This window comes from Callospermophilus lateralis, chromosome 6, assembly GCF_048772815.1.
Source record: "Callospermophilus lateralis isolate mCalLat2 chromosome 6, mCalLat2.hap1, whole genome shotgun sequence".
NCBI classification, from domain to species: domain Eukaryota; kingdom Metazoa; phylum Chordata; class Mammalia; order Rodentia; family Sciuridae; genus Callospermophilus; species Callospermophilus lateralis.
The window spans coordinates 64,105,400-64,177,488 of record NC_135310.1 but is presented as its reverse complement, the minus strand read 5'-3'; the positions used below and the strand labels follow the sequence as shown (position 1 = coordinate 64,177,488).

The 72,089-nt window shown below is 36.9% G+C and overlaps 1 protein-coding gene across 1 annotated transcript; it reads right to left on the bottom strand.

Annotated features, from left to right (window-relative positions):
* Positions 1-15,045: 15,045 nt before the first annotated feature.
* On the bottom strand, positions 15,046-32,695 carry Mchr2 (melanin concentrating hormone receptor 2). The gene is made up of 5 exons (XM_076859899.1): positions 32,514-32,695; positions 27,127-27,336; positions 22,002-22,196; positions 19,252-19,371; positions 15,046-15,337 (listed from the first exon to the last, which is right to left on the bottom strand). Exons 1-5 carry the CDS (start codon positions 32,693-32,695, stop codon positions 15,046-15,048), a joined length of 999 nt encoding a protein of 332 aa, XP_076716014.1.
* Between the last annotated feature and the right edge of the window lie 39,394 nt (positions 32,696-72,089).

Below are 72,089 nucleotides of genomic sequence, written 5' to 3'. Positions count from 1 at the left end.
AGATTGCAGTCAGTATCTGCCTTATAAGGATCAGTTAGGAGCTTGTGATTGGCTGAAGCGCAACTGCTGTTGGCTGAGACTCAGTTGTTTGGTTATAAGGGTGTACTGTGATGTTGGGTTATAATTTCTTTACAAGTCAGTTTGTTTGCTATGAACAAAGATCACTTTGGGCCAGACCGGGTGAAGTATGGAGCCTATTTTAGGCCAAATTATATTTTGTTCAACACTCAAAAAGTATTTTTTATTGTAACCGGTGAATTATTAAAAACAGATTTACAGAAAATTGCTTTGTATGATGAATAACCACCAAAACTTATTGTTTTTCTAGAGAGGACATAGGAATTGGCTTGAAATTCAAGGGATGGGCACCACATTTTCTTTATACCCTTTGCCTCTCATCATCTTTTTGAAATCCAACCCTATCTTTTCCCCATATTTAGTCCACCATAATGTCATGTCTTCCTCCAACTTTTACCTGGCTCCAAAGTTCTGTTAGTGATGCAGTGTTGCAGTGTCTGTCTGTGAATAACTAGATCTGTTCTCTATCACTTTAGTGGTGGAGGAATAGGACTTTGGGTCTACTATTACAGAAAATAGGACACATCACATTCTAATGACTGAATTAAGAGGTTCTTTTTATTTCTTTCCTTTTTTTTTTCTGGTGCAGTTGTGGAGTTTGTTGTAGACTTGAGGGTCTATTGTAATTGAGGGATTCATAGAAAAAAGCTGGGTAAGTTTCATTCTGTTTTTTTGGGGTATACCGCCATATAGTCGAATGATCACAGCACTTTTTTACCTTCCAAAGTCTCTTAAGAATTGTCAGTGTCTACATGATCTGATGGAAAATTCCAACTGTATTTTGACCAAGACACAAGATGGAGTTTATTATATTTGAAGATATATTCATAGTCATTCCCATGGTGATAGGGAAAGTTTGCATGTACATGTCCTAGCTTTATCTGTGTGAGTTTTATGTAATGTAAATAATTCACAGTGCATAAAGTTTATTTCTTTTTCATATTTCTATTATTAGTGCATTGTAATTATATATAATAGTGAGGTTCAGTGAGACATTCATACATGCACATAACATAATTTGCTCCATTTCATTCTTTAATACCCCCTTCCTCTCCCCGCTTCCCTGCCTTTGATCCTCTTCCTCTACTAGTTTCCCAATTATTTATTAATTTAAATTAGTGCTTCAAAATTAGATATATAGTGGGATACATTGTGATATATTAATACATATACATAGCATAATTAAATTGACATGAAGTTCACTTCTAAGTAACTGAGACTTGGATGTAGAAAAAAGAAAGTTTAAAAGGTATGCTACATATAAGGTATTTCATGCATTCTGCCTCTGGGCTTTGACCAGGTTTAAGTTGTTTTCATCAGAAATAAATCACCACTGATATTTCATTTTTAGTCACAACCTTGAAATCTTATTCAATGTTCTTGAAAAAATCTATGCTTTGGCAAATAAAAATTGGCAGCTACTTTGTAGAAATCCATTCCCTTGAGGTAAAGTTGACAGCATCATTTAATGTAAGTCCAATTTTCCCACAAAGGAGGGTTGTGAAGATTAATGAAGTTGTTTAAAAAATTCTTTGGTAACTTATTGTAGAAAAGATTTTTAAGAAAAATATTATCATGTCTGGTTTTGGTGACAGGGACATAATCTTTTTTCAAATAAATTAGAATCTATATAATCATTCAATCTATCTAGCTATCTATTCATCCATCCATCCATTTATCTATTCTCTCCCACTAGAATAATCTTTTAAATGTATTTGACTTTGACCTAGACTAAGAAACATATTTTTATCACCCACTAGTGTGTGCCTGTTTACATACCACACACACACACACACAAATGTATATGCATAAATTGTACTATGTACAATTAATAAAAGGGGAAAAAAGGCAAAAGAGTTGATTGAGAGCCACTGAATTGGTATCATGATTTTCTAGATGTGCCTTGTAGTTCAAGAAACACTATTATTACAAAACCTATGTAAACAGATAAGCATTTAAAAGAATCTCTGTGCCAAAATCCTACACAAAAATTATTTATAATAGCACATTAGAACAAACACAAAACACAGAAAAGTGTTTAGCTAGAATTCTTTTCTTCAGGGAACTGCTGATAGTAAAAGGCTGTGTCAAGCTGACTGTGAGTTCAACCTACTGGAGCACTGCCACCACCATGGGGTTTCTGATTGAACTTTCCTCTCTTTATTGCTGCTGGTAATATGAAAATTAATAGGCTTATTCTTATACCTAGTCTATATGCTGTTTTTTTGAAAAATAATAAGGACATTATTATTTAAATGAGTATTTAAAGAGATTGAGTTATTTCATATGAGCTTTTGCATTTATATATATGTGTATATATATATATATATATTTATTTATTTATTTAATTTTTTTTTTTGAGAGAAGATAACTACTCTAGTTCTAGTTCTCTACCACTGTTGTATAGGAATCTAGATGAATCTGTTTTGTCAGTCACCATCTGGCATTGGGAAACCCCAGAGAGCTTTCAGACATTTTCCTTTGTTGGGACATTTCTTCAAGTCAAAATAGGGAATATCTCTGCCCAGTTGCTCAGCTTTGTCAAAATGACTGGATGATTCTGTGGAAATAGTTTGACCTTATATATTAATGATCACCTACATGGAAATTAACTACTGTCCCTGTTTCTTCAAGTTAGGAGGTCTGAAAATCAGTATAGCTTATACTTTGCTGCATGATTTTTGTAACTTAAATTCTGCTTTCAGTTTTAAAGGGTACTCTGTATTCAAAATCTCACACTGTTTCAGAAACCTTTCAGCATGGATCAGTATGGAGCTCTGACATGCTGTTTTGATTACATCTCAGCTCATCCATTTAAGAAGCCTGAAAAGTTGTTTCAGCAGATTTCCTGCAGGTGTGTCTGATTACCTGGGCTCCCTTGTTTCACTAAGATAAATGGAAAACTTAGATCTTCATGAAATAAGGACTGGAGGGAGAAATTCTGCAGTGAATTGCCTTAAGAAGAGCAGAGTTCCCCACCCCTAGAAATGTTTAATCATAGGCTTGGTGACTGCTTGTTGGAAACACTGTGGAGAGGAGAGTAATGCAAGATTAGAAAGCTGTAAGGTTTCATCCAAATGGGAAATTTTTTGAGTCTAGATTATGTGAAAAGACTGACATATTTGGCTTTAGAGTTGTTGAATTTTCAACAACTTGCACATGGGCTGGCACCTATGCAAACTGGCACCCGATGTTGTAAGTTGTCACTTGTTGAAGTCTGAGTTCAGCATGGGAGACATTTCAGAAACGCTTGTGTTGAATTTGTGCTTTAGCTTAAATACTTCAGTCACTATTCTTTAGACTTCTTCTTTTTCTCAGGGTGTCACACTCTGTATTTGCAGAAAAGTTGTTCAAGTTTCAAGACTGGGGAATACTGATAGCATCAGACATGGAAGTTCTTTGAAGAATCTCTAAGGATCACTAGTCGTTTTGGATTTAGAAATCCTTTGAAACTCTATCCAGAAAAGTGCACATGGAATTTTATAGACATGAAGGATTCACCCCAGATGAAGAATCCCTGAAAGAAAAATAAACCCTTTCCTGTATTTCACGTTCTCACTTCCTAGAGACCGCCAGAACACACTGGTTGTTACCCTGAAAAACAGTAAGTGAATTTTGTTTCCATTAAAAAATCATCTCAGAATGGGAAGGGAGTCCATGAAGTATAAAAGCATAAGAAGAAAAAAAAGACATAGAAAAAAGCCAATGGATCTTGCTTCATGAAACAAAAGACTGTTTGTCAAAGAACATCATAACCAAGATTGAGAAGAAAACAAGGAATTTTGGGGAAATGATTATAGCATTAATATAAACATGAATTTTTTTAAATCAATGAGAAAAAAAGTAAAAACAATGTGAAAAATGGTCAAAAATAAATGAAAATACCATCTTTTTCTTACAGCAATTATGGAGTAATTGCTATGTGTCATAAACAGAAGATTTTTGGGACAAACTTCAAGAACTTAATTAACAGTAAATGAAACATAAATAACCAATTAACAAATGAAAAATGCCTAGTTTCTCTATCAAAGAAATGCACAAAACCAAAATAGTTAAAACATTTTGAAAGATCATTAACAGAGATAAAAATGCTGAATATTATTGAGGAGATGAACATTTGCTTTTATCTACTTCAGGCAGATGTTTCTATGTAGAAAGTTTTTCTGGAATTATATAGGCAACATGTATTAAGAACTTTAAAAAGTGGATGCTTGCTAAGGTTTGGATATGAGGTGGCCCCCAGAAGCTGTTCATGCAGAAAATGATTAGATTGTGAAAGTGTTACCTGATCAGTCCTTCCTAGTTTGAATGGACTGAATGGGTAGTAACTCCAGGCAGGTGGGGTGAACCTGGAGGAGGTGGGTTAATGTGGATGAGCCCTGGAAACATGCATCTTCCCTGCTCTCCCTCCCCCCTTTCTCCTCTTCCTGATTCTGTCATGAGCTGAGTAGCTTTTCCTCTTTGGGGCCCCTACCCTATAATGTGCTGCTCACCTTGGACCCAGAACAATGGAGTTGGCCATTTATGGACGAAGACCTCTGAACCTGTGAGCTGCAAATAAGCTTTCCCTCCTCTAAGTTGTTCTTGTCATGTATTTTTGTCACAGAGATGCAAAAGCTTACGAAAATGATACTCCTTGAATTATTTATTCCTCTTCTATGATCTCTTTTAAAAATGCAATTAAAAATTCAAATACTTCCATAAAAATCTCTATCTCAAAATTAATTATAACCTCAAAAACTAGAAGTAATCTAAATTTTATTTAAAAATATGTATCATTGTCTGAATTGTGTTAAAATAATATATGTAAGGATAAAAAACACTATAAAAGACATTGTGATTTATTTTCACTTTATTTTTGCGTTTGTATTTTTAAAGTTTTTAAATTAGTTTTGTAATAAGATATTATAATAAAACATTAGCAAGGATTATTTGGAATTGCAGAATTAGGAATGATTTTTAAAATTTTCTTCCAAAGAATATTACTTATTCATTTTCCAAATTTGTCATAGTGAACATTTTTATACCTTTTTATATTCAGAAACAAACAAACAAACCCCACTTAATTTAGAAAACACATCTTGGCTACAGGAATTTATTTAATTGTTTTAAAATAGCCATCAAATGATAATAATTCCATGGAAGCAAGAGAGAACTTATTCATATAGAGAAGACATTGGCTAGAACTGGCTGTCTTTAGAACCTGTGTTATTTAACTTGGTAACATTTATTGAATTTTGATTTGTTGAAAATAAGACAGACCTGAGTATTTTGCACTTGATACTTAATCTAATTATATAATTTTGAAAAGGTTATTCTTTGAACTTTCAAATGTTCTTAAAATGTACTAGGCATTTTTAAAAGTTTAGAAATGGATTTATGAAAATGAAGCCTTTAGGTTAACCACTTGTATCATTTATTAAATATTTTCATAGATTAACAGGAAGGCATTTGAAATCACACCAATTTTAAAAATCTTAATTATTACTGTATTCAGAATAAAGAAATGAAAAGAAGAGGGGAAAATATTTTAAAAGTGCCTGTTTGAGAACAGTCTTTACTTGCTTTATATGAGAAATCTCTTTAACATCTAGATGCATATCTTCCCACACCTACATATTATTATGAATATGGATATAAATACTAATACAAAAAGAAGTATATACATGACACCTACAAGTGCGTGCGCGCGCACGCGCACACACACACACACACACACACACACACACACACACTGAGATGCCCTGGTGCCCTTTGGAATTTGTCTCTCTTCTTTTCATTCATTCATTTAATCACTTACATATTTTCTGAAAACCTATTATGTGATAGATATTTAGGCACTATAGACAACAAAATGAATCATATACATTCTGGAGTTTATACATCCTTTAAGGAACAGTGTAGTAGGTAAGACAAGTGCACTGATTACTGGTTATGTTATAATAGAGGAAGCCATAAAGTATTTTCTAAATACTAACAAGGGATGATTAACTTGTCTTGTTTGGGGGTGAGACAGGAAGGAAATAATAATTAGATTGCTCTAATAGCATAAATTTGTTAGGTGAGTCAAAGGGCATTCTAAGTAGCAGGAATACGCATAAGAAAATGGATTTGTGACTGTATACTCCATGGGTAGGATTCGCCAAATTGTAGGGTGAATAACCTAGAATGGTCACTGTGATTCAGGTATGGAAGGCTTTGTATACCAAGCTGTATTTAAATCTCAATCCCAGTAGCCTGGGACATGCCCCAAATCTCCATGGCCTGGGACAAGCTTGAAGCCCTGTCATCAAGCCCCAAATTGTCCTTTATCTGATGGCCAAGGGCCATCTTACTATTATCGGACCTAATTCTCCCAGAATGCTCTGTGTGAATTTGCAAACTAGGTCACTCTGTGCAGAAGGCAGAACTCCATTCCTGCTGAAGAAGTGCTTTGCCAAAGCCTACTTGAATCTTCAGGTGTACCCATTTCAGAATCAAATAGTAAACATGCCCAGAGTGCTTTCACAAGACCTCTCATTTGCAGTGACCTGGAAAACCCAAACTCTGTTAATAAGCAGTAAACACCTACTCAAGGCTGGCAACTATGTCAAAATGTTAATTACTCTCCAATAGTCACATTTTTTTTCTCTCTCTTCATTTACTCTTTCACCTCTTCAGAGACTTTAATCGAGTTTGAATTTTCCTTACTGCTGAGATGACTGTGGTGTTAAAAATAAGTTAGCCCTTTGCCTGTCTCTTGGGCACCTATGATCTCAGGCGTCATTTGCTTCTCTCCATGTCCAAGTTAATTATATTCAGTGTGAGCTTGAATTTTTAAATCCATCTGTTTTCCCCATCTCTGTAGGCAGTTTATTTATATCTACTTCTTTTTAAATGGGAAAAAGCTAGAAAAACAGTTTCCTCATACTTTAAACATGTTGTGTTTGATATGATATCTTCTTTTAGAATAAAATCATTGGGAGACAATTTATTTCACAGCTGTTCTATGTCTAAACACTGACAAAAGACTACTCAATATAGCTAAGGTTCATCTGTGTTATCCTTTCCCATAGGCCACCACAATCAATAATAATGGGTTTATTCATGTGTTAGTATTTTAAATCAGCATTTAAACTCTGTAAGGGCAAGAAAATGTTGTTTTCCAGTCTACATCTGAAAGTTACTGATATTCTATGCTCATTCTACAAATATTCTGCTAACAAATAAATAACATTCTATAAATACTTAGAGAAGTATTATAAATACTTATAATTACATTCTATAAATACTTAACAAATATTTATAGAGTGAATGGAGGAATGAGTTAAAGTTCAAAGTAAGAATAATAACAAAAGACTCACAATTTTTTTCTCATTGTCAAAGATTATCTTACTAATTTTTTTATATATGCTATTTCAGTTATCTATTGATATGGAAAAGTTACCCCAGAGTTTACAGCTTAAAAATGGCTTATTATTTTTCACAATTGTGTGGATTTTTTGGGATGGTTCTTCTGTTGGTTACCCCTGTGTCACCCATGTGACTATGAATGCTGGACAGATAGCTTGACCCTAATGTCCAGATGGTTTCACTCACATGTCTCACAGTTGGTGTTGGCCACCATCTTGAATGCCTCATCCATGTGACCTCTCAACCTCCTGTAGGCTAGATGGGCTTTCTTACATGGTGCCTCATGCAGGGATCTAAGGGGTAAAAGAAACTGCAAAACTTCTTTGCAATTATATGCCATGTCACTTCTGCCACAATCTATTATTCAAAGGAAGTTACAAGGAGGCATAGATTTAAGATGTGGAAATATCCTCTACTTAATGGGAATTGCAATATACCATGGCTATGCTTTTCAATCAAATATTTTGAAGTGATGATGACAACAGTGAATATAAGGAGGAACAGGAGAAAGAGGAGGAGGAAGATACTAAAGTACCGAGTATTTGTATTATCTATCTAGAGTTCCAGGTGGTTTACGTGTTCATGTCTCACAATAATATTTTGAAGTGGGTGATATTATGATCCTTAATTTATAGGTGGGAAACTTAGGGTTAGAGCCGCTGAAGAACTTGCTCAATATCCTAAAAGCAGCAAGTAGCAATCTAGGGATGAAGACACAGATTGGCTGACTTTTTGCCTGTGGTTCCCTCCCCTTTCCTATCCCAATTTCTGCATACTCTATGTGCAACAATTAATTCCTGGAATCTATATTATGCTTTTATATCTCAACATCAATCCTAATTTTAAATAATGACACAAAACCATAAAGGGTTGATAATTTATAAAACAAGAAAATTATTACTGAGACTTTTTTTGATAATAAACAACAGAGTTGAATAAGTAAATAGACATCTACACTGTTAACTTATATTTATTTGATAATTGCCAAAAGTAATTCAGCTCTTTTTTGTTTTTAAGATTGATTTAGGATTAGACTGAAAGAAACTCTAATGAATACGGATTGTAGCCAGGTGCAGTGGTGCATGCCTGGAATCCCAGAAACTCAAGACGCTGAGATAGGAGGATCAGAAGTTTGAGGCCAGCCTCAATAATTTAGTGAGACCCTGCCTCAAAATAAAAAGCAAAAAAGGGCTGGGTTTTTATCTCAGTGGTAAAATCCTCTTGGTTTCAATACCCAGTACAATAGCAATAACAACAACAAAACAAAGCTAGATTGCAGTTGTTGTTTTTTTTTTGGAGGGGGTTCCTATATCAATAAAGAGCCTCCCCATTGACTCAGAATCATTTCCTCTTCTCTGCTCTTCCTCATTCTGCATAACCAAATTTATTTATTTTGGAAGATATTGCCTATCCCTTTCCTTTTTTTTTTTTTTTTTTTTTGTGGTGCTGGGGATTAAACCCAGGGCCTTGTGGATGCAAGGAAAGCACTCTACCAACTGAGCTATATCCCCAGTACCTTCTTCCTTCATTTCTATTGTACAGAGCTTTTTGATGCTTACATGTGGTCTGTGTACCAAAACATCAGCATTACCTAATGCAGATGTTCAGGAAAAGCAGAGGTTCAGTTGTATCATAGACCTATTAAATCAGAATCTGCATTTGAATAATATCCCCAAGTGATGTGCATGCATTGCAAAGTTTAAGAAGCACTGGCATAGTGACCAAAAGCATCACATTGTGTGTGTGTGTGTGTGTGTGTGTGTGTGTGTGGTGCTGGCAATTGAATCCAGGGCCTCACATATGCTAAGCAAGTGCTTACTACTAAGCTACACCCCCAGACCCATCAGGCTGAGTTTGAATCTTGAGTCTGTGCCTTACTAGTTTTGTAAACTTAAGCAGGTTCCTTACCCTTTCCAAGCCCTGGATTCCTCATGTATAAAATGAGGATGACAATAGTAGGTAATTCTGGTGGTTGATGTCAGGATTATATGTGATTATGCACAATTCCTGGTACATTGTATGCACTCAAGAAACAGGATCTAAATATATACAACTGTGTTATTGTCCTAGTCAGAAACATCATTTCCTTCTATCTGGACCATTGTGATAACTTTCTATCTGCCTTTTCAGCTCTTCCCATTCTTTTTTTTTCTTTTTTTTTTTATTCTAATTTGCTATAAATGACAGCAGAATGCATTACAATTTATATTACAACTTTTCATGTCTCTGGTTGTATACAAAGTATATTCACACCATTCATGTCTTCGTACATGTACTTAGGGTAACGATGTCCATTCTTCATCATACACTCTAGTTCCAGTAACAGATCTGATAGTGCTACTGCCCTCTGTAGAAAGCTTCAGTGAAGCACCAAAAGAACACAACACACACAAACACACAAAGATTTAGCACATCTTGCTGTGTTTATAGCCAAACTTCATGGCATGTAATTCATAGTTTCTTGCTCTATTTCTTTGAGAAAGAGACAGACATGGAAACTGGTAAGAATTAACAGTAAGGAGCCTCAAGCCTCAAGCCTTGTTTTGACAATAAAAGGCTGTGTGACATTAGATTATCACTTTACATGGTGTGGGCTCCAGTTTTCTAATCATAAGGTTAAGTAGTTGTTTGGGTAATGTTTTTATCAAGATCTGACATCTAGTTATTGACCAGGCTAAACTTCTGACACACCAACAACCCAGACCTTTCCATACAACACTGACAATTGAGAATCTTATTTCTGATTTCTTATTACTGGAAATAACTTTGTTAATTGTTGGGAAACAGATCTACATGAGATAGTTTTGATGGTTATTATTTAAAAGTGTTTATAATTGCTTAGATCTATTAGTAATTAGTAATCTGAAAGACAGATATTTGTCTTCCATATTTTCCCCATCGGATTGTTCTGTGGTTACACGCATGTGGGTAGAGTTGACAAAGTTTTTGGGAAACCACTGCTTTGGACAAGCCTCCTGCTCTAGGTTCCATCAGTCCAGACAGAACACAATGCAGTCACTTGTTCTAAGTGTCTTGTAATGAAACTAAACTTCAGAATGGGACAGTTTTCCTAAAGACCAATATAACAAGGATGCTTCCTCTGTTTCAACCTTATAGGGAAGGTAGCCTTGAAAGAACCAATCTACTTTTTGTTTTCTCTTTCTGCTTTTTTTTTCTGCCCTTTTCTATGTTTTCTTTTTTAATTTATTGGTTCTTTTTAGTTATACATGACAGCAGAATCCATTCTGATGTAATTATACAAGCATGGAATATATCTTATCCTAGTTATAGTTCCATTTCTATGGATGTACATCATGATGTGATTCACAATAGCAAAGCTAAGGAACCAATCTAGCTGCCATTCAACAGATAAATGGAAAAAGAAAATGCGGTATGTGTGTGTGTGTGTGTGTATCTATCTATCTATCTATCTATCTATCTATCTATCTATCTATGTATATATATATATTCCATGGAGTATTAGCCATAAAAAATAGTGACTTTATGTTTTGTTTCTTTTCTCTTTTTGGTGGTGCTGGGGATCCAACCCAGAGCCTCTTGTGCATGCTAGGCAACTGCTCTGCCGCTGAGCTAAATCCTCAAGTCCTATCTTTTCTGTCTATAAAATCAAGCCCCTCTGTTAAACTCATCAGAACACTGAGGTAGTATGAGGTGTCGCTCAAGTCTAGTATCACAAATAAAAGCCTATTAGAGCCAGGCATGCCTGTAACCCCATTGTCTTGGGAGGTTGAAGCAAGAAGACTGCAAGTTTGAGGCCAGCCTCAGTAACTCAGCAAGACCCTGTTTCAAAATAAAAAATAAAAAGGGGCTGGGGATGAATCTCAGTGGTAGATGCCCCTGGGCTCATTTCCAAGTATCAGAGAAAATAATATTTAAAATAATTTAAAGAGCTAATTATTTTTATAAAATAAACTCGCAGTTTTGTCTTTTAACGTAGATAATGTTTTAGGTAACATTTTTGTTGTTGTTGTTGTTAAATTTTCAATGGAGCCCAGCACAGTGACTTGGAAGTAGAGTGTTCTGTAAGAGTATATTAATGATGAATCTACAAACACTAGAAATCAAGATAACAATTAAGCCTAGGGTTTTGAATGGACTATAGCTGTCTCTGAGGTAACTATGGCAATTTCATACTCTGCCTATAGGGTGAAATCATAAAGGAGTCACAGCTGCAATGCTTTCCTAACCTTAGTGAGATAGGAGATCTAGTGGAATGAACTAAATTCTTTTTTTTTAAATATTTTTTTAGTTGTCAATGGACTTCATTTTATTTATTTATATGCTTTGCTGAGAATCGAACCCAGTGCCTCACACATACTAGGCAAGCACTCCACCACTGAGCCGCAACCCCAGCCCATGAACTAAATTCTTGATGTATGAAACTGTGAACAAAAAATTGGAGAAATAAGAGAAAATATTGTTAAATTCTGTATTTTGCTTTGAGTTGATTTTGTAGAACTCTTCGTAGTGAGTGTAAAATTAATGTTACGCCATACTGACAAGAAATAGAAGTAAATACAAAGATGCAGTTATTCTAATTCTATAACTTGTAAAACATAAAAACAATCTTGATTTTCTTTCTAAATGAAGACTTTATTATGGACATTAAGTTTAATTGTAATTATCTTAGTATTATTATAATTGTTTTGCAGGGTCCCACAATGGAGGGACTGGGGTGTGGTTTGTTGGGCTGTAGCTGCCCATTAGTCATTAGATCTGGATACAAGCTGGCCAGTGTTGGAAGTAATTTTACCTATCTGGGATACATTTTCCTCATTTGATAATCTTAAGTATTTTTCAGATGCAAAGTTTTGTGACCTTGTGATATTATTACCCATGAAAAATATTAATTCCTTAGATTTCAAAAATAATACAAGGACTTACATTTCTAGGAATATGGTAGGATGAGTGTCTTCAAACTATTGGCCATATATAGACACATTTTACTAAATATGAAATCTTTGGTATTGTTCAAGAGAAACTATATTTAAAAACATGAAATCCTCTATATAAGAAAATATTAAAAGTAGATGCTATAAGCCATAAATTAATATGCAAGCAATTTTTACTCATCAATTTATTTTAATTATTGAACAAAGTTCAAATGAGGCACCTAAAATTGAATAAACAGAAAGGAGGTATACAATTATGATTTTACTATAGATAAATGCTTCAGTATTAATTATATGTATAGAACTGATCATTGCTAATTTTACTTGAAAGTAAACAATGTACACACATAATGCACAAAAATAAAAGGTACATATGGAATCTGTCAAACCACCTCTGTAACTCTGCATAGAAATTTGCTTATGCATAGAAAAACTAATATAAAGGCACAAAAATGAATTTAATAGCCATCCATTTTATTTTCTATTTTGATTAAGTGTTAGTTTTTTTGTTGTTTTTTTATTAATTTTTATTGTAGGTTGTTCAAAACATTACATAGTTCTTGATATATCATATTTCACACTTTGATTCAAGTGGGATATGAACTCCCATTTTTACCCCGTATACAGATTGCAGAATCACATCAGTTGCACATCCATTGATTTACATATTGCCATACTAGTGTCTGTTGTATTCTGCTGCCTTTCCTATCCTCTACTATCCCCCCTCCAAGTGTTAGTTTTTTTACAACTTTTAATGGATATAAATTAATATAATTCACTGGCCCATTTATATTTCAGAATTATTTGAGTACTGTTGGAAATACTATTAGAAAAATGTCTGTTGGTTTAAAATCATTTAAATCTTTAAATTTATAATATTTTCTGTACTAAAAAGGCAATGAAAAGAAACAATGATAACATCTGATTCTGACCCACATTTTTGGGTAGGCATATGTCAGGTTTATTCACTGAATCCAGACTATTGCACCTTATAAAAGTGAAAATTAAGACCCCTGAAATCGAAGTCATGACACAGCTTTTGATTGAAATCATAAAGGAGCAACCAACCTCTGTGTGCAGCTCCCTTTACCCCCACTGCAGAACTCAAATGTCTCAGATCTGACCTATTTGTAAGTTGCACATGGCTATTGATACAGGTGTGCATTCAACTATTACATTATTCTAAAATAGTGCCCAAAAGATCTTTAGTCAAAGATTTGACCATTAAGTTAACACTGGGTTAAAATTCATGTGTTTCAAATACAACTGAGAGATTAAAAATGGAGATAAGTTCATTTAAAAGCTGGTTCCTGTGACACCTTTTCTAAAATGGGCTGATTAAAAATCAGATGTCCACAGAGGGAACAATTTTATGACTCTAGACAAAGGAGGCAAGTTACAGATTTTATCCACAAACAAAATCACATTTGCCTTTGTTGAAAAGACAGGCTTTAAAAGCATTCTTTCCTTCCTAATTTTATCAAAAGGCAAGTTTTATACACACTGAAAGAGGAAAAGATAGCTATAATGAATATTATGAGTTTGAGGGCTAATTCTTTTTGTACCTTAAATAAACACATAGTTAAGCCTAATGGGAACACTTCCTAATGATATTTAATGGCTTGAAGCGAAGGACTCTTATTAAAATGCTGGTTTTTACAATTAGCAGCTATGAGAACAAAGCTAAATTCAAAATAATATACTTAAACTATAATTCACTACTTTCAGACTTGACTTCTTGTGGGTCTGTTGCAGAAAGCAAAAGAAACTCCAGGTTACTGGCTCTCTCCACCGTAAGTACTGTCTGTCAAGATGCTGCGCAGAAAACTCAAACAAGAGACCTGGATTCAATTCAGTTCTTAGGTAGCTGTTCAGCACTAGGTTTATCACAACCTTCCCCAAGTAATGGTACCTCATAGTTTTGTTAAATAAAATATTGAACATTGCATGTATGCTATAGATGATAAAGGTAGAGCCTAGTTATTGAAGGTATTGGATTGGCCCATATGAAGCTGACATTTCTAGAGATATTACCAAATGACCAGATTTCAGACCTCACTGTAAGATGGTCCCCTCCTAGGGATTGCAGGGACTCTAATAAATATCTGCCTGAGGGAAAAGGAGAAAAACCTTCTTTACTAATCTGCTGATACTCCCTTTTCCAGGAAATAAAGCTTAATTTCCAAATTTCCCACTACTCCTTTGAGGTTGGGTTATGCTTAGGGACTCACTTCCTATGAACAGAATAGAGAAAAGCATAGATAGTAATTTCACAGTGTAGAATCCCACTTATAGTGTGAATGGTAAGGCCAGGTCCTTGGTGAGGTTGGAGCTGATGGTCATGGATGGCCATTTTTATCAGTGACTGGTTTATGACATGTGAAATAACGTACATAACCACAGAGCTTGGGTATTAATATATCCCACTCCCTAAGCTCCCAAACAAATCAACACTTATATCTTGCTAAACTGAGCATATTAAACTCATTGCATCAAATTGCTATACTGCCGTTCCATGAGGCTAAGCATCACAAGTACACAAAAAGAAGGCGGGTACCAGCACCCCAGTTTGCCTGTACTTTTAAATATCAATATCATAGACAAACCTATTTAGGCTCTTGATGATCCAAGTATGCCCCTAAAAGCTTGATTTCAGTATAGTTTAAATATTGTTGATTTCCCTTTGAGTCACCCTCCTTGGAACTTGAGGCAGACGTTTCCGGAAATTTCCACTCAACATTATGTAGAGAAAAGGGTTAATGCTGCTGCCAGCATAGCTGAGGCAGATGGAGAGGTAGTAGACTACGTAGAAGGCCGTGGTGGGCTGCTCTATCTGTAAGTTCACCAGCTGTATCACGTGGTAGGGGGCAGCACTTAGGATGAAGACTGCCACCAGTACCAGCACCATCTTTGTCAGCTTCATTGCTCTCTGCTTTGGGACACTGGGATTGTAACTGCCAAAGAGACATTCAGTTAGAACATGAACAGTCAGAGGAATTAAGGGATAACAATTCTCTAGAACTTTCTGGACAGTTCATAATGTCTTTGTAGTGAAATATGAAGCTCATTTTTATATTCCTACTTCAGAGTATTGTGCAAAGATATATATATATATTTTTCATTACTGTTAAAAACTTACCAAAGTTTCTAAAGTTGGACCATTTTGAGAAAAAAATAAATAAATAGCACTGAATGATACAACTCAATGTTTGAAATGAGCATACCTGAGTCCATAGTGATAGAAACATATGCTTAAATAAAATGAGAGGAGAAGAGACAAATCTTCTTTACATATCTTTGATAATCCCCTTTCCAGGAGATTGAGCTTAATTCCTAATTTCCCCCTACTCAATTCAATTTGGGCTATGCTTGGGGACTCATTTCTCATGAATAGAGCAGAGAAAGGGGTAAGTAGTAATTTTACAATGGAGAACATTGGCAAACCTACCTCTGTGACTTCTGATATATTGGGATGATTTTCCCCCCAAGTTCATAATTATAGTCTAATCATGATAACAGTATCAGAAAAAACCCCAGAATATGAAACATTCTACAGGATATCTGGCCAGTACTTCTTAAGATTGTCAAAGTCTTGAAAAACAAGGAAAGTATGAGAAAATCCCACAGACCAGAGATCCTGGAAAGATATGACAACTAAATGCAATTGTTAGTCTGGATTGAATCTTGGAAAGAGGACTTTAATGGAAAAACAGGTGAAGTCCCATAAGCATAGGGTTTGGTTGATAATAACATACTATTGCCATTTTTTTTTGTTTTGACAAATATATCATTTAATGTAAGATGTCAACAGAGGGAAAACTGAGTGAGAGGCATACAGGAACTCTTTTACTACCTTTGCTTCTTTTATGTAATTTAAAAAATCATTCTAACAAACAAATATTTTAAATTTCCAAAATTTTATCATGTTTTGTCACATTTAAACATTTAATAATTAATTTCTCTGGGACATGATCAAAGCAGATGAATAAAACTTGGGAACAATATGAAAAAGAGCCAGGAAGCTTAAGATCATTTTAAGATGATGACTCCTCTGCATTTGATCAGAACAGGCACCAAAACTCTTATAATTTCTTACATTTTGAGGCATAAATGGACAGTCTGATCTTTGTTTGATAAGATATTCTTAGCATTTCTGAGGAAAATGTTAAGAGCAACCTAATCTGATTTGGAAAACTCTTCTATAAGAACTCAAACATCCCCTCCAGTAGTCCAGATCTTGACCTTCCACATGATTCCATTGCGACATTCTTATCAACACAATTCCCAGTGACACATTTAGAAACTAATTGTTTTTCTGTATCTGTGGTTGTTTTCCTTTTCTGTTATAACAGACTAGCTTTTAAAATTGTAAGATTCCAAAGAATTTCAAGAAGTTAAGCTAAAATGCTGTGATCCAAGAAGACTTAAACCAAGGGTTGGTCACAAATTTTGATTGATGGGTTAAATTACTTACATATACTTTTCAAAAAAATCTTCTCATTGTTAGATGAAAAGACCTCCCATGTTCTTGGATAGGAAGGATTAACATTGTCAAAATGGCCATACTACCAAAAGTCTTATACAGATTTAATGAGATTCCAATTAAAATCCCAACAACATTCCTCATGGAAATAGAAAAAGCAATCATGAAATTCATTTGAAAAAATAAGAGACTCAGAATAGTCAAAGCAATTCTAAGCAAGAAGAGTGAAGCAGGAGGCATCACAATACCAGACATTATACTATAGAATGCCATGATATTGGCACCAAAACAGACATATAGATCAATGGTATAGAATAGAAGACACACAGACTAACCCACATAAATGCAGTTATCTCATACTAGAAAAAGGCACTGAAAACATACATTTGAGAAAAGAGAGCATATTCAACAAATGACACTGGGTAAACTGGAAGTCCATATGCATCAAAATGAAATTAAATCACTATCCTCATCATGCACAAAACTAAACTCAAAGCAGATCAAGGACCTAGGAATTAGACCAGAGACCTTGCACCAATAGAAGAAAAAGTAGGTCCAAATCTTCATCTTGTCAGAGTAGGTCCTGACTTCCTTAACCAGACTCCTAAAGCACAAGAAATAAATTCAAGAATCAATAAATGGAATAGATTCAAACTAAAAGGCCTCTTCTCAGCAAAGGAAACAATAACGCAAAGAGAGACCTACAGAGTGGGAGAACATCTTTATTACACGCATATCACATAGAACACTAATTTACAGGATATATAAAGAACTCAAAAAGCTAAACACCAAAAAATCAAATAATCCAATCAATAAATGGACTAAGTAATTGAACAGACACTTCTCAGAAGAAGAGATAAAATCAATCAACAAATATATGAAAAAATGTTCAACATTTCTAGCAATTAGAGAAATGCAAATAAAAACTAAGATTTCATCTCACTCCAGTCAGAATGGCAGTTATCAAGAAAGTAAACAAGTGTTGGCAAAGATGTGGGGGAAAATGTACAGACATACATTGCTGGTGGCACTGCAATTGATGCAACCACTCTGGAAAGCAGTATGGAGATTCCTTAGACAACTTGGAATGGAACCACCATTTGACCCAGCTACACACTTCTTGGTCTATACCCAAAAGTCTTAAAATCAGCATACTACAGTGACATAGCCATTTATAGCAGCTCAATTCACAATATCTAAACTGTGGAACCAACCAAATGCCTTTCAATAGACGAATGGATAAAGAAAATGTGGTATATATACACAATAAAATATTACTCAGCATTAAAAGAGAATAAAATTATGGCATTTGCAGGTAAATGGATGGAGTTGGAGAATATCATGCTAAGCAAAGTAAGCCAGGCCCCAAAAACCACGGGCCAAATGTTCTCTCTGATAAGTAGATGCTGATCCATAGGGGAGGGGGGCATGGGAAGAATGGAGGAACTTTGGGTTGGACAAAGGGGAGGATGGTAGAAGAGGGGGTAGGAAAGATGGTGGAATAAGGACATCATTACCCTAGGTACATGTATGATGGCACAAATGGCGCTACTTTAGATTGTGTATAACCAGAGAAATGAAAAGTTGTGCTCCATTTGTGTACAATGAAATGAAATGCATTCTGGTGTCATATATGACTAATTAGAAATTTAAAAAAATGTTAAAAATGTCTTTCCATTATTAACATTTGGTGTGCAGGGAAACCCAGCAATCTTGCCTTTCCAAAAAACAAAAAACAAACAAACAAAACAAAACAACAACAACAAAACCCCAAGCAACAACAAACAAACACCAAAATCTTCACAAAAGATGAAGTTTAATTTTTTTACCCAACATGCTGCATAATCACTGACATTCATTTGAACGGGTCAGTATAAATAATTTCAAATTGAATATAATGAAGAGTCTCATGAGTTTATTGTCATTAGGTAAGTCTTTGGTTTTATTTATTTATAATTAATCTCCCTCTAATCTTAGTGACACTCTTCTCTTCTAATTCAAGTATTAATGAAATCCTTTTCTAGTTAAAAAGGTGCACATAGCATCTTAGATATTTACAAATGTATAAAACTGTAAAATATGCAACTAAACCAATTAAATAATGTTGATGACAACTATAAAATTATTCTTTAGAATCTTGAGTTCTAATCACATTTTTATAAGTTACATCAATGATTTTAACATTTATCACGGAAAGATACTCAAACAGCTGTTTTAGAACATGTCTTATTTTCAGAACATGCCTTTAAAACCTATATTAATAATACGTGTATGTCTAAATGTGGTGTATTTCAAGTAATTGTTGCTTAAGGTCCTGTTGACGATATCTTAGCATATCTGAATTGTTCTTTTAACAATTAAAGTGAAAATAAGGCAAATACTTACCATCTAGAATCCTTATTTTGTTGATACATCTCCCAAGTATAGCATAAAATTAAAATATAGCACATTAGAATCAAGGGTAAAGGAAAAAAGAACGTGGTTATTGTCAAATAAAGTGTATACCTGTAAAAGAGAGAGAGAAAACTATTACTGTTATATTCACTGTAATAGGCATTGACTTTTGTAGTTTATGAGGTACAAATCTCTGATTTTTCAGGGTACAGGATAAAAGTCCCTGGGGAGGAGGTAAGAATCTTTGGGTACATTCTCAAAGAGAAGTCCTGCTGTTGATTGTTCACTGACAAGATTCTCTAACCAAGCCCAGGCTCAACTGTACTGAGAGCAGAACAGAGGCTATTCATTATTATTATCTTTACTATTAACATGATCAGGTAACAGCAGATAGCATTATACGGTAGGTAGGCACTGGTCTAAATTCTTTGAATATTTTAACACACTGAATCTGTGCAACACCCTAAGTATCATGCCTTTAGTATCCTCATGTGACAAGAAAAAACACTGAGGCACAGAAGGGATAAGGGACTTGTCCAAGGTTACCCAGCTCATAAGTGGCTGAGATGGCATTTGAACCTAGGCAAGCTGTTGGACTCCAGAGTCTTTGCTAATAACCTTCTCCCCATGGGGAGAAGACCCTGTTGTAAAAATCAGGCAGTCTTTCCTCTCTGGTCTTCCAGGGAGAATTCTCAGGTATGCCAGCTCCATTCTTGTACAGATCCAAGTGTCCTCTTTCCTGGCAGGACTCTGCCTTGGTGAAAGGAGCAGGCCCAGATTGGTGGAAAGGTGTCAGAGAATACAACCATCACAGGGACCCTGAATATAGCACAGGAGGTTTAGTCTTAGTGCACCTTAAGGACTTGATTCTGGGGGAACGACAGAGGCTACACCCCTGTGATAACCACTGACAAATAGCAGAAGCAGAAACAGCTGTTGGTGAAAATAAGCTAACCTTTTTTTTTTTTTTTTTTTTCTATTTCTTTGACACAGACCAAAATCAAAGGTGAGTTATAGGGCTGGGATTGTGGCTCAGTGGTAGAGTGCTCGCTTAGCACGTACTAAGGCCCTGGGTTCGATCCTCAGCACCACATAAAAATAAATAAAGATATTGTATCCAACTGCAACTAAAAAAATAAATATTAAAAAAAAAAGGTGAGCATAGCCTGAGGCTCACTATGTGAATGTGCTCTCCTTCTAAGGAGACAGGACTGTGTTACTCTCAGTCCTAGTGATTAAAATATCATTTCACCTTTCATTTGGTTGATGTTTTATGTCTGTGAGGGCAATAAATGCTGGTGGGAGAAATAACAAATAATCAATGGTACATATTACATTGTTATAGACTGAATATTATGTTCCCTCCAAATTTGTATGTTGAAAGCCTAACCCTCAATGTGATAGGAGGGGTGTTAGAAGCGGGGTCTTTGGTAGGTAATAAGTGTAATCAGTGCCCTTTTAAGGAGAGACCCTTGAGGAATAAGGAGAGGTTAGAAGGAGAGGTTGACATGTGAGGATAGAAGGAGAGATTGACAATTGCAACCCAGAAGAGAGCCCTCACCAGAACCTAGCAACTGACCATGATAGCACCTTGATCTTGGACTTCCAGCTTCCAGAACAGTGAGAGATAAATTTCTTTTGTTTACAAACTATGTAGTCTATGATAATTTATTATAGCATTTATTATAGTTACATACAGTTTTTTTTTAAAAGGCATTTGTGGCTTCTAATTCTCTCAGGCTACGTCTACATAATGCAGAAATGATTTATCCACTTGAGAGCTGATGGAGTGGGAAAAGGAATCAGCCAGAGTGACTTGAGAGAATGCATATAAGATACCTACTCAGGATGTGCTCAAAAAATTCAGTTGTAGACTCTAGTGTTATGTTCCAAGTTTTAAGTAGAAAATTTTTGACTTAATTTTTTTCTTTTCAAATTAAGACATAAAAATGGCTGATTAGTTGTTATATTACTTTCCCAGGGATTCTGTAACAAATTACCACAATCCGGGTGTCTTAAAATAATAGACATTCGTTCACAGTTCTGGAATCCAAACGTCTGAAATGAAGTTGTTGGTATGACTGGGTCTTTTTGGAGAAGCTGAAGGAGAATTTGCTCCATGCCTTTTTTCCCTCGATTCTGGTGATTCCTATTAATCCTCGGTGTTCCTTGGCTCAAAAACATTTAATTGCAAATTCTGCCTCTGCCTCTTCAAATTTCCCCCTCCTCAGCCATTGGATTTAAGAATCACCCTAATCCAGTATAGTCTCAGACTAACTTGATTACATCTGCAAGGACTCTGTTTCCAAATAAGGTTACACTCACAGGAACAGTGGGTTAGAACTTGAATAAATCTTTATGGGTGTCACAATTCAAGCAAACTACATTGCACATTGGTGGGGTTTAAGTCTGGGTACCTCTTAGAGCCTTTTGGAAATTCATCTTCTCCCTTGATTGCTAAATTCCTGCTATGTTTGCTCCCATGGATTTTTAAATACATATTTAAATATATTTGTGTCTACTGAGGTTACATGATTAAATTCAAAATCTTTTTCTAAAGGTTATCCTCTCTTTCAAATCAAACTATCACCTGGATTGTGTAAAGGAGAAAACTAAGCAGAGAGACTGGTGAGAAGAGGGTCCCTGAGGACACTCTTTAAGCCTGCTCATGTGTTGACAAGGAGGATGGAGTACTTCACAACTTAATTCAACTCTATTTTTCTTATGTTTTAACAACTTACCAGAGTACATCGTCAGGGGATGTTAAATCAAAAGCACAACTCTCAACACCATCTTTAAATTTGATGACCTTCGAGTAGACCCAGACAGGCAACGCCAGAATAAAGGAAGCTGCCCAAAGGCCCAAATTGATGTGGATGGTCTTGTACCTTGTTCTCCAACTCGTTAGTCGAAATGGTTGGACAAGGGCCAAGTACCTGCAAAGCCAGTTAAGAAGGGTTTGGGAACAATCAATAAAAACACTGAGCTCCAAGGATGAATGGTTCATGACAAGAGTAAATTATTAGTATTATTATCCTCCCTGAAGCACACCTCTATCATGGCAAAAAGAAAGTTATATTTTTTAAGAGCTTGCTGATACCTGTAGAGAAAACAACTCTTGACCCTGCAAGTCTGAATAAACCACTCACTGAAATAGCTGTCACTTCCACGAATACACTGATAATGGTAAAATTCCTCAGTGCAAAATTTTTCTTTGCAAAGGTGCTTTCCTTGTAAAAGGAGGCTCTGGAAAACAGTGTCTTGGAATAAGGATTTCCTTCAGGAGGAAATGATCCTCTTCCCAGTAGGACTGATTGACATGAGGGCAGGAAGGAGGAAAGCGTGGGGGCTGATGGGAGAATTCCCCAGCAGGATGGCTTTACAGTAGGTCCCCCAGCTCTTGGAGATTTGCTTCACAGAAATCACAGTGAGGATGAACAAACCCGACTAGTGTAGGCAATGCAGATTCCTCCAGGAATTTAGGCTAGAGGCCAGAGGGAGGAAATGGATCAATTTCACGGGGAAGGGTTTTCTTTTTCTTTCATTTTAGATCAAGGGGGTAAAAAAAAGAATGATCGTTAATCAAACTTGAAATCCTGACATATCAAATACATTTGGTCCTCCAGAAAATCCAAGAATTTTTCAGAGCTAAGTGAAAGCTAAAGGGATAAAAAAGAGCTGCAATTCAGAAGGAAGGCCATTTGAAAAAGCAGTTTGCTGGGGCTGGGAGAGTAGTTGAAGGTAGTACTAGCAGAAATTAAACAAATGTAAAAAATATTTTTGTTGGTCATCCTTCAATGGCTTTGTTGCCTTCAGATAAAATTCAGAATCCTTACTATGACCCACAAGCTCTTTCTCCACCTAGCCTGCCTGCCACCTGGGCTGCTTACTTATGCCAGGGTCTCTCTTGTCTTTGGTCTGAGATTTCTGTTACTATAACAAATACCTATGATAGTCAACTTATAAAGATAAAAAGTTTATTTGGGTTCATGGCTTCAGGGGTTCTAATATGTGGGTGGTTGACTCAATTGCTTTGGGCCTGTTGCAAGGCAGCACATCATGGTATAAAGCACCTAGTATATTGAGATTGCTCACTTCATGGCCCAGAGGAGAAAGAAAAAGGAAGAGACCAGAGTTCCACAACCCTTTTTGAGGACATATCACCAATAACTTAAGACCTCCTAGTAGGTACCATATCTTAAAGATTAGACCATCTTCCACTAGAACCAATCTAGGGACCAATCCTTTAACACAAGGAACTTTGGGGGACATTCCAGATCCAAATTAGAGCAATTTCATTCAAGTTGTTCTCCCTTTCAGGGCCCAGCATACACTATTCTACCTGCCTGGTGGGCTCTGCATTTACTTCCTCCTACTCTCTTTGAGTGCTTTTCTCTCAAAGAAGACTTTCTGACTACTCACTTTATACAAGAGCCTATGAGTATCATTGCACATCACCGGAGAACTCTACTTTTCCTTCCTAGGATGTATCATTGTGTGGAAACAAACATTCACCCAAGTGATTCTACACTTAATGCCTGTCTCACTGCTGGAACATAAGTCCTATGAGGGCAGGAATCTTGATTACTAGTTTAAGTCCACAGTATACCCTGTATCTGGAATACTTATCAGAAATTTTTGTTGAATGAATAAGGGATTGTAGCTCCTACTCACTATCTTTAGATGTTCTAAAGAATTTACTTACAAAAGTAGTAACTAATGAAAGTCTAGGTAGCTTTTATCTGGAGGCAAATATTTTTTTAAAATTTTTTTTATTAGTGAATTATACATAACAGTGGGGTTCCTTTTTATATAATAATACATGCATGGAATATAATTTGCTCCATTTCAGGCTCTAGTGCTTCCTCTTTACTTTCTCCCTCCCCCTATCCCTTTCCCCTACTCTACTGATCTTCTTTTTATTTATCTATTTATCTATTTATTTATTTATTTATTTGTTGCTTTCTAGATATACGTTAAGGTGGAATTCACTGTGGTATATTTATGTATGTACATATCATAATTTTGTCAATTTCATTCTGAATTTTCTCCCTTTTCCTGCCCCTCTTCTCGCCCCTTCAATTCTCTTTCTCTACTCCACTGATCTTCCCTCTATTTTTGTGGGATATGCCCTTTTCTTTTCCCCAATTACTTTGTTATAGCTTCTGCATGAAAAAAAAATTTGACCCTTGACTTTCTGAGTCTTCCACATAACATGATGTTCCCAGAGCTATCCACTTACCAACAAATGCCATAATTTCATTTTTCTTCATGTCTGAGTAAAATTCCATTGTGAATATATACCACATTTGCTTTATCCATTCACTTGTGGATGGGAACCTGGGCTGGTTCCATATTTTGCCTATGGTTAGTTGCACTGTTATAAATAGATGTGCCTGTATCTCTAGAGTATGCTGATTTTAGTTCTTTGGAATAAATACTGAGGAGTGGGATAGTTGGGTTATATATATGGTATTCTATTCCTAGTCTTTTGAGACATCTCTGTACTGCTTTCCAGAGTGGATGTACTAATCTGAAGTCCCACCAATATGTATGAGTGTACCTTTCCCCACCACATCCTTGCCAACATGTATTATTATTTGTATTCTTGATGATTGGAGGAGACATAAAATATCTTTATTATTTTGAATGTTTGTATTTTTGTATGTATGGAGGTAGGAGCCCACTATTAAATATTCTATAAACTTAGAGTTATTACTAATCAGAGAAATGGAAATAAAGTTATTGGAAATACTTGAAATATATGATATATTAAAGTGACAGTTAAAATGACTTAAATATACAAACAATAAAGGATATTGATGGCAACAACATTTGATTATGGCCTTACAAAGAAAAACCCCATCACTCTTTTACAAAATTGTAGATATGATTGAATTTTTATAAATTTAGTAGGGTTGGAACTATAAGAAATGCCAGGAAACATTTGTTTCTTGCCACTTGATCAGCAGAAAGAAAAATTGGAATGACTTAACTATGAAGTAAAATTTTAGCATCCTGATTAAAAAAAAAAACAGAAAGAAAATGGTATATTCAATTGTACAAAACAAATGCATGTGCACACATACTTCCCCCCTCCCCCCACTCCCAGGCTCACACATCTGTAAACATTAGAAACAGAAAATTACAGGACGAACTTCCTCTTAAAAAAAAAAAAAAGCCAGTTTCTTTTGCATCCAGGATGTGGATGTGAAGAGGCTTTTATTGTTATCCAAGAATGGGATTATCATTGGTAAATCCTATGCATCAGGTTGCTTTTCTACAGTGGGTTTGGCCTGTTCAGGGAATTCTCTCTGGTGTTGTGACACTGTCAAGCTATGGGCTTTTCTCAAGTCATAGTCAGTATTGGTTGCATTTGCTGAATAACAAGATCTACACAGTACAATATTTTTAAAATGTGGTGTTAATTATAAATTGAAAGGCACGCTCTGTGTTTTGAGAACTCTTTTTACTGAAAAGTGGCAGGACACAAAAATGCATAAAATGTTACCGTCATTACTCATTTTGTCAGAGCAAATGATTTATGTGAACCTTACCATTCTGTTGTTTAATCCATTTGAAGAACTTTCTATCACTTCTCTATCCCAAAAGGTCCACTTGGAAGGGTGAAAGAGGCAGAGCTCAAGAAGAAGTCCTGGATGGACTCAAGGAAATTAACACACTCTTCAGGACTGACATTCATTCATTCATTCATCAATATTTTTTGAGCATCTCTATGCCACGGACATTTGGGATTTTTAGTGGACAAAGACTCTGCCTTTGTGGAATCTACAGTGGAGGGGCAAGAGAGGCTAGACAATAAACAGCACACACATATGTAAATGCACAAATTATGTGAGATATTTGAAGCAAGGGAAAAAGAAAAGGTAGATCAGAGCAAGGAGGATCAAGTGTGCTCAGTTGGGGTGGGAAGAAAAAGACAGATGCAAATGTTGAGTGTGTTGTTTTGTAGACAGCACACTGCTGCTGTGCGTATTATTGCTGTCTTTATGTCTCCATATGGAGAGAGCTGCTTGGATGTCGTGCAGGATCATGGTATCTGGATGATGCAGGACAATTTTAGCGTGCGTGCTTTTTAGAGAGGACAGTAGTGAGATAATTACAAATGACTTGCTATTTCTAAAGTCAGATGGTCTGGGCCTGAACTGGACTCCACTATTCATTGATTCCACAAGTACTCACCATCACCATTATCTTCTCAAATGAGATTAGCTTATGTGGTTGGTGAAAAGGTATGTGGTACCATAGCAGGGCACAGGGGAATACATTTCTTTTTTGTGATGTAAAATGGCAGCATTTGCATTAACCAAACATAAGTGTTGTGTAAAAGATGGTTTGCCTGCTGCTAGGTGGTAAGATGCATGTGAGACAGTGAACATACCAGAAATAGCCCTGGACAGCAATTGAGGAAACCTACTTAAATGCTCAGTTCTGCCACTAACTCTCTATGTGCCCCCAGCATATCCCCTAATCACTCTGGGCCTCAGTTCAGAAAAATCTGATTTATTGCAAAAAAGTTGGTTAGCGGAGGAGAGTTCATTTTGGTTTCTAATATTTCATGATTTTTTGGATCTTTTTTCTTGCAGTGAATTGCAAATAAAACTGAGATCAAAAAGAAAGATTAGAAAAACAGAGATTTTAGTGTTTTACATTTTTCCATTAAAAAAGACTTCCGTTAAAGTTGAAAAAAATATTCCTAAGTCAGCAGTCTTACAATGAAGCAAACAAAGGAAGAGGAACTTTGGTGTTATAAATGAACATTGATGTTGCTTAAATTGGAATGACCTTGGGGAAGCATAGGTGTCCCTGAATTGTACTGATGTATTTCAGAGTCTCTTCACTTACCTGTCCACACTCATTACAGTCATGATGGCACTGCAGGCAAACTGGTTGCAGGTGTCCAGGGCCGTGATGGTAGTACAGAGAGGCCCCCCGAACACCCACTCTCCTCCTTGGGCCCACTGGTGAATAAGAAAAGGCATTCCAATAATGTGAACTAAATCAGCCACAGCCAGGTTGCAAATATAAATGTCAGGGATTGTTTTTTTCCTTGACCTGAAAAAATAAAAAATGGAAGGAGATTTAGGATGAACATTGAAAGTGTATAACTTCTTCAACCTATGCCACTTTTCACAAAATTTTGATTGCCCTAATGAATTTTAAAAGTTAAAGGAAAATGGACACAAATGCACAAGGAATGCCTATAGTCTTATGTATACTTAAACATTTTGAACTATTTATCTGATTACTAACTGTAATGTTTTACAAGTACATCCACAAATTCTTTGATATTCCTTCTAATTAGGTGGAGTCTAATTCCCTCTTTTTGAGTGTTGAACTTAATAAATTGCTTCTGTCAATTAGAATATGGTAGAAGAGATGCTGTGTGACATTTGAACTCAGGACACAAAGCACAATGAGGCTTTGTCTTTGCTCTCTCGAATCATTGTCTCTTGAGGGAAGACAGCTGCCAGACGGCTGCCACATTGTAAGGATACTCAGCAACACTGTGGAGAGGTACACATGGGGAGGAACTGAAACCTCCAACAACCAGCTAGCACCAGCTTACCAGCTATGTGAGTGAATTAGATTGTCTAGCCCCAGACAAGCCTTTGATGATTGTGTTCCTGGGGGAGTACTTGACTGCAGCTTAATGAGAGACCCTGGGTTAGAGCAACCAGATAAGTTTCTCTTGGATTCCTGACCCTTGGAAACTATGTGAGATAATAAATATTTATTGATTTGAGCCACTAATTTGGCAACAAATTATACTAACTTTAAGCAAACTCTAAGCAAAACTCAAGCAAAAAGCTTAGTTTTTACTTGTTTCTAGCACCTAAAACAGTGAACAGGAAAAATAAATGGTTTCTATTGTGCAATACATTCTCCTCACCAGAGCTGAGATCACTCTTAGTATTTGAACCATTACTTAGAAATATTCCAGGAGAAATGAATCCAATAGCAAAGACTATGAATGAAGAACCTGAAATACAGACAGCAGAGAGGAATCTGAAATGAGTGAACCGGTAGAATGACTGATTCCCTGCTTGGGGAGCGGGTGAAATCAATGCAATGCTCTCTAGGTGTAGCATACTCACCTGTTGGTGAAAAAGTCTTCTTACAGAAGAAATTTAAATTTAAAATCAGCTCTTCAAGGAACAGTCAACAAAAAATAGATATCATTTTCATCTGGAAGGTGCTGTTCACGAATTCAACAAACATTTCACTGAGCGCCAATAATATGTCAGGCATAATATTGTATTCTGGGCCTACAAAGCTACATTTATAAACTTGGTCACTGAGGAGCTTATAGTGTAGATATGTATAAATGAATGATGGATTACATTACAATTTGATAAGATAAGGTAGAGTCAGGTGCAAAGAGCACTAAGAAGGGATCAAGGCCGGTTTCTTGGCAGAGGTAGCATTTGAATTGAGGACAAATGCTAGGGATGCAGCTCAGCACTACAGCACTTCCCTACCATGTATAACGGCCCGAGTTTGATCTCCAGAACAGAAAAAAAAAAAAAAAAAAAAAAAGAACACATAAGAATGAGCCCTAAGACCATGCCATAATTGCTAGTTAACTTCAGATCCAAAGTTATTACCTTGCTGTTTGGAAGCCAGTGTATGCCTTTATTATTCACTGGTTGCAAATTCTGTAGACTGTGAACTTCATTTCTAAACTGTCAAACTGTGTGAAACATCAGGCAGGGAGAGGCCATATTTTGCCCAGATCTTGGCAATATACACTGTATGAAGAAATTACTGACATTGAGTTCTTACTCAGAAGCCACACTCTAGTCATTGCTGATGCCACTAGAATAGGATGGCTCTTTGCCACAAGAGGTTGGTGGCTAACATCAAAATGACCAAGAGGGAAAAGGTGAAACATGTTTATTATTCCTCTCTTTGAGGAAAGGATCATGTTAACCAAAAGGGCAGGAAGTGACTGTCCTTGGTCTTTTACCTCTTGTCTTCTCCAGGTCATTGGTGGAAGGACATTGAGAGGGGACAGGGAAAGGGACATACATTATGGGTCAGGTAGAAAGAATTCCACACTGAAAAACAGTTGTAAATCCTAGTGTTTAAATTATAATTATTTGCATTTGAATTTGGGTGTAAATCATGAGTGGTTGTTTAGTTCCTAGTTGTGGTAACCAGACCTATGGCCCTGTTCTCCTTTAGTTAGGTACACATCATTTGCTGATAATGAATATGGTAATTCTATTGTGCAGATCATTAACTGGTAATTAAAAAAATAAAGTAAAAGTGCTTATATACAATATTCTATATAGCACAAAGAAATCTGAAGCAATATAAACAACACATTTATGATTGCTTTCTTTTACTGAAAAATAGCAGCATATAAAATTAAAAATAATTAAATAGAAATTACAAAATTCTATCTATATAACTTACATTCTCTTTTTGGGTTTAATTTACTTTCAGATTTTCTGCTGTCGGACTTCATTAGACTTCTGTTTGTTATGACCCAAACATTTGAAATAACAAAACAAAACAAAACATAGACGTGTGATAATTTTGGCTAGCATGATTTCCATATGGTTAACGTAGCCATATCTAATGTTCAATAATTTGAGGAATGATAAAAATAAATCATGATATTTCACAAGAGCACACAAGATATGACACAGCTGTTGCAAATCATTGTTTGGAAGAATATTTAATAAAATGGGAAAATACTTACAATATTATTTCAAAAAATATTGACTGTGTATTGAGCATGACTTCAAATTTATTTTAAATACTTATTTAAAAATTATGAAGGAATAATGTCAAGTAGTCACAGTGATTTATCTATTTGATATATGAATTTTCCTATGCTTTGTAGTTTCTGATTGTTTTTCTTTTATATAAGTCAGAAATAACAATATATACTATGCACTAAATAAGACTAACCGCACATATGTAGGCTGCTCTGCTGGTCCTTCACCTGCTGGTTCTCAAGCCCATTTCCCATCCTTCCTGAGAGCTTTGTTCCCAGCCCCCCTTGCTGACTGGTTGGCCAATAGGAAATGCTAAAGGGTAGGAGGAGAGAAGGAGGTAGGGTGCTCTCTCTCCACTCCATTCCTGACATCTTGAACAGTGGCTGCTTCCCTTCCATGGCTCCAGTTTCTTCTTGCAAGTGTACGCCCTGGATCCCACAGGGACTCCCAAAAGGCAGCCCAGCCTCCTGCGGTCTGTGATGCCACCTTTGCTCTTCCTTCAGTTGCAGGAGAAAGGGAAAGATGGAAAAGAGGCAAGTACAACAGGCAAATAGGAGTGACGAGGAACAGTCCCACATCTCTGGCTATTGGCCTTCTTCTACTCAGCACTATTGCCTCCTTGAGTTTCCAAGACTTTCTTCACTGCCAGTTTCTTTTCCGGATCTTATTATTTGAAACTTCTCCTCCTGTTCCTCCTTCTCTTTTATTTTTTTTTTCAATTGTTTTCAGTGTTTTATATTATTGTTGAACTATTCCACATGTTTAAATCTTACCTTCTTTGCTAGCCTATGAGTTTTTTTAGAGTCAGATGTGGCTGTAACATTTCTTTTCTATTTCTACTATTGATCATCATTCACATCGTTATCCTGGGAACTGATCTTGCTGTTAACTGGTCCTGTGAGGATTCTTCCACTTACAAAAAAAAATACAACAATATCTTTTTAACACTTATTTTTGTTAGGGTGGGGGAAATAGCCTGGAAGGTGACATCATAGTGTCTGGGTCCAGTTGCCAGGACTGCTACTTAATAGCTGTGTGATGTTGGGCAAATTATTTACTCTCCTGAGCCTCTTTCTTCAAACAGGTATAATAGAGGTACTTCATCTTTAAGGATCAAATGAGTTTACAACTGTGAATTTTAGTTTCATATGCTCCACAAAGTTTGTTATAGATATAGGTTAACTTAATGCTGAAAACACCCATTCTATAGTACATCTTATATAACATATAAATATGGGCAAACATTTTAAAAAATGACAGTTATTAGTATGATATTGGTTGATTTTTATTATATAGCATATGATAAAAATTTATCATCTATCATATATCACATGTTTAAAAATTAACATCTTGTATTGATTAAAAATAGTAAAACTTAACTGTGAAAATAATCATTACAGTAAAGATATCAAGTGTGATGGGGCATGTGAAAATACCTATGATGTAGTACACCTTATATAACAAAGAAGCGCAAATATTTTAAAAGTTGACAGTTATAAGTATGAGCAGAGAACACAACAAAAAATTTGACATCTTGTCTTGATTAAAAGTAGTAAAACTTAACTGTGAAAATAATCAATACAGCAAGGATATCAAGAATGATGGGGCACATGTGCATTAATTCTAAACCAATTTTGTCAAGTCCATAGAAAACAAATAACCTGGGGCTGGGATTGTGGCTCAGTGGTAGAGCACTTGCCTCACACGTGTGGGACCCTGGGTTTGATCCTCAGCACCACATGAAAATAAATAACTGAAATAAAGATAATGTGTCCATCTATAATTAAAAAATAAATATTAAAAAAAGAAAACAAATAACCTCTTATTTTTCTCCACATTAAACATTTTGCTCAACTTGAGAGGAAGGAAGAAATGACCTGAAGTGAGGAGGGAGCAGTGGAGCAGAGGCAGGAGGAGGTCCTGGGGAGCAGATGTTCCTCAGTTAGGTCTGTACTGGGATGGTCTACACAGAGGGGAAACATCTCACTGTCTATGCTCCCCGCATCTTCAGATGCCTGGGTGAGTGAAAAAGGATTTCCTTCAGCCAAGACAGGTCACCTTAGGGTAACTCTTATTTCTGGAAAATAAAATAGTTGTGTTGCTACTTTGGTCTTTTACCCCTGTCGGGGGTAAACCCCTGTCGGGGCTCCACCTCCAATGATTTTGAGTTAATGAGTTTGTGGTGAAACCTCATGTTAGGATTTTTAAAAGCTTCCCAGGTGATTTTAATATGTGTCTGAGATTGAAACTCCTGGCTCTAAAAATTAACTGACCCAGCAGTAAGCATTGGACTAGGTCTTAACTGTTTTGAGATCAGCAACTCAGATATTACTGAATGTATGATGAAAATATCTGCAGAATCTTCTTTAATTATCTTAAGCAAATATTCCCTAAACCTGATTTCATTAAGCAAATCCTACAAGGGAAGGATTCACTTGATTTATTTAGAGAGTTTAGAATGTATTCCTCACATTACAGAAGAAAAGAAAAAGAAGTCCTTACCTTATTATTGTGAATGCAATGAGAATGTTGCCGACCAGCCCTGTTAAACAGATAATCCCAATCATGGAAGGAAGGATGACTGTATCCACAATGCTGGGGGCTTCAAAAGCAAACTCTTTATTCCAGGATTTGTTTAAAATTTCAGTAGAGGTGTTCCAAAAGGTTGAGTGAAATGAATTCATTGTTCATGGGCTTCCAGTGTTAAAAGCTGTGAAGTAATATGAGGTGATTTGTTTATTGAGTTTTTCCAGTATAGATTTCCTTTACTTAATTCAAAGAATATTTGTTGGAGCCTCATTTGTACCAAGAGCTCACACAACACAATGTTATTATGGTTTAGATATTAGTGTCCCCTCAAAACTCATGTCTGAGACAATGCAAGAAAATTTAGAGGTGAAATAATTGGGTTATGAGAGTTTAGCCTAATCAGTGCATTAATCCCCTGGTACGGATTAACTGGGTGGTAACTATTTAGGCAGGCAGATTGTGGCTGGAGGAGGTGAGACCCTGGGAGTTCTTATATATTTTGTTCTTGTTGAGTGGAACTCTCTTTTCTGCTTCCTGGTGCCAAGTCCTGAGCTGCTTTCCTCTACTACACACTTCCACCATGATGTTCAGCCTACTCAGTCCCAGAGTTATGGAGCCAGCCATCTATGGACTGACACCTCTGAAACTGTGAGCCCCATATAGACTTTACCACCTTAAAATAGGTCTTGTCAGGCCTTTTAGTCACAGTAGCAAAAAAGCTGACACAGGATTCCAGGGTAAGTATGTTTGGCTGTTTTTAATAATGATCTCATAGGTTACCAGAAGAGAAGGTCAATAGCAAACTACAGAACAGCACGAGAAGTACCATGCTTGTCTTCACACTGTATTGTAGTTCTTGCTTTGAGCAGAGTTTATATTCGTTCTGCATGTACTGGTACTGGTTGTTTACAACTTACATCTATTCTTATTGTCTATTTGTAGTGGCTAGTATCTCAGCAACACTCAGGTTGTTAAACATATCTTTGTCTGCTAGACAGTACATGGTGTATATCCAGCTGATTGTCTAGGATGGAATGGGTAAGATTTCTTGATGTGGTCCTTGGACTATTCAAGATAGTCAATAGGAATGGGTCAGTTCAGCAAAAGGTAGCTGTATGAGGGTAAATGTGTTATGACCAGTGGAAGCACCATGTGCAAAGAAGTATACAGAGAGAAATGCCCCCACTGTTCAACCTAAATATAAACAAGTAAGCAAATAAAATATAACAGAGCTGAAAAATTATTTGTGCAGTCAACTGTCTTGGTAAAAGACATTTAAAAAGTGTCTGGTTTCTGGTAACAATAAATTGGGTTACTTGAATCAATGTTTATAGCAGTTCAATTCCCAATAGCTAAACTATGGAACTGGCCTAGATGTCCTTCAACAGATTCATGGATAAAAAAAAAAATGTGGAGTATACACATAATGGAATAGTACTCAGCCATAAAGAGAAATGAAATTAAGGTATTTACCAGTTAATGGATGGAACTAGAGACTATCATGCTAAGTGAAATAAACCAATACCAAAAACCCGAAGACCAAATGTTCTCTCTGGTATATGGATGCTAACTCACAATAAGGGGGCAGGGTAGGGAAAAATAGTACTTTGGATTAGACAAAGGGGAATGAAGGGAAGGGAGGGGGACCGGGAGTAGGAAAGTTAGTATAATGAATTGAACGTTACTTTTCTATATTCATATATGAATACATGGCCAATGTAATTCCACATAATGTACAACCAGAAGAATGGGAAGTTGTAAACCATATATACATATAATTTGTTAAAGTGAATTCTATTGTCATGTATAAAAAAAGAACAAATAAATTAAAAGGAGATTTTGAGGGAAACAAAAAAAAAAGTCTAGTGTTTTGTAATTATAATAACTTGAGGCACAGGAGAAAAATGAACTCATATCAACTGCTTTTAAGCATTTCTGTAAGTCTAAAAAAGATAATATGGATTATATATTCAAATGAGCAAGTTTGGGGGACCTGCAATGACCTGCATTTTTATAAACAATGATTTAGATTAAGATGGGCAAACTTTTCCCAATGAATTATGTATAGCAATTTCCGTGATCTCCCAAATCATTTATGAATTTCAATATTCTCCAAATATAATCTGGAGGAATATGGCTCCTCAAATTTTAGTCAGCAGGCATACTAATAAGTCTATTTCTAAGACTGATGGTCTGACATTTAAGATTTGGGAGTATAATCAGTTTAGCTACATGTTAATATGTTTTAACGTTTAATAAAAAATAAAATTGCAAAGTCAGGGGACTTACTTATTGTCGACAATTCCCAGGTTACTGAAATCTAAACCCAAAGTGCTTCAGTCTCACCCCTTCACCTCTGTGTACCTCTTGCTTTCTTTCTTTCTCTCCCCGTTATCATGTCCTCTGAGGAAGATGGGAGATTTGGAGTGGGACATAATTCTGTTAAATAATTCTCTGTGGGGAATGAACTCTGAAAGCAAACTGTAACCTTTAATCTATAACCTTTACTTGTATCTCAAATACCTGACGAAGTAAGAGCACTGTTCCTTGGCAGGCATTGATTTCCTTTGTGTCAATTAAAACTTCATGCTTAGCAATTTGGGCATAATGGTGCACCCATGTGGTCTCAGACACCTGAAGGTTAAGGCTGGAGGATGGCTTGAACCCAAGAGTTCCAAACTAGCCTGGGCAACATAGTGAGACCTTTACTCCAAAAAGCAAGAAAGAAACAAACAAAAAAAGGACTTCATGTGTAGCACCTCCTGTATATGTTGGGATTTGAAGTAAAGACAAGTTGATGTATTAGTGGAAATTCTATATAATTAAAATTTTGTGAATCCTGTTCTCAATAGGCTGTTCATTAGTTAAGGAATAAAATATTAATTCACTGATGGTTGTTCAATATTGGCCATTTAAAAAGTCTAATTATTAGTATTGATATTGTGTTCCTATTTTAAATATCATTAATATTTTCTTAGCTGTTTTAAAGTACCGTTTACACAGAGTTAATTCTTCAGAATGTTTTTATTATATTTAAGGGTGATTTTCATATTGGAAAACTACCCCTAATTTTATGATGAAATCTGATGCTATATATGATTAACTTCATAAAAAATTCTTTGCAGACACACTCGTTCTATCTCTATAACAGTGTTCATGTGGTACTGCTGGGGTGAACCCACTCAGCCTGTATTAAGAAAAAGCACTTTTCCCTTGAAACTTTTTAAAGTATAAGACTTTTTCTCATTTCTTAAGTTGTAAGTTTTGACACTTATTTGGACTATGACCCCAGAAAACAAGTCATAAGCAGTTGAGAATGCTTTTTTGTAGCAAGATTTTTTTTTCTAAAAAAAAAGAAAGAAAAGAAAATTTATGCTTGTGAGGTTGGTGTTGATAGAAGACTGACAGTGTCAGTTTAATGTATTCTGATTCACATCGTTCATCTTTATACACTGACATCTTCATACATACGCAATTTATTCATGATGACTAGGACAAGCAAAATGAGGAATGAATTTAAAGGAAATTAGACTATTTTTTTTAAGAAAAAAGTATGTTAAGAAGTCTGAAAAGTGTTAAGAAAATGTATATGGTAGAGAAGAGCATGATGCACAGAATAAATCAAAAGGACTAGCAGATGATGTATTCATTTATATTGCAGTGATAATTTCACAGTTGTGATTATTTTTTGAAATAAAGCCTAAAATAATTATTCTCAACTTTTTTTTCCAGTAAACAGAGTCATGACAGGATGAAGTAACTGATGAGTCAGCTTGTTTTATTACTTTAAATATCAGAAAATCATCTGCTAATAATTTGAAGTTATTGAGGTGTTTCGATAGCATCAAAGTACAAAACAGAACAACTACATTTGCCTGTCAACACCTCTTCCCACACACACCCACACACCTGTGAATCCAAGTTGTGCAGATTTGCTAAGTTATATCCCACATAACAGGAGGATCTCATTTTTCACCTCATCCACCCATCTTGTTCCATTGTATTGAAACTCTGGGGAATCTCCATTTTTTAATGATCTCTCGGCATATACTCTATTTTATGTCATTCATTCTTTCAACATACATAGTGTCTATAGCAAAGGATAAGATCAACAAGAACTTGATGAAGACCTCAAGTCACACCCCAATATTTAAGGGCTTGCGGTTATATAAATGTTTGATGTTCTGCTGCTTGAAATCTGTAACACCAATTAAGTAATCTCTCCAAGTCTCAGTTTCCCTATGTAAAATAGTAACAATAATAGTACGTAACTCAGACTACAGTTGTGATGAATAATATGACAGTATTGTCATAAAAGATTTATCACAAAGAAGTTCTGAGAATAATGTGTTCTAGTACTGTCAGCCATTATCATCCCCATCATGACCATCATTATGCCCTAGAGTGTGCTTGCTGGTGTGAGCCCCTGGGATGGAGATGAGATGGTGAGAGTTGTAGGAATGAGTTGGGAACCAAGACAGGGCTGAGGTTAAGGCTCTGACCTTTAAGCTACAGAGAATGGGTCTAGAAACAAAGCACCAGCTTTGAGTTCTAAGCATGTCAGAGCTTGAAGAGAACAGAGGAAAGGGGATCACACCCATAATTCCATCTCCATCTACTGATGCTGTCCAGACAGCTCCTGAAATGATTAGGTCATCTCTCACCTAGAAGGAACCTCCCAAGAGCTATCCCACCTCTCACTTCTTAGTTTTTCATTTATCTCCAAGTGACCAGGGGATGCTGGACGGAAGAGACTAATGGAATTTATTCCAATGGTGAATACACCATGAGTCGGTGATGATGTCAAAATATGGTTGAATAGTTTGGAAGTGCATTTTAAACATAACCACCACTTCATTTCAGTCTCTCATGCATCTCCTTGGTTATTTATTCTCAGTGGCCAAACACTGAACAACTGAACTTTATGCTCCACTTTGATTAATATAGAAGGTCACTTTACTCTTTGTCTCAACAGTCATAGCCTCATTCTTTTGAATTCTTTTTAAATGTAATTGGAGAAAAGACTCTCTCCATTGGAATGATGCAGGAATCAGAGCTCACAGTGGGGTGTAGTCATGCATACAGTAGGATTTGTAGTACTTTTTCTTATACAATCAGGGTGGGTCTTTAAGAAAAATATAAAGTTATCAATACAGATTTAAAAGTGATTTGGATTGGACAAAGGGGAGGATGGGGAATGGTTATGAGAGTAGGAAAGATGGTGGAATGAGATGGACATGATTACTCTAGGTACATGTGTGATTGCACGAATGGTGTGTCTCTACACCATGTACGACCAGAGAACTGAAATGTTGTGCTCCATTTGTGTATGAAGAATTGAAATGCTTTCTGCTATCATATACAACTAAGTAGAACAAATTAAAAAAATAATAATATAAAACAAATTTAAAAGTGGGGTTGGGGCTATGGCTAAGTGGTAGCACACTTGCCTGGCATGTGTGAGGTACTAGGTTCAATTCTCAGCACCACATATAAATAAATAAAATAAAGGTCTATTAACAATTTTAAAAATATAAAAAAGTGAATACTTTTTCAAAATGAAAAAAGATATGAAAAATGTAAGAAAGCTAAAAATACCAGAAATGTTATTACACAGTATTTTGATTGCCTAACAAAACTCTATTATTCTTTTCTCCTACACTTTTAGCTGCATAATCTTTATCTACTCAAACCAGAATGATCACATATAATATCATCTATATCTCAGTTCAGAATCTATAGCCTTAGGAAACTATGTGATTTTGCACAAGTCTCAATCTTTTTATATCTGAGGATTTTCAACCATATAAAACCCAGCTATAATCTGGTGAGCACCAACTATGTATAGCTTTGAGGCATTTCCAGATGGCATAGATACCCAAGGAGATGAAGTCATAAACGGTGATTGATGGTGTGTGAAGGAGCAAAGCTGTTGCAGTCTCTATTTGTGTAGCCAAAACTGCTCCCACAGCTCAACCCCTCATGACTGTCTACTCATGCCCTTGTTCAAAAACAGGTACCCAGGTGTGGCTGCTACAAACTGTCCAAGCCTGTCCACGTTCATGTAGCATCACCTGTGGCTTTTTAATAGTGCTCCTCAGCTACCTTATATTTGCAATTATATCCACCAGACTTCCAGGTGTCTTCAAACCCTGCATTCTACTTAGGTTCACCTTCCAGCAGCTTCTTTTACACCAGATTCATCTAGTCGCTTCCAAAAGATCTCCTAAGCCTTGCAGTAAGACTGTTGACAGGGGTCTAGGTCTATGAGGATTCGAGTTTTCCATTTAATTTAAGTGATTTGCATCCTTAGGTCCTTGTCTCACATACTCACTGGCCTTTTACTACAGACAAGTTGCTTCTCTTGTCAGCAACTCACACATTCCACTACATCAAAAGTAATGGACTTAAAACAGTGTACTACAGGGACATAGCCACATCAATGTTTATAGCAGCACAATTAACAATAGCTAAACTGTGGAGCCAACCTAGATGCCTTTCAGTGGATGAATAGATTAAAAAAATGTGGCATATATACATAATAGAATTTTACTCAGCATTAAAAAAAGAACAAAATCATGCATTTGTAGGTAAATGGATGGCGTTGGAGAAGATAATGCTAAGTGAATTCAGCCAATCCCCCCCAAATCAAATGCCAAATGTTTTCTCTGATATAAGGCAGTTGACTCATAGTCGGGTAGGGAGGGAGAGCATGGGAGGATTAGATGAATTTTAGATAGGGCAGGGAGGTGGGAAGGAAAGGGATGGGGCAGGAGATTGGCAAGGATGGTGAAATGTGATGGACATCATTATACAAAGTACATGTATGAAGACATACTTTATATACAAACAGAGATATGAAAAATTGTGGTATATATGTGTATTAAGAATTATAATGCAAAAAACCCCAAAGTACATGTATAAAGGGATAAATTGGCGTGAACATACTTTATATACAGAGATATGAAAAATTGTGCTCTGTATGTGTAATAAGAATTTTAATGCTTTCCACTGCTGTTGTGTATTTTTAAAAAATGAAATCAATAAAAGATAAAAAAGCAATATTAGGCTTATAGAGGCCTAGTTCTAATACTTACTGACCTGTTGATTCTCTTTTAGCTTTGACTTCTCTGCTGTAATGAAGTTATATTTTAGTGAAGTTGGTTTGAGGTAAGTAAATACTTAACTTTTGATAAGGCAAATAGGGCCTGAGACACAGTCTGACATGTTATCCTACTCATTCATGAATCACTCTCAAAATGTGTGAATAAAAATTGATTTTTTTTCTGCTCAAGCAGTACTTAACATTTTAATTAGCACATTAAAAAAATCTCTTTCGACCCTGAACTGTATTAACTGAGGGAATGCTTTTTGTAAATTTGAAAATAGGCTAGAGAATCCAGACTCCCCTGTTTTATGTCTTCTTTTTCTAATATCTTCTAGATTGTTAGAACAACTTCAGCTCATTGTTTTGTTAGGGTAAGTAGTGGGAGAAAAATCTTTGAAGGAAATTACTCTTTGCTTAGGAGGAACAGAATATCTCTGAGGTTGTTCATGGGGGCTGAAAACCATCCAGCAAGTGCTGCTTCACTGCTCACAGGCTTGAGACATTTTTCCTTTCCTGGGTCCTTTCCTCCAAGGAAAATATGAAAAATCGAATTTTATAGCTACATGGGCATAAAGACAAATAAAATCCAGCTTTTCTTCCAAATTTGAAAAGAAATGAATACACATCCACTGACTCCTGGAAACACTGTAGGCCCTGGGCTACTGTGCCTACTGGATAAGGCACTTCCACTCCTCTGTCCATGTTTTTAAAGAAAGTGTTGAATTAGAAGCTCAAAATGTCATGCTATTGCTTCAGCTTCAGAATTAAGGAGCCTCATAAAAATGAGGCTATTTTTTAATTAATTCAACCATATCGAAGTTTGCCAGATGATAAGTAAAATTTATCATGCTAATGATCAATCTTGGGCCATATCATTGCTGTTCTGGAAATGAATAAAAAATAAATGTGGATACTTCTAATATGTGGTAAATTCAAGAATCATACCCACAAATTGAGAAGGCAGGAAAAACCTCACTTTAAGAATCAACTTAGGCAGCTATTCCCACATGATGTGGCAAAGGTCTAGAGGAATGTGAGGGAAGGCCGGGCTGCTGAAGGGCCTGTCTGGAGGCCCCAGCCCAATGCAGGGCAGGCTGGAGCTTCATTAGCAACAGCTCGGCAGCTCCAGGAAGCTGCCCTTCCTCTCCCTTGCCTACTGATGCTTGAAATTAATTTAACTGAGAAGGTAGCCTTTCTTCTGCGTGGTACAAATGATGCTTATGATATGAAAATCCCCCAGGAAAGAAAGTATTGTATTAAATGCTCGGTGTGGAATTAAGAACTTCCTTCAGAACCTTCTCTGAAAGCAGTCGTGTTTTAAGGGGAATTTTCTGGTCTTGTCAGCCTTTAAGACTCTGAAAGAAGCTATGGGAGTTCAAGGCAGCTCTTTAGAAAAGCCACATAGTGGCACTCCCTGAAGGAAAAAGAGGACATACAGAGGCTGGGGAAGAACAAAGAAGGCTTGAACGCCAGAAATGTATCCTCTTCACAATTTGTGCTGCAGTTAGGGTGAGAGGGGCAGTGGACTTTCCAAAGCAGGATGCTAAATTAGAGAGTCTTGTTGTGATATTGACTCGGGTGTGGGCAGGGAGGAACTAGGGGGAGGAAGGTACCACGGTCAGGCTTCTGGTATATTGTGCAGGTTACGCACTGCTCAAAGGTGCACATTCTAGTGTGTATGTGGGAGTATTTATTTTGTAGATATCGGACAGTTGTATATTAAAGTGGTTTTCTGGATAATGATAGTAGAGTGTTTTGTCTTAATAAAATTAGCACCTTGTGCCCATTTTCTGACACCTGGAAGTCAGGTGACTAGAGTGTCTCTAATTAGCAGAAAGATGCATATAAGCAGCCCTATTCACCCAAAGAAGGTCCCCACCTGGATTGACTCCCCACACTTAGCCCTCTCAGAGGGTAGAAGTCATTTTTAATTCATCCTTTATCCTATCCCCTCAGAGCACAGCATACATGTGACCCTGAACTTTACCTTACAACCACAGTAGTCACTAGCCACAAGGGGGTTACTGATCATTTGATGTGGTGTGTCTGAATTAAGGTGTGCTGTAAGTATAAAAATGTACACTTGATTTTGACTATTAGGTGTAAAAATGCAAAATCCATTCTTGTATTGAATTACATATGGAATAATGTTTTTAAAGTAATGTATTAAATAAAATACATTCAAATTAATTTCACTTATTTTTAGCTGCAGCTACTACAAAATTTAAAATGATACACGTGGCTTGCCTTTGTGGTCATAATTCTGTTAGGCAAAGCTGCCCTGGAAGCTGACTATAGAAAATGTCCTTGATAACTTATATAATGATTATCTATATTGTTGCTAATTTAATACCCTTTAATATAATCCTGATATTATATCCTTTGTAAGAATTGCATGAGTTATAATAGTAAACAGAGTTAAAGTAGAAAATTTCTGAAAAATTTATGTTCTTTCTTGGCCAAGTAATTAAAAAGGAAAAAAATTATAATGGCCTGGCACTGTGTCCAGCTGATCTACAAGTTGTAATTTGCAAAAGAGTTGTTTCCTGCTGAAAATTTACCAGTATCAAAATAGCCTCATATAAAAATGGTGACTAATGTTACAGATTTTTGTTTAATTTAGCCAATTTAATTTATAAGCTGATTATTCTCTTCTGTAGTTTACAATGAGGGAAGCATTCTAAAAGCATACTAGTAGACTTCACTTAACCAATCTAGGGTGCTTTGTTGGCATTAATTTAACTAAGATGTGCTATTTTCCAGGAACGTGAATTGTTCTCAGCACCAGACCCACCTGTGGAGAAGAATGAAAAGGGTCAAAAGAAGGTCAGTGTACACCCCTGTATCTGGAGCGTGCCCTCTGTGAGAGCCTCTCATCGCCTGGTCAGGACAGGCTGACACTGAAGCTGCTTCTACCAATACCCTGGTCAGATCATTTCAAAAGCCTCAGAGAGGCTATAGGAGGTTCAGGCAATTCCATAGACTACATAAGTCATCCCCTGGCCCTCTCAGAGAGGCAGTGAAGAGCTGTCTGGGTATGTGGGATGGACTTAAAACTGCATGGAAGGGGTGTGTGTGTGTGTGTGTGTGTGTGTGTGTGTGTGAGAGAGAGAGAGAGAGAGAGAGAGAGAGAGAATCTTCTAGATATAACCTTTTCAAGGACACAATGATTACTATCACAAATGTAAAATACCATCTAAGTTGGAAATTTCAGGGCTGAGTCAAATCCTGCATGTTCTAAAAATTGACAGTGAGGTATTTAATAGCAATGAGAAAGTGGAAGGATTCTTTATTCTGTCAATATTCAGTGTCCCACTGACAGGTACTGATTACATAAAACTAATTTCAAAAACATCAAAGAAAAGATATATCCATTCCGACAGTACAATCCCAGAAGGGTTGCATGAAAAATTTAGTATTCATTTCTGCTGCAGGTTTTATGATAAAAAGTTATTACATATTTGAGTGGATGTCAAAATAGGGCTGTGAATTTAACAAAGGAAAAACCCTTAGATAATTTGCACTTCTTCAAATAGGTCAAATGCTATACAATAAGAGACATTTTAGTTTGACAATCAGAAATGTATTACAGTAAAAATAAATGTCTTGGGGCCTTCCAAGCTGCTAATCTTTAACTTGGCCATCAAACATAGTATTTTTTTTTTTTGCTTATTTCTTCTCCTTTTTATTATTTTTAATTTTAAAGGTGTAGCTTGCCTTAAGCTGTGGCTCGGACAAAAATTTAGCAATTCCTGTATCTATCACTTAATATTCCATATTTAAGACAGAGACAAATATATGTTTATTTAGAGTTGAAATGAATTCATCTATTTTTTTCTGCTAAGCACTTCCCTGTATGAATGGGTTTCAAGATTGAAGAAGAGGGCTAGGGTTGCAGCTCAGTGGCCCAGTACTTGCCTAGCATGTGAGGGTTCAATCCTCAGCACCACATAAAATTAAATAAATAAATAAAAGATATGCTATCCATCTACAACTACAAAAAATTTTGTTTAAAAAAATAGCAAAGAAGAGGGTGAGTATAAGAAAAATAAATGTTCCATTGCTGGGCAGATGCTTGTGACTAGAGTGGTTTTACTGAAAACTGAAGGCTGGCTTCTGGTAAAGTCCTTGTCCTTTGGAGGATCTGGACAGTGCTGTGTGTAGCTAGGAATGGATAAGCTGGGCTGATTCTAGGCAAATCTATCGACTTCTTTTTTTTAAAAAAATTTATTTATTTATTTTATTAAATTATTTATTTATTCTAATTTGTTATGTACATGATAGCAGATGCAATTCATTTCATATTACACATATAGAGCACAATTTTTCAAGTCACTGATTATACACAAAGTATTTTCACACCATTCATGTCTTCATACATGTACTTAGGGTAATGATGTATAACTCATCCTACCATCATTACTACCCCCTTACTCTCTTCCTTCTCCTCCCTTCCCTTTGCCATATGTAAAGTTCCTCCATTCCTCCCATACTGCCAACCCCCATATCACCATTATGAATCAGCATCCTCATATCAAAGAAAACATTCAGCCTTTGTTTTTTGGGGATTGTCTTACTTCACTTAGCATGATATTTTCCAACTCATCCATTTATCTGCAAATGCCATGATTTTATTTTCTTTAAATGCTGAGTAATGTTCCCTTGTGTATATATACTAAAGTTTCCCTATCCATTCATCTACTGAAGGGCATTGGGTTGGTTTCACAATGTAGCTATTGTGAATTGTGCTGCCATAACATTGATATGGCTATGTATGTATGGAGTATGCTATTTTTAAGTCCTTTAGGTATAAACCAAGGAGTAGGATAGCTAGGTCAAATGGTGGTTCCATTACAAGTTTTCCAAGGAATCTCCATATTGCTTTCCAGATTGGTTGCACCAATTTGCAGTCCCACCAGCAATGTATGAGTGTACCTTTTTCCCCACATCCTCACCAACACTCATTGTTGTTTGTATTCTTGATAGCTGTGATTCTTCTTTTTTTTAAAGAGAGAGAGAGAGAGTCAGAGACAGAGAGAGAGAGAGAGAGAGAGAGAGAGAGAGAGAGAGAGAGAACCCTTTAATATTTATTTTCTAGTTTTCGGCAGGCACCACGTCTTTGTTTGTATGTGGTGCTGAGGCTCGAACCCGGGCTTCATGCATACCAGGCGAGCACGTTACCGCTTGAGCCACATCCCCAGCCCCATTGATAGCTGTGATTCTGACTGGAGTGAGATGAAATATGAGAGTGGTTTTGATTTGCATTTCTCTAATTGATAGAGATGTTGAATATTTTTTCATTTATTTGTTGATTGATTGTATATCCTCTTCTGCGAAGTGTCTATTCAGTTCCTTGGCCCATTTATTGATTGGGTTATTTTTTTTGATGTTAAGGTTTTTGAGTGCTTTATATATCCTAGAGATTAGTGCTCTATCTGATGTGCTTGTGGTAAAGATTTGCTCCCATTCTGTAGGCTCTCTATTCACCTCACTGTTTTTTCTCGCTGAGAAGAAGCTTTTTAGTTTGAATCCATCTCATTTATTGATTCTTGGTTTTAATTCTTGTGCTATTGGAGTCTTAAGGAAGTTGGGGCCTAATCTGATATGATGGAGATTTTGGGCCTACTTTTTCTTCCATTAGGCGCAAGGTCGCTGATTTAATTATCAACTTCTTTTAATCTTGGTTCTGTATCTGTTCAAGGAGAATCATGTAACTCACTGCATACATTTGTGAGGAAATGAGATGGTGCTGGGAAGTTATGGTGCACAGTAACTGTGAAGTAAGTCTTGATTATTACTATTCCTATTAATTTCAAATTTTTCTTTGTGAAAATCTCTTTTCTTTCTTGATGATGTGGAGAAGTCCTCTTTTCACAATGGCTTACCCTGGTTATTTCCAGTGCTGGAAGTTTCTCCCTCCTGTATACTCCAAGGTTTTGTGTATACTTCCTAATTTTTAGTTCTGTGTTTACATGCCACTTCCTCAAACTCTAAGATACTATGCATGCCCAACATAAGCTCAACACATACTTGTTGGCAGAGTTAACAGTTTTTCTCTCCAACGTTCATCCCTCCTGTATATCTTGCATCTAATTCCATATTCTAGACTCTGATTTCAGGGCTTCCTAAACCCTGGGCCCCCATCTCTGTGTTCTACTCAGCTGAATGTCCTCTGGGTTCTTCACAAAGTTCTACTCTCTCTGCAGTTATAATAGCCTCCTCTCCCACCTCAGCAATATTCCTTCTCAGCCTTTTAGTCACTTCAAGATAACCAACACTTACTTCACAGTTACTGTGTACCAGCAGCTACCTCCTAACTGAAGCATTAGCTAATGACTCACATCAATTTACCTTTCTCCAACTCCATTCAGGGAGACTGTTCATAAATGTAATATCTATGACATAATAAAATCTATCCAGGATGCTAATAGGGGTGCCATCTGAGTTGAATGGATGAATTCTTCATGGGCAAATGGCTTTTTCCAATTCTCCCTAAACTCCCAATACAGGTTGGTCGAATAGAACACCCAACACTAGATGTCAGAGGAAGAAGCCTATTTGTTACATGCAGATACAAGAAGAGAGTGGTGCTAGATGCTCATCACCTCATTTTTCCTCGGGGGACCCAAGGTGGGGCATTCTCTTGGTGAAAGTGATCTTTCTTAAGGAATATGTGGCTAGGGCCAGTTGTTGTATTAGTAACCCGTCCTGCAAAAACAAAACCAAACAAATGAACAAAACCCCTGTTCTTGCTCCTGAATCTTCATATTACATATTTGTTTATAGAGGATGCTGTGAGTAGAACTAGGTTGCAAACAGTCATCTGAGCTAGAATATATCCGACAGCCATCTTTCCTGTTATGAGGGCCATACACTACTACATAGCCCTGCCCCATACTCTGAACTTTCAGAAGCAAGTATGATCATAATTGCTGGAAAAAAAAGTTGAGATTTTCACACTGTAGGTTTTGCTTCATCACCTCAACAAAACCATTCTTTTCAAGATTGCTCAATCTCATTATTGACTAAATCCAAGAAATTTTTCAGTGTCCTTATTTTAGTTGGTTTCCTAGAAATATTCAGCATTATTGAAATTTCCACCTTAAAACACCGTTTTCTTTAGAATTCCTTGATCTTATAATCTCATGTTATTAAAAAATATGCATCTGTTTGTTTATATGATATACTTTTGCATACACTTTTTATTTTTCAACTTTTTTGAACCACTTTAAGTTATGCCTTATCTACAGCATAGAGTTGGATATTGCTTTATAAGTCAGTTTGTAATTATTTCCTTGATATAGAGGTGAAAATGAACTCTTCTGCATCTATCATAACAGATATATTTGGTTTTAACTCTGGAGGGAAGGGTTGGTTTCTTTGCAAGGGGGTTCTGGTTAGGTATCATGTAGCTGTTAGGTTGATCAATAAGGATGCTTTCAATTGCCAGCTTCAAAAAACAACATAAATGGGGCTGGAGATGTGGCTCAAGCGGTAGCGCGCTCGCCTGGCATGCGGCCCGGGTTCGGTCCTCAGCACCACATACAAACAAAGATGTTGTGTCCGCCGATAACTAAAAAATAAATATTAAAAAATTCTCTCTCTCTCTCTCTCTGTCTCTCTCTCTTAAAAAAAAAAACAACATAAATGGCTTTCAAAAGATTTATTATCTTGAGTAACAAAAAAGCCTAGAAGTCTTTCATAGCTTATTTACTGTACATATACACACACATATACATATATGAGAGAAATTATCTATTTTTTCTGTATTTTCCAGTATCACTTTTTTTGATTTTTCTAACACACTCAGAGAGATGTATTTTTGCTTTGAAGATTACCTTTGTTTAATATTATATACTACTTTTAGGTTTTAATTCTTTAGATATTATCTCCTAGTTCTTCAATATGGAAAATAGCATTAGCCCATTCCCCTTTCCTTGTTACATCCCTTCTGGCCCTGCATTACTCAATTTTGGTCAAGATGGTATATTCTTATTTTTAATCTTTGTATATTTTATTGTTCTTAATATTTTGAATACTTGTCAGTTTAAATAATAAATCTTTTGGTTCACATTTATTACACCAGAGTCCATTCACTCTACCTCCCACCTTCTTTCTCTCTTCTTCCATTTTTTGATCAGTATGTAATTAAAAATTCTCAAGGCATGTAGCCTGACATTCTAATCTTTACATCTCCTTTAGGACTGGTTCTGTAATTACATCATTCCATGCTCACTGTCACCACTTTTGCTTTTAGTTTAAGGAATTTGTCAAAAACTACATGGACAGACCACAGCCAGAATTTAAACCAGTTTGACACAAAATGCCATGCTTCTCCTACTACATCATGCCTCTTCCAAAAGTATGTATGCACATGCCTATATCTAAAAGATAAACTATACTGAAAGCAAAAAAAGGATCAAAATATTACATGGAAACATAAAATATAAATATTAAGAGGTAAAAAGAAACAAAATAGAAATAAATCAATAAATATAGTAAAGAAACTAAAAGTAACTTAGTTATATAATATGGAAAAATAAAAATGACAAAAGATTTTATGTGGGTACAAAATATTATTTCTTGGTAAGTTGTTGGCAAGTCAATAATAAAACAAAATAATGAAATAGATTAACAATAGACACACAGAGGGTTAATCTTGTTTTCAAAAAAGTATTGAGACAGAAAACAGACTAAATTAAAAATCATTAATCTGCATTCCCTTAACAAAGGCAGCCATAGACACCGGAGAATAGTGAATCCATTTGATCTTAGAATGATTTTCTTGCAAAAGGTTTCTGGTTTGGTAGTCTTTGGCTGGTGTGCAATGCTGCAGTCTGTCTGGGCACAATTCAGGAGCCACTTGTCAAAAGAAACTAACTTTATTTTTAGAACCACACACGCCAAACAAAATAGCTCCTCAGGAAAAACCCTCAGAGCCCAACTGCCACCACCGGCTTCCCACAAGCCACTCCCCCAACCACCAGCGTCTCTACCTCCCACAATCCTCCTGCTCTTGAGGCCGATTGGCTGGGTCGTGTGGGCGGAGCCAAAGAAGTCCCCCAGTGAGCAGCTCCGTGGCCTGAAAGGGCAGGGAAACAGCCCAATGAGCATCACCGCAGAGGAGCCAATCAGCTAGATGTTGCTGGGGCCACTGTGAGCCAATCATCAGCTGGCAGTCTGAAAGTTTGCTGGGGCCCCTTTGGCTGTGGCTCTCAACATGCAATTCATGTGGGATACCTTCACCTGCAAGTTTAAGAAGACCCAGACCTATCAGCTTAAACATAACAGAGAGGTCCACTGAGGGCACTTTCACTGTGGAAGAGAATGGTATTTCTAAGATTGCTTACTTCAGTGCTAATGATGACAACAGGGTTCCAGACCTTTTCCTTCTTTTTCCACTGCCTGTTCTCATCATGTAAGGCTTTCCCTCAGGGATACCAAATGATAAAAGTGGTCTTTCTTAAGGAATATGTGGATGGGGCACATTACATTTCCATATAAGCACAACAAAGCCAGAAAAGAGACAAACTCTTCTTTGCGGACATTTTGCAGAACGTGTGATCTTTTCCTAGTGGTCCCTTCTGTAGAATCTCCTACTGATAATGGCTGCTATAGTGCTACATGCTCCTTAAGACACCAAACATTGGAAGAGTGCAATTAGAAGAATGGTCACAAATAATCCAGAGCCAAGCATGGTGGAGCACACCTGTAATCCCAGCTACTTTGGAGGCTGAGTGAGGCAGGAGGATCACAAGGCCAGCCTCAGCAACTTATTAAGGCTCTAAGCAACTTACAGAGTTCCACTCAAAATAAAATAAAAAGAGGATAGAGCTTAGTGGTGAAGTGCCCCTGGGTTCAATCATCAGTACTGAAAAAACAATTTAGATTCATCTTTCCTTTCATAGCAAGAAATGGACATAGATTTATCTGAAGCACAAAAAGATCCAAACTCAATGCAAGAAAAAAAGAGGATACTCAACCAACAGCATTTGTCAGTGGTACAGACAAAATAGAGAGACCTTACCCTTTATCTTCTAACAGTCTGCTTCTTGCTTTTGATCATTCTCAAATACTGGGAAGGATCAGGATGGATCTCTTAAAAGCTCACTACTATTGGACTTAAGTTACTATTATTAGGTATGTAATTCTTTAGATATAATGAACAACAAACTGAATTTCTTTTCAAGAATGGCCATCAGAAAATATTTATGCATGACTGGTGTTAACTTCCCAAGGTCTTTAGGAGTCAATGATGAAACCAGCCTTAATGCACAGTCATACTCACAAACACACCTGTGACTCTAATGAGGAAAATAAATCCAAAGCACATGCTGAAAACAAGCATTTCCAATCATCAAAGAACATTCAAGTTTATGGAAATATACCCCCAGTTTAAAATTACTGTCTAGATTTCAATGAAAAAAAGGAAGACATAGAAAACCAACACAGAAATGTAAAGGGTCAATTGTAAAAAAAATTTACAGACCTTTTGTAATATGCCTGATATCATACTCAGCTTTTTGTGTGCATTTTTCTATTTAAATTTCACAGTAACTTTCAAAGGCAGGCAATTTTATCTTTATTTTGCAAAAGAGGACACTGGGCTAAGAGGATAGTAACTTTGCTCAGGTTCCCCTGTGAGTGAGTGATAGGGTCAAAACTTAAATCCAGTTCTGTCTGCCTCTAAAGCCATGTGGTTGGCCTTTGATCTCTTTCCTGTAAACATGGTGGAAACAATGGTTCCCAGATGTTTCCCTTTGCTTTCCCCTGACCTGACCTCATAAAGGCCAAAACTTTTCTTGAAGATTTGGAATGTCAAGGTGGGACCCAGTTGCTAAGTATTTTCAATACTTAGCGACCCACTAGTACACAAATTATTTCAAAATTGGGGTAATGAGCTACTGAGTGTATGAAAGTTGAGTTCCCTATAGTAAAACTTCGCCAATGTTTTACATGTTAATATAAATCTTCAAGAATAAAAGAATGGTTTCCAGTTAGGTCTCTGAGCATGTTAGAGTTGCAGGATATACTATTGACTGTGTGTGCATGCATGTGTGTGCGCATGTGTGGTATTTACTGAAATGGGTGATCTGATAGTCATGCCAAATGCTGAGATCCAACAGGAACTCTCTTAGGTTTGAGAGTTTAGAAAGAGTAAAAATTCTATTTTAATTCAATAAAGTGCACCACAAATTTATTGGATTCCTTAGACCTTGAAGCTGCATCTACTATGGGTCCTTAAATGTGCATTTCCTGTTTTATTTGGAGTGATCTTTATGACGTCTACCATCATGAGGGCATGAAGTGAAAAGGTGGTGCTCCAAGAGAAAAAGAGCCCATGTCAATGGTTCTGGAAGCCTAGTACTTGATAGTCTGGGATTAGAGGAATGAAGAGTTTGCAAAAATGGAGGTAAAGGGTGAGGAATGGCAGGGACAGGGCAGCTGGTGAGGCCAAATATCTTGAAAGAAACCCCAGACATGTATACACATTCCTGGGACATGGCTACAGGCTGATTTGGTCCTAGCTCAGCCTCCTCAGGAAAGCTGAAGATGGATGTAGATGGAGGACAGAGCTGCTGGGTCTTTTTTTTTTTTTTTTTTTAATCAGCTCTTACAATTAAAGAACACTTACCTTCCTGCAGGTAGAGTTCAATGGACTATGTCCTAATCTATTCCTTTGGCTTTATAGCTGTGTGGTTTTAGCCACTAAACTTTCTGAGCCAGTTCCCCCATGGGAGAAGTGGGAATAATACTATCTATCTTACCTAGTTATCCTGAGGATTTGATAAAAATGAAGCATCTGAACACTGCCTAAAGCAGAAAAGGCTCTTAACAAAGGTTCATTCTTTTCTTAAGTCCTGAGGCACAAAATTTTCCCCTTCTTCTTTCCTATCTCCAGCTTTCCTCAATTTCCTTCACTTTTATTTATTTCACTTTTGTGGGTCATAATGTTAAAAATAAGTGCATAGGGATCTGAGGGTAAGGTAATAGCTTTGGATCCTTCCAGGTGGGTTGAAGGAAGGGGTGTCACAGTGGGGAAGGGTTTGTCATGGTGGAAAGCAGAGGTATTCAGGCTTCTTCAAAGCACAGGAGTGATTCCCATCCTTTGTGCAGTGGGAACTGTGACTGTCCCTGGGACAATGTACCTGGGACCTCTGACCAGAGGCTGCCCTCATCATTAGATCTAATGGGCTTCCAATGGTCCAGTGGAGGGAGAGACCCCACCCAACTCAGGGACTAAAATAGTAATGTAGGGAGTCTGTGGTCCTGGCAGGACAATTGGTGCCCCTTGCACATTTAGCCTACCACTTGTGTTAAGTGTTACAGGCTTGCCTCTTAAAATACTGAACTTCTTATTCTACAGCAATAGACACCCTCCCCAATCCATTTTGGGAATTTGAGGGGAGCCCAGATGATAGTAGAAAAGGAAATTAGTTCTCTCACTGGCAGTCAGGACTATTCTTGGTCCCTCTTAAAAGTGCCTGGTGGTTTTTTCCTTCCCTATTCAATCTTTGCTTAACAACCTACATTAATATTTCAGAAACCTTAGGTGGCCTGTGCATTGATGACACTTTATTCCCTAGGCTTGAAAAACTCTTTCCTTGGAATTGGATTGCTTTATGCAGTTTAACAACCTGTGTTAGGCTAAGAGTCAAGCATATTGCCCCTGTAATTATCTTGTCATAGCCACAAGACAATAGATAAGGGCATGTCTGCTCTGCAAAGCCAATTCAGTTGTGACATTAAACAGATGTCATGATCGAAATGAAACACAAATATTGGGCTACCAACTCATCCTATTCATAACCAGACAATCAGCAAATCCCTAACCTCACCATCCACTAAATTATACTGACAGATTATTATTTAAGTAGAAAATGCAAAATTAAAAAGTTATAAAACATTCCCTGAAAACACACCACCTCCAAATTTGCAGTGAGCTAAGTTCAGTCAAGTATCTGTGCATACCTGAAACCCAAGAACATTTCGTGTTTATGGCTAATTCTTTAGTAGTAGTTTTAGAGAACATTTAATAAGAAAACCCTATCTCAAAGTTAGGCTTTGAGGCAAAGTCTTATTAAGACAAGAAACATGATTCTCTTTTGTTGCTAAAGAAAGTACTTTTAAGAAGAATTTCTCAAAGTCTCTAAGAAGCTGCACGCTGACTGGCAAACGCCCACCTCCCTTCTGCCCATGCCCCCTGACATTCACAAACTTTCTTAGGGTCTCTGGAAAGTTCAGATGACCTTACAGGGGATATGTAACAAATGAATAATAGAAATGTAACCAAGTGCGGGAGCAGGAAGGGTACTTTACAGAAGGCCATCTAAGAGTGCAAACATGGGACCTGGACAAAGAGGAACTTTTAGGGGATGAACTGTATTTGGCTTTTTTAAGTCGGAAAAGGTATCCTGCAGTCTTGGTTAGAAAAACACAAACCAATGAGCAGCGCCTCGCCTTTGCTACTTTATTTCAACTCATTCACTGCCTTAAAGACCAGGGTGCACGACTCCCCGCGCTCCGGCTTTCTGGGTTGGGGCGACTACTTCCCAGAAAGTCACTCCCCAGCTCTTTCCACCCGTGTCCTCTTTCTTTACCGAATAAGTGTGAAACCCGCCGGCCATCCGCCCCAGCTCAGTCCCGCAGGTGACTCCACAGCACCAAACTTTGTACCTTCTGGGAATGGAGGGAAGATCCCGGCAACCACCGCACACTTGAAGGTGAGCCCGCCCGGTGGGAGGAGCGGCGGGTGGAGCGCGCGTGCGGGACGGTCGCCGCTGTGCAGCCCGCTGCACCCCAGGCACCGGAGTAGCGGAAAAGCCAAATGGGGCTCACTGGCCTCAGCCTGCGCACAGTGACACGGATGCCAGACGCCCTTCTTCTCTCAGGGGCAGCAGACCCATCTCACAGGCCCTCGTAGCAAAACCGCTCACAACTGGTTCCAGCTGCGGGAAGGTGGGGAAGCAGTGGGAGGGTCTGGATCTCGGACCTCAGTCTGGAACTGTTCCGGTGCCAACCCTCACTCCACCGAAATGAGTGGCAAGGAACTGAGAAGGCCACACGCCCCCCAAGAGCGGGATTACCTTTGCCACTTAGAGCACGCTTCCTCCAATCAGCACGTCTTTATGGAAAGCCTGTCCTGTGCCCTGCTCTCTCCTAGGAGCTTGGGATGCCTTCTCCAATAGAATGGTAAAACATTGCTCCTCTTGCCCAGCTTGCTTTTTCAAGGGCTTTTCTGGACTGGACTCTGGTAGTCACATAGGTTTCTATGAATATTTGTTAGTGTTTTCAGCTGGGCAGGTAAGATATAAAAATTCGACCTCCTTAATGTCAATGAATATTTATTGATGTCCCAAAGGCTAAAAGGAAGGGAGGGAGGGAAGAATAAATCTATAATATCACCAAGGAGCAAGTTTCTTTTTAAAAACTTTTGTCTTAGTCCAATTAAATCTCTTCAGTATCCCCCAAACTATTAACCCAGCAAAATTGTTTGATAATGACCTTGAGCTTCATACTTGCACCTTGGTCAAATCTGCTGGCCTTAGTCACTGCTTAGCAAACAACATGACACTGATGAAACTGGAGTTGGAGCTTTTCTTTTCTTTTCTTTCCTTCCTTCCTTTCTATTTTTGGTACCAGAGATTGAACCCAGGGTCATTTAACTACTGAACCTTGCACATCTCCACCCCCTTTTTTACTTCTTTTTTAGACCAGTTCCCATTAAGTTGCTAAGGCCTTGCTAAGTTTGTGAGGCTGGCTTTGAACTTGCCATCCTCCTGCCTTAGCCTCCTGAGCCACTGGAATTACAGGCCTGCGTCACAGTGCCTGACTGGATTACTTCTTATCCAAGGGGGTTCAGTGGGATTTTGAAGACAGCCCACTCAGCATCCCATCCCAATCTGTTAGGCATATGATCTTGGACATATTCTTTAGTGTGCCTAATCCTCAATTGCTTCTTTTGTAAAATAAGAGTTGTAAAAACTTATTATGGATGGTAGGAGGCTTTATGGACCCAATGTATGCAAAATTACTTTAGCTGGGTCTGGCATGCAGTAAGAGCTCAATAGGTGATCCCTAAAATAATTAGGATCATTATAGCCTAGCACCTTTTAGAATTCTTCCCTTTCCTATTAGTGGTCAAAGTGGCATAGCAAAATGTCATACATTACACATTAAATTAGAAAAAGGAAAAAAGAAAAGAGAAAAATTGGTTCAAAAATTCAACACATCAGAATTTTTAAAAGCCAGTGTAGAGTCAATGGTTATACATTTCAGAACTGCAAGCTACTTTAGAGTTAGTGTTTAAGCAAAAAGATATCTGTACTCGGCAAAAAATCAAGAAAATAAGTATAGGAGATGGAATTTAAAGAGTATTTGGAGTTCAAAGTGGGAGATTTCAAGGCCACTCTGAGGAAAAAATAACCATAGGAACAAGTTTCTTTTTAAAAACTTTGGTCCATCTTGTTGACTGATTATTTAAACCTTTGCAACACCTTGTGGACAAAGCATTTCCTATTTCTCGGATAAAATAAAAAAAAATGTGGCTAATTATAGATTAACACATATTAAGTGTTTATCCATATTAAATTCTTAAAGTTTATTTTTCTGTTTAAATTTGCTATTTCTGACCAGATCCTCTCTTCTCCAAGTGTAGTCAGGCTGGCTTGTCTTGCTATTCTCACTCATAGACATTCCATCTTAAAAAGACCGGGATTATCTGTGATGCTAACTTCTATGACTTCAATGCTTTATTCCAGTGATTGATAATAATGAAGATGATGATGGCAATCAAATCCCAACTGATTGTATAATTTAAGGATGACTGAATGAAAGAGGAAATAAATAAATCTGTTTTGTGGTTGTTGCCATACTGTTAAAATGAATACTTCATTAAAAAAAAAATTCTAGCCCAGTATGTTGCATTGTGTTTTACTAGAATCAGTCACCAAAAAGGCTTGTGCTGGAGATCACTATTCAGGAGAATGTCACCTTATGAGATTTAGTTGCATCCTTACTTATGTTTGAAAATTTCCACAGATATGGACGGAGGATACGTAGCCTCATCTTGCAGTTTGGTGCCACTTTTATGTATTCTTTTGACAGTATCATTACATTTATTATTTACTTTTATAATAACTCTAGATGGATGCTATCATACTTTGCCAATGAATGACTTCTCAGTGTTGCAGGTGATATGCTGCTGAACTGGTTTTCTCCTACTCTGTATATGGATTTCTGGCTATGCATATTAGAGAAAGTTTCATCTGGTTCAAGAGTTCTTGGTGAGGATCACTAATCTGATTTTGTTTAAAAACCAAAAGGATTAGTACAATGACTAAAACCATATATTGATGAGAATGAGGTCATTATACTCCACACAGGTATATACCATGGATCAAAGTGGATCCTGGCGTCTATACCTTCTCATTAAGAGACATTCAGGGACATGCGTGATGGCCTGGCTTGGCTGTCTTCTGGGGCTCCGTGCTGTTCTTGAGCTGCCTACGTGGCCTGGGAAGGGATATGACTTCTCTCTACAATGCATCTGTTGTCCGGATTGGTATTCAATACTGCACTTCCTCAAAGCATAGCCTCTGAGAATTTAGTTTTACTACCTCCTGTGTAAGAATCTGGCTTCCTCCAAAGTACTTTACAAAATTCTGGCTGAGACATTTAGAGCATGTTCTCTCTCCAAACTGAATGAATTGTGTCTATATTCATTATGGGGGCTGAGTTCTTGATAAGCTGTGACAACAGGAGGGATTTTAAAGTCCCATTAACATGAAAATTCTTTCTCTGTTAAGAATCTAAGTGGATGTTCACTTACCTTCTGATATTTTTTAAACATCTCTCAGGCTGCCGCACCTTAGGGTGTCACTGTTTGGTATCTTGTACCCATAACATAAGCATTGCAAAATACCAACAAGATGTTGCAATGGTTCAGACAGTATGTCCCGTGGACACCAGTCCCATGAAAGGATCTACAACCAAAGAGTTCTGGGATTGTGAGAGATTTATTGATCCCATTCTTCTTCCTGGATCCATTTCCTTGTGATGGCTTCATTAAAGATGGAGCATATTTCATCAACCCTGACTTTGGGCTTGAGCATGCAATCTGCTTTGTCTAGTTCAATGTGGATTAGAGAGAAGGCAGGACAATTCCAGATCTCGGACTTAAGAGACATTATGCAGTTTCACTGCCTCTTTTGTACCTCTGGCACTGAAGAAGATCATATCCTGACAAGGCTGTTGGGCCAAGAGGGATGAAAGAAGATGATGCTACATTGAGCCAACCAGCACACCTACCAATCAGCCAGCCAATTGAGCAATCAGCCAACTTATCAGAAAACCAACCAACCAATCAGCCAACCAACCAACAAGTTGACCCATTTACTAGCTTCTTTCATTTTTACATCATTATATTATAACCATCCTATAGAACAGACATATTGGAATTTTTAAAAAATTAAGGGTAGTTTTTTAAAATCCTAGACTTATTATTAGGAAACCTGAGAATAACTCTTAGAACAATTGACAGTAATTTTCAAGCCTTACCAATCAACTGGACTTTTTAAAATTTTGCTTATTAATAAGTCCCCAATTACCCTCTCATGCCTGCTGAATTTTACATCAATGACTTGTCTAGTATGGCTCTAAATTGCCAAATGATTAAGAGTTATTTTCCACTCCTGATGCTAGCCATATTTTACAGTGATTTTATAATCAGTACAAGAACATTTATTTTTTAAATAAATGACCTATAAATTAAACTGATGGATTTTAATTAAATGTATTGGTTTTAATAAAATCACATATCTAATATTCACTTTCAAGTCACTAAGAAGTCATTGTTGGTGTTAAAAGTGAGAATGAATAACCCGAAATACTGCTTAATTCCTTTCTCTTCTCATTTTGTGGAGCACACGCAGAAGAACTTTTTCAAATTTATTCTCGATACCATGACTTGAGGCTGTTTCTCAAGTACTGTAGAAAACACAGGCTTTGGGGGAAACATATAAGAAACAATTTTTGTGAATTTAATTCAGGTAACTCTGAGTCATTATTGATATCCATTTATATTCTCTAAGGGACCTTGGCAGATGCACACATTTCACTCACAGGGGCTTATGTTCAAAACTCAGCTTTGGCAATGATGTCTGTGTAACAATTTATACTTTATTTCCTTCCAACTTTTTTAAGAATGAACATAGATTATCATGTAAGCTATCTTAGTAACCACAACTCATTATGACCTGGAATATAATAAAACAATGTGAGAACTCAGTTTACCTTTTATGTCCCTACCTTCTTGTAGGTGGATTTCTTTATTTCTTACATTTGCTCCTAGGTACCTGGTCTATGGTAAGGTGCCCTCTGTGGACTAAAGTGTTAGTAAAGTCTCATTTCTCTTTTATTTGAATTTTTTGAGCTGAAGGAAATTTTATTTATCTTTAAAATTTATTTTAAGTGATAAAACATAAAAAATGTATATGTAATGTTTTGATATATTTGGCTTATTAATAAGTCCCCATTTACCTTCTCATGGATGCTGAATTTTACATTAATGAGTTGTGTAATGTATATATTATACCATGTAAGCATAGCATAATGTTTAAATCAAGTTAAACATATGTCTCTCCTCCTATAATTTCTTATTGGTGAAAACTTTCAAAATCCTTTCCTCTAACTTTGTGAAATTTACAGTACATTACTGTTGTATAGTCACCCCAAAGTGCTATAGCACACCAGAACTTCTTGTTTCTAATTGTAACTTAGAACCCATTGATCAACATTTCTCCATCCCTCTCCTTCCTCCCTACTCTCCCCAGCCTCTAGTAACCACTACAGAAAAACTTTTAAAAACATCCATCCCCAATAACCAAATGCTTAGAGACTTGAAAGAAAGACAAGTGATGAGATTCAAAATATTGACTATCCTTTCAATAAACTCTTACTCATATCTTGTGTATCGATGAGGCCTAACTCTGATGGGGGTAGACTTATACTAAAATTGGGGTATCATACCGTGAGGAATTATAATTTACTAATTAGGTGGGTTATAATTGGTCACTTAGCTTTAATTTTTTTGGGGGGGATTTTATAGTATCATACAGTTATGCCAATACAATGTTTTAGAAATTCTTAGAACAAACAAATGCAAAAAAATAGTTTAAAATATTCAGGAACTGAAAAAAGCACATTAGTGAGGAAATTTTACTTAATGTGGAATTCTATCCATAGCATAATAATAATTTTCTAGGATAATACATCCAGAGACTAATGGGTGGAACAGTTTCAACTTATTCCAAAGACTCTGCTTCACTGTCTGAGTTAATTCATTCATTAATTTGATCAAACAATCAGTGTGTCAGCTAGGCAATCAATCAACATATTATTGAGCCACTCCACCAGATAGCTAACCAACCATTAAAACCAAAACCTATCAACCAACCAGCCTACCAACTTGAAAAACAACCAACTACTCAATAGACCAGTCAACCAACAAGTCAATCTATCTACTACACACCAGTGATGATTCCAGTTACTGGGGGTACAAGGAAAGATATCATCCCTGCTAATAAAGGATTTGCAATCTCTTGGTAAAATAAAAAATATAATAAAGTACAATAAGAAGTTGAGGTATAATGTGTATTTCCAGGTAGAAGTGAGACAGGCTAATTCAGTATTTTTGAAGGAAGTCTACTTTAACAGTTTTGCTTATTTTGGGCACCAGAACTTTGATTAATGTGATTAATGAGTCAGGGTACAGAGTCTGGCTGTTATTACTTGACAAAACATGAGCGGTGCTTTAAGTTGGAAAAAGACAATCACAAAGATTCACTGTGAACTGCTGCCCTTTAATCTTTGGAATTAGAATTTTATACTGTGTATGTAACAGTTTCCCTAAATATAATTCTAGAAAAAAATATATATAAGGAGAAAGTAAATGTTAATATCCAACTTTGTGCTTGAGAGTGATGAAAGACTTTTTTTAAAATTAGTTACACATGACAGTACAATGATCTTGACATATCATACATTTGAATCAAATGGGGTATAATTTCTCATTTTTCTGAGTGTACAGGTTGCAGAATCACATTGGTCATATGGTCACCCCTATATACATACAGCAATACTAGTGTCTATTTTATTCTGCTGCCCTTCCTATCCCCCCTTCCCCTCCCCTCCCCTCCCATCACTTCTTTCTACCCAATCTAATGTGACACACTTCTTTTTTCCCCCCTCACATCATCATACATGTATTTTGTATAATGATGAGGGTTTCCTACCATCTTCCATGAAATTACCCTTCTCCCCCACTTTCCCTTCCACCTCTCTTCCCTATTTAGTGGTAATCTTCTTCTTATGCTCTTCCTCTCTATCCCATTTTGAGTCACCCCCTTTATATCAGAGAAGACATTCAGCATTTGTTTTTAGGGATTGGCTAACTTCACTTAGCATAATCTGCTCTAATGCCATCCATTTCCCTGCAAATGCCATGATCTTGTTATTTTTTAGTGCTGAGTAATATTCCATTGTGTATAAATGCCACATTTTTTTTTTATCCATTCATCTATTGAAGGGCACCTAGACTGGTTCCACAGCTAGCTATTGTGAATTGTGCTGCTATAAACATTGATGTGGCTGTGTCCCTGTACTATGCTCTTTTTAGGTCTTTTGGGTATAGTTCTAGAAGGGGAATAGCTGGGTCAAATGGTGGTTCCATTCCCAGCTTTCCAAGGAATCTCCATACTGCTTTCCAAATTGGCTGCACCAATTTGCAGTCCCACCAGCAATGTATGAGTGTACCTTTTTCCCCGCATCCTCACCAGCACTTGTTGTTGTTTGACTTCATAATGGCTGCCATTCTTATTGGAGTGAGATGGTATCCACAAAATTACAACTACCTTATATTAGACAAAGGTGCTAAAAGCATGCACTAGAGAAAGGATAGCATCTTCAACAAATGGTGCTGGGAGAACTGGAAATCTATATGCAACAAAATGAAATTGAATCCCTTTCTCTCACCATGCACAAAAGTTAACTCAAAATGGATCAAGGAGCTACGAATCAAACCAGAGACTCTGGATCTAATAGAAGAAAAAAGTTGGCCCTAATATCTATCACGTGGGGTCAGGTCCCAAATTCCTTAATAAGACACCTATAGCACAAGAGTTAAAACCAAGAATCAACAAATGGGACGAATTCAAACTAAAAAGTTTTTTCTCAGCAAGAGAAATAATATGTGAGGTAAATAGGAAGCCTACATCCTGGGAACAAATTTTTACCCCTCACTCATCAGATAGAGCTCTAATCTCTAGAGTATACAAAGAACTAAAAAAGTTAAACAACAACAACAAAAAATAACCCAATCAACAAATGGGCCAAGGACCTGAACAGACACTTCTCAGAGGAGAATTTACAATCAGTCAACAAATACACGAAAAAATGCTCACCATCTCTAGCAATCAGAGAAATGAGAATGATGAAAGACTTTAACCGAGCAAATCTAAGTGAAGGGTTTTGGTTTAATGAAGTCTACATATCCTGCTGCATCTGATTCAATAACCCTCTGCTGTGTTTCACTGCTGCCTGAACTGAGATAGAAATACCAGAGCCTTATTTTCAGTCTCAGCTGATTCACTTGCACAAGTGTCACTGCACTTTAGACTTTGTAGGGATAATTGTTTTCCAAAATTCTCTGGGAAAAAAAAATGCGTACTCTTAATACCAGGATAAACTTATATCCCAGTTTTCATAGGACAATTTCAGTTAAAACATGCTGTCCCAGTGTGATGATTAATATATCTCATTTCGGTGTTATAAGTTCCTGGGGGAAACCACCTGTATGTCCTGCTCACCATATGGGGATAGGAGTGCTACAATCCATTCTCCTTGCGTTTGAGATGACACAAAAGCTGTAAACAGCATAATTGTGGGCAGCATGATATTTCTGTGGGGCATCATGAGTATTTTTGTTGGTAAACAGTACCTCAGAATTCTAAGGTTTTCCTATTTCATGCCCCCATCAAATGGATGTAAACCTCTATTCTTCCATTCTCTTTAAATTCCTCCATTTTAATATTTACAGAATTTATATTTTGAATTGTTGTTGTAGTAATTTATAAATGCCCTTGATTTTAATGACACAGATACTCAAGGCATTAATTTATTCCAGATTTAGTAGAGAGATACCATTAATCTAGAAACATATTGAAGAGAACTCACTGGTTTACTGTTTCTCAATTATGACAAATTTCATCTCTTCAGAGATACACTATGTCCTCATATATTGGAACAAAAATAGCTCTGCCATACAGTAAAGAACGATATAAAATATTCAGTGAGTTTCAGATTATAAAATATGTGTATAGCAGAATTATTTTTAAAATTCAGAGTAAAAGCATGTTAAGGAAAACAGATCTATGCATGCTTCTAGATATAAATTGAAATTAAGTCTAAGGACTTGTGCCATTGGAAAAATCATTTAATGTCTTTAAGCCATAAATTCTTTGGGGAAAAATGGGGAAAATAGCTTGCCCTACATACCTGTGTTAGTTTTTTTTTTTTTTTTTATCACTGTGACAATACCCAAGGAAAAAAATCTTAAAGGTGGGGGATTTATTTTGGCTCACAGGTTTCAGTTCATGATTGGCTGACTTCTTTGCTCTGGGTCTGGGTGAGGCAGAACATCATGGCAGAAGGGCAGGGTGAAACAAAGTTGCTCACCTCATGGTAGCTGAAAAGCAGAGAAAGAAAAAGTACATGACATAATCTCCAGGGGCATGTCCCCAAGGACCCACTGTCTCCAACTATGTTCTAACTCCCAGAGTTTCCACCACTTCCCCATTATGCCATCACATTATTGACCCATCAATGAATTAATCCACTGATGATGTCAGAGATCATTTAATCCAATCCCTTTCTCAAAGCCCCATGTCTGAACATGGCTGCATTGGGGACCAAGCCTTCAGTACACAAGCCTTTGGAGGACATTCCAGATCCAAATCATAATACTACTTAATGAGGTAAACAAATGTAATTAAGTATAAGAAAACACTTTAAATCAATGGCAAAGCATCATGTAAAGATAAGTAGGTCTTAAGTAAGTGATTATTGGAAGGGATTCTTCCTTCAGTATATTGGGGGGGGGATTATATTCATGGAAGAAAGAAAAGACATCCATCTGAAAGGTGAGATTTCTTAGTCTGTCACTGTTCGCTGTAGCAATGTCATTCTCCCTTTGCAGACTTCAGCAAGTAAGTTTAGGCCAATAAGAATTTATCAAGAATCCATCAGGATATAGCAATGGGTGTGAAGTGGGCAGAGGATGCTATTCAATGGGGCAGTTCTAAGATGTTACTCTTTGCAAATTCTTGTTCTACTTGTTCCTTCTCTTGCCAGTGCCTGAATTTGGTGTTGGCTATAAAGATAAGTAAGACCTGGCTTCTGCCTTAAAGAGCACACAATCCAGTGACAGATAGAGGCATGCAGATGGATTAATTTTAACATAATACAATAAGTAATATGATGAAATATTATCAGGAGAAGAATGTGGAGTCATTTAACTAAATCTGCCTCTCATTAGGTAAGTTTTAAGAGAGATTTTCGGTGTCAAGGATATTGTGTGTGTCAGAAAGCTTTCTACAATAGCTATATGGCAGAATTTTGCAGAAGTTGCAAAGGAACAGAGGTTCCACCTCTTTGCTTGTAGCATAAAAATGACAAGCATGGTTTTGTTGCAGGATATACCAGTGTGTAAAATCTCATTTTGTCAATTGCTCACTGTATTTCTGAGCTTCAATTTCTTTACCTGTGACACAGAAGAAAATATCACTGCTGTATAAGGCAGTGAATATGTCCTTTTGTTTATTAGTATCTTCCTTGTTCAGAGCACGCTAAGCACTATAGACCTTATCTTACATGGGAAGGCCATATTTGGCCCATGGATGGTGCTTAGTAAATGACTGTTGAGAAAACAAAGGATGTATTCATTTTTCAATCTTCATTTTTTCTCTTGTTTTAGAGACTGGAGAGGGCCCACCGAATTGCTCTTAATCCCCGTCAATTTTACTTCATTATCTTCCAAATGGGTATTTCAAAGATACACAGTATCTTTATGTATTTGACAAAAAATAGCTCCATTATTCAGAAGAAAAAGGAAAATAACATGTGCAGTTCATGCACTTTGTTGTGTACATCCATGTCATCAACCACATTGAAATACCCCTCCACATTGAGAAGTTTGAAGTCTGGAGATTCAGGTCTACCTACAGATATGGTATCATCAAGAATTTCTACTTTTTCTGCATTTTGATGTATTGGAGTTTCTTTTTCATAAGTGTACAGTTACTCTGAAAATAACTTTTCCCCAAATTGTCAGAAGAAATAATTAATATGTCAGAATAAAATATGTCAGAATAGATCATCTGTCAAGCTACATATTTATAAAACTTCTTATGTAAGAGATTGACAGATTGTACATTTCACTGGGAAGCTGTCACACAAATATTATTCTGGAGTGTTAGTAGACCTGCAAAGCTTGAGAGTTTTATCTTGGTCTTGAAAAGGCAAATGGCCCATTGACAATTGATTCTAGCACTAAATGCAGTTCTCACTGCTGACCACTTGGTGGCAGTGACAACTAAGTGGCCAACTCAAATGTACCACAAGTAGGGTTTTTTTTTTTTTAAGGTTTCTTTCTATTTTTTATATTTTCTTATTATTTATTGGTGAATTATAGTTGTACAAATGTTGCGATTTTACACACTCGTATAATTACACAGTATAACAATATAATTTGGCCAATAACATTCCCCAGTATTTCCCCTTTCCCTCCCCTCCTCCCTCCCCCTGGTTCCTTTCCTCTACCCTACTTATGGCCCTCCAATTCTCATGAGATTCTTCCACCCGACGTTTCTTATCCTTTTTCCTCTTTAGCTTTCACATATGAGAAAAAAATTTGATCCTTAACCTTCTGAATTTGGCTTATTTTGCTTAACGTATGTTCTCTAGTGTCACCTATTTTTCTGCAAATGACATTATTTCATTTTTCTTTATGACTGAATAAAACTCTAACAATAGAGTTAGAGTTTTATATATGATATATATATATATATATATATATATATATATATATATATATATATCTCATATAAAATATTTTCTTTATCTATTTATCCAATGATAGACACCTAGATTGGTTCATAGTTTGGCTATTGTGAATTGTGCTGCTACCAACATGGGTATAGGTGTATGGCTATAGGATGATGACTTTAATTCTTTAAGATAAATAGGGTACACTGAAGTTTCAAATTTGAAACTAACAGGATTTTACTTTTTGTCAATTGCATGGGTTACGATAGACTTTGATAAGTGAGAAAAAGACCTTATTGAAATTTTAAATTAATTTCTTTAGTTTGACATTAGAGTAGGCCTATATAGTTAGGTGACACCCTAAAAGATAACTAATGAATATTTCTTCAGTGTTTTTTTATAATAATCTTTACCTACATTCAATATATCAATTGAACTGATTGTCACCCTAAACTTCTCCACTATAATCTTGAACTCTGTTTTCAGATCACAAACACTTCCATCTCTCTTCACTGTTACTTCAAAGACCACAACCACTTGATCCCTTTTATCTCTTTATTCTTTGATTTATTACAGGTTCCATTCTGCATTCTGTGTTTGAGTTCTTCCAAGAAACAGAAGCAATAGGGTGTGTGTGTGTATGTTTCAAAATTTATTGTAGGAATTGACTCATACATCTGTGGAGGCTGAGAAGTTCCACAATGTGGAGTCTGCAAGCCGGAGAACCAGAAGAACTTGTGGTGTGAGTCCCAGTCTGAATCCTGAAGTCCAAGAATCAGGAGCTCTGGTGTCTGGGAGTAGGAGAAGATGGAAGCCCCAGCTCAGATAGGAAGTGAGAATTTACTATCCTTCTACCTGTTTTTTTATTTTTGTTTTCATACAAACATATGCATAACAAAATAAAGAGAAAATACTCATAACAAGTATGATTTCATTTCTGTAACTGGTTGTAGTTTCCATTTATAACTCTTCCATCCATTTTTGTATTCTCTTTGCCTTTGGGAAGCACTTCAGCTGGTTGTATTTTTTTGCCTGTTGGGGTGAGCCAGATGTTCATTCCTGAAGGGCCTGGGCCATTACCAGTCCTGCCTGGATTGGACCATAACAACTCTCCCTTGACTTTTTTCACAGGTCATGATAATGCCAGACTAAGGGAGCTCCTGTATCTCAGACGTGCTCTTCCTCATCTCCATTGTGACATTGTAGTTCAATTTTCTCTTGGTATTGAGGATCAATTACTCCAATCCACAATGTAACCCCCTTCCTGGTCTGTCGATTCAGAAACTGAGGGAAAGTCTTAACTTTCAGTTCAATGGAATAGTATTTTTTTTTCCTTTTTGTTTGTTTTTTTTAAGATATACATGACAGTAGAGTTTACTTTGACATATTATACACATAAGGAGTATAACTTATTCTAATCAGGATCCCATTCTTGTGGTTGTACATGATGCAGAGTTTCTCTGGTCATGTATTCATATATGAGCTTAAGAAAGTTATATCAGATTCATTCTACTTTTTTCCTATTCCCATCTCCCCTTCCTTTTCTTTATTCACCTTTGTCTAATCCAGTGAGCAATGGGAATTCTTCCTTTTCCACCCATTATTATGTGTTAGCATCCACATTCAGAGAGAACATTCAGCCTTTGATTTTGGGGGACTGGCTTATTTCACTCAGCATGATAGTCTCCAGTCCTCGATGGGATAATTGTTGTATCTCTTGGTGGAAGCATTTTATGTTCTGCTAACCCAAAGAGGACCTCTGGGTTAGCAGAACATAAATCCACAGGAAGCAAAAAATTTGCTAGCAGATAATTAAGGGTAAGGGTGAGTGAGGGATGCCACTCTGTAATCCAATCCCTAATTCTTAGGCTAGTAAATATTGGCTATCACAAAAACGGTATCCCTGCCTGCGACCCGCACAGATGAGATGACTGGGTTTAAATGGGCTGGCTGAAACATTAAGCTGAAAAGAAGGTGGTGAAAAATCACACAACACAGAGGGTAGTTTTTAAATTAAGGGCGGGACGGCTCTGTGACCTTAAGGGTCCTGCTTCCACACTGGAAGGCAAGAGCACTGAAAGAGAGCATTAGCCTGTGTTTGGTTTATTTTATAGCGGGGACATCAGAGGCAGGGATAAGGTTTAAAGTGTGGAGTCTTGCTTCCTGATCTCTTGTTGTCAGCAGATTGACTGACATCTTGGCAAGTCACACCCATCTCAGGTGCTGTGTGGGATCTTAGGCAGAGCTAGAGAGGGGAGGCGCACCTGCATCATGTGATCAATCCCTGACAGGGAGTTCACAGGGCCAGGTCTATCCTCATTTGGCTACTATGCGCAATAGTCCACACAGCTTACGGACACTGCGTGACACAGTACCATATTTTGGATGCTGGTTCATATAATATACAGCTGTCTGGAGAACCTTGCCCCAGCTATACAAGGTATTGTCACTTGGCTGGCACTGTAACAATGTCTTCAGAAGACCACTTGAACCATTCCATCAAAACTGCTGCTTCAGGATTCTGTGGGCTATGATGATAAGACCAATAAATTCCATGACCTTGTCCCCATTGCTACACTTCCTTTTATGTGAATGAGTTTCTTGCTCAGAGACAATTCCTGTAAAACCATTGGCTACAACCCATGACTGGGTATATAATTGTGAGTCTGGCCATTTCTTCTTTCAGGCAAAACACACAGATTCACTGTCTGAAGTTCTGCCTGCTGGGAGGATTGTCCTTCACTACTGTTCATCAGGGATGTCCTTGAAAAGGCCTGTGGTGCTACAGCTGTCCACTTTCATGTGGTACCTGCATATAATACAGAACCATCTGTAATTCAGACCCTAGTTTTTTTATTCTTCTTTCAACTGATCTTTGGGGCTTCCCTTGAGTCCATAAATGCTGGCTGGTAGGAAGAAGGCAGTGCAGCTGACTGAGGACTATGAACATTTCAGTCACTTCTTCATATAACTTATTTGTGCCTTCAGGGTCTCTGTGGCCTGATCACAAATATACCACTTCCATTTGATGGAATCTTGCTATGCATGCCCAACTTTATTACTCAGTGTGTCAGCTAACACCCAGTTTATGACGGGCAGCTCAGGTGACACGGCAATTTAGTGACCCATGGCCAAATGTTCACTCTTTGCTAAAGCCTAGTAGTAGTCCAAAGCTATCTCCCCAAAGGAGAGTGACTATCTGGGGGATGATGGCAGGGCTTTGATATAAAATCCAAAGTCCTGTGATTTTCTTCAAGGGGCTTACAAAAAGGATTTGAACAGAATCCCTATCTGCTGCTGACACATCAAGACAATCGAATCTGCTTGGTCACATGGCTCTTCATCTTCCAAGTCTTTGATGGTGGCACTAATCTTTGTCATCTCTCTCAAGGGTGTGGTATTGTCAGGTTGTCTACAAGCTGAAAAACCATGAAAGCCAGTGGTTTCATTCCAGTCCAATCCTAAAGGTCCAAGATTTAGGAGCTCTGATGTCTGAGAGTTTGGAGGAGATGGTTGTCCCAGATTACACAGGGGGAATGGATTCACCTTTTCCCTATTTTTCCATTCAAGTTCTCAGTGGATTGGATGATGCCCCTTCTTGTTGGTGAGGGCATCTCTCTCTCTCTCTCTCTCTCTCTCTCTCTCTCGTACTGGAGATTGAATCCAGGGACACTTAACCACTGAGCCACATCACTAGCCTTTTTATCTTTATTTTGAGATGTCTCACTAAGTTGCTGAGACTGGCTTTGGATTTATGATCCTCCTGCTTCAGCATCCCAAGATGCTGGGATTACAGGCGTGTGCCACCATGTCTGGCTCTCTCTCTCTCTCTCTCTCTCTCTTTTTTTTTTCCATAAACAGCAAAATTTTTTTTTTGTAGTTCTGGAGGCTTAGGAATCAAAGATAAAAGTGATATCAGACTCAGTGTCCGTGAGGGTTTGCTCTCTGGTTAATTAACAATATCTTCTCAATGTATCCTTACATGGTGGAAGGAGTCCTCTTTTATAAGGAATTTAATCTTCTTAACAAGGGCTCTTCCCTCATGATTTCCTCACTTCCCAAAGCCACCACCTCTCAGTACCAATACATTGGTGATCAGGTTTCAATATATGAATTTTTGAGGGGACACAGCATTGAGACAGGAGTAGATACAAAAGGCTTCCCATCCCTACCAACGAGTCTGCTGAAAAGTGAGTTGTGATTCTTATCTTGTTTTCTAGGACAGAAATATGTGATGTGAGAACTTAGGAGGATTGAAGCCTTTCTCTAGGGTCTGTCATCTTCCAGATGTGAAGGAGGCTCTAACAAGAGCACAGACTATGACCCATCAAGGGCAGAGTGTGGAGACCTCCAATACCTTGGATGGTACCGTTCCAAGAAAGGTGTATATATATTAGTCAGGGTTCTCCAGAATAAGCTCAAAGGTACAAGCCTTTTGGTTAACCTGGACTTTTCATCTTGCAACTACTATAAGAAACTTTTTTTTAAAAGTAAGCCATTGTATTTCTTTTTGTCATAGAAGCAGAAGAATTTACCTCAACTAATATAGAAACTACCTGGAGGAACCTCATCCTTAGATCTACCCAACTTTATAACTTCCCCATATTTCCTGAGAGAACTAATACCTAATTGATTATGTCCATGGCATATAGGCATTTGTCCTCCAGTTGGATCTTTACACTGCCCAGTGGTCTTTTGAATAGAAATACTAATGTGTTTCTGCCCAGGTTTTGAATAGAAATAGAAATACTAGTAAAACAACTACCAGTTTAGTAAACATGAATTTTTGCCCAAGAAATATTTTTTAAGTTACATAATTTAAGGTGTTATCAGCTCATTCTCTTTCACTCTCAAACATGCCATCAGGCTGATAGATTCTATTGTCACTCAACATGTAGGTCTCCTTGAGTGTCTCCAGCATCTAGCATGGGGGTATTCAGTATGTATTTGTTACAGGGATAAATGAATACATGCAAACCCTGTCTGTGATGTAGTCAGTGGTGCTATCACTGATAAAAGGTAAGCAGTAGCAAAGCTTAATATCAATACTTTCTCTGTTTGCAGTATAAGGACATTTGACACTCAGGTCAGCCATGTCCAGGTGTTGCCTGGTGGGGACCTGGATGCAGAGCTTAGTGCCTTAACTCTCAGTTATTCCTTTCTCTTTGGGTTACTATCTCTTCAATTTTTTTTTCTTTTAATGAATTTTGAATCTGCAAAAAAGTTGAAAGAATGAAATTAATATCTATGTTTCTTTTATTTTAGAAAATGAATAAATTAATAAAATAAGTAATACAATTAATACTTCCATATTGGCAAAAACGAACTTAAACTTTCCCAGTTATTCTCCAAATGTGTTATTTTACGGCCATTTTTGAAATCCTGAATCTCATACATTGCATAGTCTTTGTCTTTTTATAAAAACCCATTTAATCTAGAACAGCCCATTGCTTTTTTCAATCACTTTTTACATCATTGACTTTTTGAAAGAGACTTGCAGCATAACTCTGTACATTCTGGATTTGTCTACTCTTTAGTTTTTAAAATTTTATAAAGTGAATTAAGAACACGTGGTCAAAGTCCCTTTTATTAGACTAGGTTGTTTTATGGACCTAGGATTTTTGATGAAAATGTCAGTCATCGAAAAAGATATGAATTTCATCCAACATACAAGACAGGGGATCCATTCCATATGGCAAAAAGGAAAAAAAAAACTCAGTTATTTCAATGAAGACATAATCATTTAGAAATTATTAATCATTTCTACTTTTCAAAAACATTAGGTAAAATTTCCACCTAGTAATTTCTAAAGCACAATAACTACATTTGTTTTTTTTTTTTAAAGAAAGAGTGAGATAGAGAGGGAGAGAGAGAGAGAGAGAATTTTTTCAATATTTATTTTTTAGTACTTGGCGAACACAGCATCTCTGTTTGTACGTGGTGCTAGGATCGAACCCGGGCCGCACGCATGCCAGGCGAGCGCGCTACCACTTGAGCCACATCCCCAGCCCCACAATAACTACATTTGAAAAGAAATATCTTGCAATTTAAAGGATGATTTTAGTTAGTTTTTCAACAAACATTATTTGTGACATATTTGGAATAAAATGGCACACTAATTATTATTTGTACTAATAAATAGCCAAATAAGTTGAAAAGAGGTATTTTTAATTATTTCAATTTTTTTACACAATAACATCTTCTTTCTCGTTCTTGATAGGAAATTAACTGTGTGTTTTTTTTTGGCAGTGAATAAAGCGGACACAGGCATCAATCCAAATCAATTCTCCTTTCACTCAAACGGACTGATTTATTGTATTGAATCAGTGAATAGCATTTATCTGGTTTTATTATACAAAATGCTAAGAAAAGATGAAGAAAATATTGTAGGTATAGTTTCTACTTTGGAAGATTTTTTAGTAGTACAAATAATAGAAACACCCTGATTTTTTTTTCGCTTTCCAATATTTTACTCTCTGCCTACCTATACAAACTTTTGAGCATATTAAATTTTATTTCAGGTGTTTTATTTTCCATGCCTTTAAATCAACCATCTTTCAGCATCTTGCACAGAAAATGGTAGGTGCTCAATAAATGCCTTTTGCACAAATGAACTAAAATGTGTTCTATGCATATTGCTATTTTCATATTGCTGTCACACATGGTCTGGGTGAATTTCATCTGCATTGAAATTTGAAGGAAGCTCTTGACAGATGACAGCATGGGGCCCTGCAGAGTGAGAAGAGAAGCCATGCCAGCCGAGTAGAAAATAATGTGACCTTAAGGCTGCCCTTGAAAGACAGCAGGAGTGTGTCTCACACAGTCTCCCCAGCACCTCCACACTGGGGTTGTGGATCTCAGGATGTTCACAGGAGTGGAAAACAATAACTGCATTAGCATTCAGAGCCATCTACATCAAAGCACTGCCTCCTCCGATGTCTGCAAATGGGAAATCTGGGGATCTTTAGATAGTTTTTATGATAATTATAATGCTTCTTATGTACTCATTCTTTTCTAAAACGTCGCTCATAAAGTAACTACCTAACCCATTATGCTGTTTTTAGAGGAGGAAAAAGATTAAAATTGCTCAATATCTTTGTTTGCATAGAAGTCTCATTCTGTAGCATATATTTGCATACATTTAGATCAAATGTATTCCTTCTGGCATCAAACAATATTGGATCAGTCCCTTTACCTCTCTGAGATTTAGATTCCTCATAAGTGAAGAGAGAATAAAAATATCCACTATGTTTACCTCTCAGGCTTGCTCAAAGATCAAATGACTGACATGTATGAAAATGCTGCAAAATGTATTGCTACTGCTATGAAGTGCCCTCCCA

Coding starts and splice junctions, on each gene's coding strand:
- Mchr2 (XM_076859899.1), bottom strand. CDS start 32,695: ATGAATTCATTTCACTCAACCTTTTGGAACACCTCTACTGAAATTTTA. Junction 19,372..22,001: donor TCCCCTGACGATGTACTCTG/GTAAGTTGTTAA, acceptor TCTCTTTTACAG/GTATACACTTTATTTGACAA. Junction 15,338..19,251: donor CAAAATAAGGATTCTAGATG/GTAAGTATTTGC, acceptor TCTCTTTGGCAG/TTACAATCCCAGTGTCCCAA.